We start from the raw sequence: 72089 nt of genomic DNA, 5'->3' as shown, positions 1-72089 counted from the left end.
ATCACCCTCAGGGGTTGTAATAAATTGCAATTGACCACCTACAGGTAATTGGTAATGATTTAAATTATTGTTAAATATGTACAATTTTTTGCCTGTTTCATCATCAACATCTGTAAGTATGCTGTTCAGATGAATAATTAACAAGCCACTCAGTTTAGACAGCATATCAGAAGAGGGTTGTGGTGTTGGCAGATCCATAATAGCCTGTTTTTTGAACCCAAATAAGTTCATAGGCATGTTTATTTATTTCAAATCATGCTCTGTAATTGGGCATTGTTTGCCATTTTTCAAATCACAATGCCCCCAAGGTAAAGTATGTATGCCACATGATAAAATGCATCTCTTATCATCATGTGGGTCCAGAGCCACTTTTCTTACAATATTTGAAGTCAGCAAGTGATCCACACTCTGAATTCTGGATTCTGATGTTCTGATTAAATTCTGGGATTTGATGCAATTTTTATAATCTTCAAATACAAGATCTTTTTCAACAGCTACTTTGCCAATGCCCTTGGCCTTTTTGACAACAGCACTACATGTTTTAAAACTATACACCTTGGCACTTAACCCAGCAAATTCTACAATAGCATCACCACATGTCTCATCTTTTAACTTGCCAGGCACCTTTTTGTTGTGGGGTTGAATTATTGTATGTTCACTGGTATCAAAGTATTGAAACAATTCAGGCTGTGACATATCTTGATAAACATCTTCTGTTTTAATGTCAAGAATAAAACTATCCGTGTCCATGTACATCAATTTTATATTATCACCATAAAAAGGTTTCAGCACATCATAATAGAGCTTTAACATATGTAATTTGGCCAATTCCAATATTGCAGCCCCTACATAAATAGGTTTATCAAACTTGATCTTTGTTTTCTTCATGTTGAAAAGTGCCATGTGCTCATCATAAATTCTTCTGTAATTGAAGTTTGGCTTTGCAACCAATTTTTTGCTCAGGCTGGGGTCAGTAATTATTTTAACATCGGTATGTTTTCTGACATTTTCAATAGTTTTGCCATACACTGAATTAACCATCAATTTAAACAAGCCCTTATCAAATTGGCTCTTTGCAGATGTTCGAAGCTCTGTGTTTGTATCAATGTATGGTTTCAACCATTCTGAGTGCCTGAACCTTAAGACTTTGCCAACTTTGCTCACTTGAACACCATGTTTCATCAGGAACTGGAGGTTTTTGTAATATATGACATAACCCTGTTTCGGCTCCAGAGTCATCATGAGCTTCTTCTGTTTAGAGCCAGGTGAACACTGAACCTCGGAAATTGGGGGCAGATCAGAAAATTTATTGTGCAAATCATCAGGAATTGTCAGATCAGCCTCTAAGAAGAGGCCATAATCACTGTCATCAAAATCCTTAAGATCTTCAATATTAAAATCTTCAACCCATTCAAGCCCTGCATATGGCAGTTTTTGCATCATGGCATGACCATAGAGGCTGTTTGCATCTACATACAGTATAAAATTTGATGGCCGTGCTGGATCATAATCAGGCATATATTTGTTATTTGCTCTGGCATATCTCTGGGAACATTGCACCATCCCTCCTCTTATACATTTCTCCATAAACAGATACTTATCTTGATCTGGGATCAGATCCAATTGCATTTTAGTGTTCAAAAACGTTGCGGCCCATGCTAGGCCCGGGGCACTGTAAAAATATAATGGGTCCAGTCTATAATTTTGCATGGAAGATTTTCTGAATGCTTGCAATATATCAGCTAAGAGGGTCACATCAAGTTTCAAATATGCCATGTGATAATCACCAAATGTCTTGCATTTTAAATTGTTCCACATCAACTGAGCATGGTGATAATCTTCATCACTGATTCCAGATCCTCTGATTCTGCTGTAAAACTCTTCTTGTGGTGGCAGGGAACACTCATCAAATTTAGAAAAATCTGTAACATAGTCATATGGATATACACCCTTCCGCCTAATTAATTTCAGGTCCTGATTTGGAAACATGGCACGTGTGATTTTGAATTGATCATCAGATAATTGAGTGGTCAGTGTAGCCAGGCTAGCCGATAAAAATCTGTAAGAATCAAGAAATCTTATGTGAATAGGAACACCATTAACTTTAATTATCTTGCTAATAGATATATATTTCTCATCATTTTCAGCTAAAATATTTAAATTCTGCTTCTCAAACCCCTCGTATCTGATTAAATGATGATAATCATAATTGGATGCTCCATGGCAAAATATGGGGATAAATCTTGGTCTCTTGATCTGAATATTACAGCTTTTACACAGGGCCTGTTTATATCGACCATCTGTATGAGAATGGTGTTTCACCTTGATATTTGTATCTGAAAATTCACAATCACATACCGGGCATTTTTCTGCATTGTTGAAATCTTCAATCTGTTCCTCTGTTAAAGGCAACATAGGCTCTGATTTTAATAAGTTGTTAGATGCTATGTCACGGCACTCATTTTCCATTCTATGTGCAAATATTTTGATGGCATTTGGTCCCACGTATAAGTATGGCTCACTAGCTACACCATCCCGTATAACCACAGAACAAAAGCTAGAAGGTTCATGTACCTGATATGGTGTAATTGCAGATTCTTCAGGATCTGGGCTACAAAATGCAAGAGGTTTGAGGTTTGATTCAAAATCACAGACAATATATGCGGGGTGTTCCAACAAGGCTTCAAACTTTTTGAATTTGCAATTTTCACTTGGATTGGGCATCACCATATGAACAGGTTTATGATTGCCACAGTATTTCAGATGCTCAATTAACTTGTTTTTAGCAATTTCTGCATTCACTTCCCGAACCCCCTTCACCATTTTTTGACCATCAAATACAGTTAAGCATCTTCTGCACAACTTAAATATTGTATTGGATTTGTCTAGTTGTGTTCTCACTAAAGCTTCAAGATTATGTATCAGAGTATAATGATGTGTGCCATCCCCTTCAATTAAGAGCAGATCAATCGGAACAGCAGATTCATCATCAAGTGTACTGATTCTGAGAGGTGCTATCGGGCAATTGCCAGTGGAACAAATAAATACATTAATAGATAATTGTTTGCCATTGATATGCCTGGCCTTTTTTTCAAATTTATCAATATTCTGAACTAACATTGGATATTCTAAACCCTCCATTGCCTCGTCAAAATCATGTTCATGCTGTTTGTAATAAGTTATTCTCTCAGGATGCCTTGAAACTGGATACAGAGCAGCTAAAATACACCACAAAAAGCATTTCTGGTCATTATTTTTTATATTGACCACGGCTCTTTTGTTTTTGATATTAGCAGGTAATGGCAGATATGTAGAACCTTTTAATGGGCTGAATTCAGAAATATTAACATATAACTTGTGCGGAGAGCCGCATAGGCTCCATCCAGACTCTTTTGCTGCAAATTCAGAGTGTTTCATATTCAGTTGATCCATCAAACTGCTTATTATTGTGTCTGCATTTGAATATACAGGTACAGTTTCTGTTATGTGGGGCTGTGTAAATTTTGTGCCATTTGGTTTCTTATATTGTACAAACAATTTGAGGGAGAGCTTATAAGACCCATTTTGTGCATTTAGAATTGCCTGCACATTAGGATTTATACTGTTCAAAAAATTCTTAATGTCACATCTTGGTTCTGATTCAAACCGGTGATCCCTTAATTGGCCGTTAAAACTGCTACGGATGGGTGCATGGCGTGGCTGCTTTGCAGGTGAAGCATTAACAGGTGTTTCATGCTTCCTTTTCAGACCAGATGTAGATGGTTGAGGGGGCAATATTGATGACTGTACATAAGAATTACACTTATGCCATTTGTAATATGCCTTGCTTAATATTTTATGGCATCTTGGACACATTTTTATGGCTTTTCTGCTTTTCTTAGAGTTACAAATACGGCAATGCCTAGCCCAATGAGAACTAGATATATTTTTATTACACCGATTGCAATATTTTTGTTTTGGCATTTTTTCTTGTTGTTTATTATATAAGATTTTCTGGGCTTCAATTCAAAACTTTATACTTAATAAAAAATATCAGTTGGGTTCAGCAGTTAGTGGCTGAGCTGGTGCTTTTATACCCAAACAACAGCAGTAACTAGGTTTTGGTGATAGTTTTGCTGATGTACAACACACTTCACCAGGTTTAAAACCTCATCTCTATATCAACTAAATACAATTCAAAATTGGATTTTGAATTGTACAATAAATATTCTCTAAGTTTCACTTGTGTTTATATTAACAGAACAAGACAAAACCAGAATTGTATTCAGGATTGCATGTTTTCATACAAAAAAGCCATATTTTTGACAAGTTTATAAACAACAATCACACAGATATAGCTTTTACACGCATGGCCGAATCTGTCTGAGCAGAGGAGGGAGGGGGGTTTCAGATTTGGGGGCTATCAACTAGCAGTAATTATTCTCAAAATCTCACTTGTGGAGATATTATTTTGCCACATGTATTTCAATCTTAAATATTTTATCAGGACTCGAACCCCGAGCCTTTTGTTTACAAGGCAACAATATTATCATTTTGCCATCAGGGGAGGCTTCACATTTTATGAGGACTTAAACCCGAACCTCCACACCTGAAAAATTGGGGTATAGGCCCGCCCCTCTTGCCATTGTCTTAAGTATGGGTAAAGCTATATCTGTTGAGCCCTCGCCTTTTCTACACTAGAAATTCAGAATTTCTTAAAAATCAGAGCATATCACACCTGAAAAATTGGGGTATAGGCCCCTCTTGGCTTTGTTTTAAGTGTAAGCAAATCTGATTGTTCAATCAAATAGCCTCGCCTTTTCTACACTTGTAAGTGGCGCTGTCCCTACCACAAACACCACTACTGAAGTGGAGGCCATTTTGCAAAGTTACAGTCTTCCGTTATCTTAAAACTTTTTTTAATAAAGTTATAATTTGTCCTTCTCAACTTCTCAGGAATACCAGGTATGGCAGGAATATTTGTCCACAGTAAAAATACTACGTGATGAATTTGGAAACAGGTTTCAAGACTTCAGAGGGTGCGAAGGGCAATATTCTTATTCTGCTCTGCTCCCTTTTCTTTTGATGATGTGTGTGCAAGTCCTGCGTTCGAATGGAACTTATTGAATTGCAGTGCAACTCGTATTGAAAAATAAATGTCGCGAGGTGGGTTATCCTTGATTTTTCTCATATCTCCCATAGCAGTATCCTCGAATAAGTTATTTTGCTGTAGAAATTTTATTAATTTTGCTTTCACTTGCCTTGGTGAAAAGTTGTTTTCCATAATGAAGATTAATGAAACAGCCTTGCCGAATGATCAAGAATGACTGACAAAATATTTGTTGTCTGCATTAAGAGTTTCATGCTCACAAAAAACTTATTGCAGACTTTTGAGAAGCTTGTTAAAAAAACTGTCAAATCTGTGCGAAACGAAACTATAATTGCACACAAACAGTTTCTTGCAAAAAATTTTGCACAATTGTAACCAATTTATACTCGAAAGTAACATATAAAATACTATAACCATGAGAAAATATGGGGGGAGGTCTATATATAATTTACATATCGATGCTGCAAAAATAATCACTGGAATCCCGGCACCGTTGGGTCGAACCACTTACTTCTGGACTTCAAGGTGTTGGGGTTCTAGATGTGTGACCCGGAAAGTTTTGACATTATCGTTATGCGGCCCTACTCACGAATTGAGTTTGACATGGCTGGTCTATAGGACCTGTTGAGGAGATTGGGGAAACCAACAACGATTGGGGGGTTCGTCGTGCTGACCACACGTCACCCTGTAACTGATTGGTGTGCGAGTGAGGCCGGCCCTTGTGAGTGAGTAGGCCCTTGCCTTCACGGGCTGTTGCGCCACGGGTTTACTTACGTATATTGGCGTAAGGTGTGGTCTTACAGCGGCTCGACCTCTCCTAGAAATTCTGTCAATTTATTTTGACCAATTCACTGGGGATTCTTTAAGAGTACTTTGTAACACGTATAGTGCTCATCTCGAAGATCATACTATCGTTACTTGGACTGAAATTTCAGTTTGAAACCAATCAATCGAATCCAGGCCTGGGCATGGGGGGGGGGTGTTCTTTCTTTCATCAATTTCATATCATCACTCATTCCCTCCCATCTTCGCGAATTGTGGCCGAGCGCGCTCAGCAGTTGACCGATGGTCTGACCATGGAAGGTTCCACGTTCCAGCCGTGACATCAGCCTGGACATAGAGTGTTAGAGTGTAAGAGAGAGAGAGAGGGAGAGAGTGTGTGAGAGAGAGAGAGAGAGAGTGAGTGAGTGAGTGCGTGCGTGCGTGTCTTCATTCATCCTCCTCGTCGCTAATTGTCAAATGTGGCAGAAGCAGAAAATAAAATACAAATACAGACGTGTCAAACGTGTAATTTTCAACTACGAAAATGTATAATTAGAAACATATGCAGAGGATAAACACTGTATGAAATTAACAATATATTATTCACGCAAGATGGTATATTTCCTCTGCTTTACATACATATAAAATTTAATACACTAAAGCATGCAAGAAATATCCATTTCTCATTCAAGCAGAGGAACTTAGTGCTAGCTGTCAATGACAGAGCTATTGCTTGTTATTTATTCAGTTTATTTTCTCTTTAGGAAAAAAGTTCCTGTGCCTTCATAAGCATGGGAGTCCGTAAGGGAGGGCAAGAGGGGCCATATCCCCCCTACGGGAGAATGAATGTCCACATAATAATTATATATATATATCTTTCACAGATAATTTAATTTCCATCACAGTAATTTATGTTACTCATTATAATTGTGTTTAAGGAGCGTGATAATTTCAGACTGAAATAATGTTATTTTGAGCGGGCATCACTATCATGGGGAAAATCTGCCTTCTTTGCCCCCCCCCCCCCCCGCGCCCTGGAAAAGATCCTGCGGACGTCCATGTTCATAAGATGGTTTACTGTGGTGTAAAAAGGATTTTAAACTCGTCGCGATTAGCCAAAAGTGACGGGAAAGCGACGCTAAATAACAAAAATCAACTCAAATCAGTAAAGAAGATTTATGTCTAGTTAACAACTATTGTTAACAACTATTATCAATTGAAAGAAATGGGGAGGTGGGGATTATAAGTTGCCAGGGCACAGATGTTCTTTGCGAGTATCCCTTCATCAATTCCATGTAATCACCATTTTATGTCGTGATTAGCCAAAAGTGACAGAAAGCGACGAAAAATAATCAACCAATCAATCAACGTATCTACACTCTCGGTGGTGTTACATTTCAATTGTTCGGATTCCAGTAAACATTCCATCTTGACGTCATCCGTAAGACTGCCATTGTGACCGTAATACTTGTAGTTATTTCGGAGCAAGATGACCAGATATGATACGTGACTTATCCTGAGGGGTGCGAAAGCCAAAGCTAAAAACTAAACACAGTCCATAATTACCATAGCATCAGGTCTTACAAGATATATACATACAGGTGAGTCACTATTCTGTGACATCATCAGTAATAGGTCTTAATATTAACTAACACAAAAATCACGCAGCAAATTAAAGGTATTACGAATAACATTAAAAATATTTCTAGAATTTAAAAGAGCAATAAACATTTGTGCAACGAGAAAGGAAATTAACAACAATAAATATTAGTTCGAGGGAAAGCACGTGTCATAATGATACAAAATGATAACATGTAGAAAGTTTCAAATACTTGCTTGCTTGAGTTGCTGTTTTAAGTCCACTTTATGCACAGTAAGGCTAATCGGGACTGGACCTACAGTTTAAAGTGGGATCCGAACCACTTGTGCCTCCACCGGGTATCGAACCCGGGACCCCTTGATTACAAGGCAATGACGCTACCACTACGCCATGGGGGAGGCCCAGTTTCAAATACGTTTGAGCTGTTTTTAAGATGGGTAATACATAAACTGTAAGTTCAATGTTTACCTATTCGTTACCTTACATCATTGCTACTACTGTAGTTGTACATTTTGTTCCATTGGTTTGTCTTTCGAGTCTTCTGATTATCCCTAGGTCATTCCACATATCCGAGACTTTTTCCTTTAAATTCGAAATAGTCTCGCTCCCGTCCATCTCGAATTATTATCAGCACTGTTCGTAGTAGTTAAAATAATAACTGTTACTATTTTTTGTGCTTATTACTATTAGATACAAATTTTGTATCAACACGAAACCCCCTACAAAAAAAATGGCGACTAGTATGCCTCTGCCTTGTTATCACTGCCACTGGTATGCTATACATTTACACAGCGTACTTTCAATTAGTTATTCTTACTTGATTCGTCGTTACTTTCAACTGATAATCTCTACCTCCTTCTTTACTATCAATTTATAATCTCAACCGCACAAAGAGAAATTCCACATAATTATAGCAGCCACTGTAATCAACAACATTTATTCAATCCAAATCTCATTTGTGAAGGTCCTGACTGTTTGCCGTTTCCACTTCCCTTGCAGTGAATATTTTGCCAGTGGAGAAATCTGGAAAGAAGCGAGAACCAGAATGTAATGAAACAGGTGGTGCCCTTTCGCAGCGGTCACAAAGGAGAGGGGTTGGTGAAGGCAGGGGGGAGGTCCTCTGCCCCCCGGCCTGTGCTCTTCCTCTAGTAGTTTAGGACACAAGCGAGAAGTTGCTAGTTCCCTGATATGTCGCTAGGTGTCTCTGTATCGCGCCGGGGCAGGAAAGCTCTTTTCATGCCAACCTCCAGGCCACTCTTAACAGATGATTCTCAAATAACGCGACCCCAGTGCTATCGCTGGAATTCGGAAATATGACTCGCATCTCTGAAAGGTCGTTGGTTGATGAAAGGGTGGGTTTTCTCCATCTTCGCAACCAGACCACCTGCTACACTACTTCTGTATGGTCGGGCACTATTTGGGTCAAGGACATTCCAGTAGTGGGGTCGGAATACTGGAAAATGTCCCTTTGGGGGACGTATTCTACATTAATTCCCGAATCTAAAACGCCCCAGACCCAAAGTTTTTAAGCCCTCCTTTGTCTGTAATAGCGTCTTCAAAATGGCGGTCATGACCAAGATTCTATTCCTGCTCATTGCCGTTATTTATAATTCATGACATCTTATTTCCACCTAATTTGCTTTTTATAACTGTATTATGACAATAAGAAATTAAAAAGACCCACTTTATCAAATGTTATTAGATATGGCGGGCAATATGGCCGCGAAGAATCTAAAAATAACCCTTGCAGCTATGTGATCATGTTTGAGATGAAACCTTATGTTTTGGAGGTTCCAGAACTCAACGGTGACATCAAAAGTAGTGTCAGACTAAGCCCACGAAATAATATTAGTTCATTTTTTTATAATCTGTATATATACATGGTTTCAAAAGTCTGACACTAAAGGACAAACTGCGTTATTAGTGCAGATGGCGAAAAATGGAAAGAGGGGAAAGATGTTGGAAAAATGAGGTTTTATATATAATGTGCTTGAATTTTTAACGTAGCATCATGCACCGTTGAGGCTGTACGCTGGTACGAGCTTCAATGAGAACTGACATTGCCTTGTTGCCACATGCTTCGTTCTTAAAGGGAGCATTTACGTTATCGCAACACCGTAATGTACTCGGTAAATTGAGATGGCGCAAAATTAAAGGCAAAGTAAGAAGTGCATATGTGTGTTTGTGTGTGTGTACACAGCAGGCGCGGCTCGTGCATTATTTTCCTGGGGGTTCACCGAAGTCATATGACACATTCATTTTCCTAAAATAGACTTTCTTCAGGAAACAAAGGGTTGGGTGGGGGGTGGGGCCTTAAAAGATTGGTACATAATTTTTTTATAGAATGAGGTTTCATAGTAGAGGTGTGCGTATAAATTTAGGACTGAAACTAAGGACAATAAATTGTGCATCTATGAAAGAAATTTCGGGATTTATGGGCATCATGGACGTCCTCAGGATTTGTTCCAGGGATGGAAAGCAAGATCATTTTTTTTCTAGGGGGGACAAACGAGGCACATTTTTCCTTGTAATAGTACTGTTCTCTCAAAAAACACTCTTTCAGTCCCTACAACGTCTTTATAATAATCATCATAAATTACTGTGACTGAAATGAAATTATATGTGTGTAATAAATAGTTTTAGGTTGACATTAATTTTCCAGGCGGGTGTGGCCCCTTTTCCCCTTCCGGACGTCCATGCCTGCAATTATAAAACGATTAATCACAATGGTCCTACATTTTTTAAAGGGAAATGGCAACCAATGGCATATGCGTACTAGAAACCTGAGAACCTTTCATTGGAATGTTATAGCTTTGTTTTGTTTTTTTATCTTCAAATTTGGAGTTGGTCGACCAGCACACGCTTTATCTCTAATTTTCTTTCAACAGACGAGAGGGTATGTTTCCGTTAATTGAATGCATTTTAGCGGTCATTTCTTACCTGCGCAGACAGCAACACCTACACTGCATCAAATGACGTAACATCCTTTGGAGCATCAATATTTTGCAACAACTATCCAAGCACTTCGAAAACTTACAACCTTGAAACATTGACACCGACAGGGTTTGTCACGTCTTCCTTTCTTGTCTAAGATCGCGCCATTCTTTTACTTTCACATATCCGAAGTGTTTCCATCTTTAAGGAAAAAGTCTGAATGCATGCACGAGTTATTTTAGTAATGTATTTATTGTATTTTAATTCATCGTGTCTAATTCCAGCTTTCATTCATTTCTACTCATCTTTCTCTGCCACAATTTTGCAATTATGCCAAGAAGTTCGGTACAAAAATGATTCAACAGAGAAGATTAAATATGTAACGAATGCGCTTCAAACTTGAACCTCACAGGCCAACACTGGAAGGGAGGAACCAGCTGGGTCTCACTCGCAGCGAGGACGGTGCTTTCTGGCTTCTGCTGCTGCTTCTGAGAGAGCACGAACTGCGCATGACCGTTGGTTGGAGATCGAGGTTCCTGAGTATCCCTTGCAATATATTTTGTCCCCGAGCTTCTGCCTGCCGCCCGAACCTTCCGTATGGCAAGAGCTCTCCTGTGGGGGTTCAGCTGAGGGTCTGCACGAGGGCGGCCGACTCGCGGTTTCTCTTTCTCAGCAAAAGAATTTGCCGTGTTACGGACACAAGTACATGACTTCTTGTGGAGAAATTTTAGCGAAAAATTGTCAAAAAGTAAAGACATTGTTTATTGTCCATTCTCGAGGTAAATGCCGTATATTACTGGAGGTTCACTGATCCTGTGCGCTATAAGGCCAACCGCGCCTGGTACACAGACACACACGCACACATACGCACAAGCACACAACTACAAAACCTGTAATTGTAATTGTAGCTAACGTTTTCTGAAATAGAGGTTGTTCATTAGGGTACCTACAGTGATATGAACGAAGGATAAAATTTCGAAACCAAAGGGGTCTTCATTCTTCCCTTCTAATCAGGGTAGATCACCACTAAAATATATTTGCGCTCAGACAACATCTTTTGTTGGCACATACCGGAAATGCCAACAATAACATGACGATTAAGAGGGTAAGAATTCACGTAGACTGTCTCCGGTGCCCTAGGTTCGCCTTATCGAGTAAGTTGTGTGTCTCAATGAATAAGGAAATACATTTGGTAACGTTTATCGAAAGGAAGGAAGCAGTAGACCAAAACCAGCAGAATAAAAATATTAAAAACTGTAGTGATTCGTGTGTTAGAGGTTGGTATCTTCCGTTATGACGCTGCTTCTCCTCCAGACGCCTCTGGCACACAGCCAAAGAGCTAGTGGCACGCACGGATGGCATCGATATCCATATCCAATATTTAGTCCTTTACAGCCATTACAGACAGAGGAGGGCTTAAAAACTTGGGGTCTGGGGCGTTTTAGGTTCTGGAATTAATGTAGAATCCGCCCCCCAAAGGGCACGTTCTCCACCGGAAGTGAAACATTTTCCAGTGTTCCGACCCCACTATTGGAATGTCCTTGACCCAAATAGTGCCCGACTATACAGAAGTAGGCTATTTTTTAATGCTGACACAAAGAACGGGGAAAATGAAGCGCACAAACTTGAAACTAACAATTACATGAAAATTACTCCCAATACATGCAACTTATATGCACGCATGGGCGTATTTAAGGGGGGTTCAACGGGCCCAACCCCCCCTCCCCCGCCTTAGGTTCAGTTAAATTACCAGATTACCTGTTCTATCCGTTATGCGCAGAGACTTGTTCGTAAAAATTTCTTCAGACTTATTTTCTTCTCATAAAATACAAGCGTATAGAACGGGATACGGATGAGAAAGAAATTAATTCCACACACCATTTGGGGCTGCAAAACAAATGTCTGCAATTTCCTGATAGTTTCGTAATTTTTTTGGAAAATACTCAGAAAACTCCTGACATTTCACAAATTCTATAATGCCACATGTAATTTCTGCCCGAAGCAGCTGCTTGTGAAGTTATAGCGCGAACATTATAATTTAATTAGAAGTTCCCGATATGGTTTGTTTCCATTCAGGATTTAAGTATTCCTCAGGTTCTAATTTTCTGATAATTTGAAATTTCCCAACTCTAGATCGGAATGGAAAACGTGTCCCCTTATTGGAGATTGCAACTGCATCTGGGTTAGCTTCAGCTATTAGTACTTCTACTCTCTCTGGGTTGAGTGGGTGTGGATTTAAAAAAAAAATAGTTGGTGAAGAATATGATGGTGCTGATGTAATGGGTGGTAGAATTAAGAGGGTGAGATAGATAGATAGATAATTTCCGAGAAGTGTCCAAAAGCAATTTTTGTACATTGTTCAGCACATATTTGAACCCTGGCTATTGCCCATTTCTGTGGAATTTCTGCGATATTGAGACTGTCAAATCAGTTGTATTTTTTTCCCCTCGAGTCTTCTCAAAGGAGCAGCTCCCTGTGGTTTGCACTTCGTTGGTCCCGGGTTCGAAACCCGGAATGGACATGGGCGTTTGTGGGTGTCCATTCATCAATTTCATCAAGTCATCACTTATCCCGATCTTCGGAAATTAGCCAAAAGTGACACTAAAAGCGAACTTAAATAATGAAAATAAATCTTCTCAATGTAATTTGGTTGTAAAAAATGCAGTGCAAGATAGCTGGGGAAGTTCTGTAACGTTCTCAAGTTGTTTGACACAAGATGGACAGAAAAGTATCAATACTCAGTAGGGTGACTTGTGAAATCGTATACACTAATAGTAGAAACTTTACTGTTGTCCATTTTTGGACCATTTTGTAGAAGAAATAGACAGTAGAAAATTGTGACAAGCTCTTGTACTCAAATATGCACAAATTGTTGGTGATCTTGGTTACACTGCCAGTTTCATCTTCAACACCCGAGAGGATGTATTTAACATTAAGGAGGTTGAAACAATGTCCTCGCAATTCAACGGGACATCCTCGACTAATGGACCCTGCACTGTTAAGTGTACATACATACGAATATTAAAATAACACCGATGATGTTATTTTCAATTTTGTAGCAAGGAGGAAAAGACTAATTTTAACATTGTAATTTTTTTAAAAAAGAGACCCGGTGGAGGCACATAGTGGTTCGGATCCCACATTAGACTGTAGGTCCAGTCCCGATTAGCCTTACTGTGCATAAAGTGGACTTAAAACACCAATTCAATCAATCAATCAATTTTTTAAAGAGAAGCTGGGATTAGCTTTTTCTCAATTATTTTCTGCTCATTTTATGTTGAAAAGTTAGAAGTTTGTAGATAGACTTAATTTAATAAATGTGTGACCTTTCATGTGGTGGCAGAGTGGATTTTGATAGCCAGATGATACCTAGTGACGGTATAAGTCCCGGATTTTCAGGGACAATCCCGGAATGGTATCATTTGTCCCGGTGTTCCGAATAGTTTCTTCAGGATGCACAAATATCCTGGAATCGGGTGGGAAAGAAGAAATGATTAAGACTATACTTTCCTGAACTTTATATACAGAGTGTCCCACAAAGGGGTTTACACTATTTGAATGTTAATAACAGAGAAAGTATTACAGATAACCTGATGGAACTTGTTGTACCTGGATCTGTCATGTTCAGTGTTTGTTGCCATTCATTTGTTTTTCTTTAATTTCAGTTCAGTTAGCAGTAGTGACAAGTAATTGACAAGATGGCATATAAATGCATATTTGGGACGTTAGTGCATATTTTAGCTTAACGTGCATACATGCATATATATAGCTCAAGTAAGGGGGGAGGGTTCAATTTTTGGTTCAATTAGAGTTCCTGTATTTCATAAGTGAAAATCCTGGACACTATTGACCGGTAGCTTGTTAGGAAGCGGAGGGGGAGGGGGCTGGACCCGATAAAGTTGTATGTATGTACGTACAACATAATTGTCATTTACATCACACATTGTGTGGGAACTTTTATTTGAAAACTGCGGACTGAACAGATAGGCACCCAAGCACTCATTATAGTAAACAGATTACTATACAATGGAAGAGAATCAGTGGCGGCGATTAGAACTGCCCCGCAGTTCTTGCCACTTTCGGTCCCGCACTATGCTAAATCTTATCTACGAAGGGAAATGTACTGTCTTTGCCCCCCCCCCCTCCCGTTTTGGCACCTTGCTACCCCGGTTTTGTGACTTAATTGCCGCCACTGAAGAGAATCGTAACTGAAATTAAGTACTGCTAGCAGACGGCAGCGCCATCGTGAAGTCAAAAATGTTTGCAGTACCGTCTGTATCTCGTTAACTCTTGTATTAATAAGAGGGAGTGGTTCAATGTAGAGTTAGATCGTTTTGTAAAATGAGCATTTTAAAATTACGTCCACGCATTTAAATATACAGAGTGTCCCACAAAGGGGTTTACACTATTTGAATGTTAATAACAGAGAAAGTATTACTGATGGAACTTTTTGTATCTGGATGTGTCATGCTTAGTGCTTGTTGCCATTCATTTGTTTTCAGTTGGCAGTAGTGACAAGTAATTGACAAGATGGCTCGGAACCTTTCCGTTGAGCAACGGAAGTGGATTTTAAAGTGTTTTTGGAAATGTGACATGAAAGAAGTGCAGAGACGATGGAAGGCAGAATTTGTACTGCGCCACCGTCACGTGTAACAATTACGAAATTACGCGACAAATTTCAGAGGGAAGGAACTGTGTGTGATCTGGGACGGTGTAGCAGGAACAAATCAGTATCGGACGAAAGAGGGATGGAAGCAGTGGTACAAACTTTCACAAGATCCCCCAAGAAGTCCATACATCAAATTCTGCCCGCCATAGTCTCTGCACTTCTTTCATGTTCTCACATTTCCAAAAAAACACTTTAAAATCCACTTCCGTTGCTCAACGGAAAGGTTCCGAGCCATCTTGTCAATTACTTGTCACTACTGCCAACTGAAAACAAATGAATGGCAACAAGCACTAAGCATGACAGATCCAGATACAAAAAGTTCCATCAGTAATACTTTCTCTGTTATTAACATTCAAATAGTGTAAACCCCTTTGTGGGACACTCTGTATATTTAAATGCGTGGACGTAATTTTAAAATGCTCATTTTACAAAACGATCTAACTCTACATTGAACCACTCCCTCTTATTAATACAAGAGTTAACGAGATACAGACGGTACTGCAAACATGTTTGACTTCACGATGGCGCTGCCGTCTGCTAGCAGTACTTAATTTCATTTACGATTCTCTTCAGTGGCGGCAATTAAGTCACAAAACCGGGGTAGCAAGGTGCCAAAACGGGAGGGGGGGGCAAAGACAGTACATTTCCCTTCGTAGATAAGATTTAGCATAGTGCGGGACCGAAAGTGGCAAGAACTGCGGGGCAGTTCTAATCGCCGCCACTGATTCTCTTCCATTGTATAGTAATCTGTTTACTATAATGAGTGCTTGGGTGCCTATCTGTTCAGTCCGCAGTTTTCAAATAAAAGTTCCCACACAATGTGTGATGTAAATGACAATTATGTTGTACGTACATACATACAACTTTATCGGGTCCAGCCCCCTCCCCCTCCGCTTCCTAACAAGCTACCGGTCAATAGTGTCCAGGATTTTCACTTATGAAATACAGGAACTCTAATTGAACCAAAAATTGAACCCTCCCCCCTTACTTGAGCTATATATATGCATGTATGCACGTTAAGCTAAAATATGCACTAACGTCCCAAATATGCATTTATATGCACTATAAAACTTTACCAAAGTAATCTACATCAAGTGATTGGATGAATTCGTTGAGAGCATATGCAGTAGAGTCCTCATGTTTCGGAAAGACGTTGGTTTATTTTTTGTTGTTTTCTATTCAATAGCAGCGGTGGGTTTCGCAGACCCTGTGGGGCAGAGGGACCCCCAGGTAAAGGGAGCCCCTCAAACAGTTGGTTTTGTACAGTCACAGTCACTTTTTGGTTGTAGCGATCCCATTGCCATTCAGTAGGACCCTTACATCCCAGAAATGTCTGTGACTGTATCACGGTCTGTACTGTACCTCAGGCCCATATCCAGGATTTTTTTGAGGGAGGGGCCATGTTGGTGTTTTGTTTGTCCTTTATTTAGAGTGGATGTTTACTGACTAAATTTACTTACGAGTTTATCTCCATATGATTCGCTTTAATAAAGGCATTAATTCTTTTTTTCTTATTCGTGGGAACTGCCGTAAGTAAGGCAAGTTGCGTTGTTTCTAATGGCCTATTTCAGTATTGGAAGACATTTATAATTTTATAATTCATCGTATTTCTTGAGATGATACTACTGATATAAATATTCAAGTTATAAGATAATAATATAAATGACGAAAAAAATGTTTCTTGCAAAATATACATGACGTTGGAAGAAATTAATCTTCTTAAGTATTAGAAACAACGAAAGTCACTTAGTGAAGTGCAATTCTCCTGTAGGAGAATTCTGCTATATGTGCTTTGGAGAACACATTGCCACCTTTGGTACGTCCAAGACTTGACATTTCTTCTCAATAGCAAGGACAGTCAAATGAGGCAGCTGGCTTCCACCATCCTGTTTCGATCAAGGCTTTTCAAAGGTTTCAAAGATGAAAAGGTTCTTTCACACGCTGCATTAAAAACTGGAATTGTTAGAGAGAATACAACTAGAGTGTGAACCTTGTGAAATTCTAATTTATACTTTCCTAGGATTTCGAAGAAATCCATTAAGTGGAGTACTTTCGGTCCATCTTCGTAACGCTGAAGATTTTTGGGCAAAATCTGCATTTCACCTTTCAGGGAAATGTTATCACAGGAATAAAAATCTGAAAAAGGTTACAGTTATCTCATAATTCAAGAAATATTCTGACCCTGGGGCACCTCTCACTTTACCACTCCAAAGTATGTTTGTGCTACACAATTACAGGCACCTATGGAGTTATTGGGAAAGAAATTCTTCGATTTTGATACGTACAAGAAAGATCGAACCTTCATATAATAATTGAAGAGTGGCAAATCCTAAAAAGCGTTCTTTTACCAGCCCGCGATACGAATATCTGTCCTGTTCCTTTCTCGCAATGTATTTTGTTTCATCTGACATCAGTGCGAATAAGTGTGGATATTACGCAGATTAATTTGTTTTGAATCGAATTTTGAGTGTAATTTGCATTTTAAGTTTAATACATTTTCGAATAATATCCACTCATTTTGAAATTAACTTCAAGAGTATCCAAGAAATTCCCTTTGTTGTTTGCCTCAGGCTCATCATTTCGAAAATCAAGTCCCTGAATAGTAAGAAACCGCGATGCATCCACAACAACTGACGTGTAGTGTCGGTTTTCTTGGATCACCTTTGGTCACGGGTTCGACACCTGGTGGAGGCACTTCAAACTGTAGGTCCAGTCCCGATTAATCTTACTGTGCATAAAGTGGACTTAGAAAATACAATTCAACCAACCAACTACATTTTGAATAACCTTTGAATGTCTTTTACTAATTAGCGTTGTCACTAACAACCCACAATTAGAATATTTTGACCGTACTACAGATGATGTTTTGTGGACCTCAGAATGTTCGTGATGTTTTAAAACCATCCACATTCAACGATTTTTTTCCAATTCTTAAAACTGGTTAAAACTTAGGTTAATCGCGACGATTACAGGACATAAATGAGTGAGAAATCACGTATGCCCAGGTCGGCGCTCGAATCTTGAACGAAAGTCACACACACTTATATATACTAAAACAAATTAATACTTGTTAGTCAATTTGGTATTACTGTATAAGCAGGAAGAGTGATATCATGCAGAATACACCACTTAGAAAGGGTGAAAATCGTCATATTCTTATAAGTGAACTCTCTTATTATTCGATATTTAATTAACTTATGTTGGGGGGGGGGCGGACGCAGGGCGAAGTGTCTGACTGGGGGAGCGCCCGCCACCCCTTCACCCCTCTGGAGCCGTCACTGTTTACGGCAGTCAACAAGATTGTAACGTGTCTGGTAAAAACGTTCTCTCGTTATTATGATGGACATGCCAGTTAATTCCTGAACTTACAGCCTGTAAATCACATACGAGTAAAACAATATTGTTTGTGACAAAATATTGATAGAATTTTGTTCATTCGAATTACGTGACCTTTCTCCAGATCTCATGGGGAACAAGTGCCTCCCCTCTGCCCCGTTGCGGGTGGCCTTGATATCATCCCAAGCATAAGACTTATTCACCCCTTGGATTTATATTAAGGTCTGGTTCTCCTGCTTCCTACCCTAACCGTTACATTGTCTCATTGATTTTATGATTCTAAGCTTCCTTGTGAATTTGTGTGCAAGGCTGAATAGAACGATTGGGGAAGATACCGTTACTCGAAAAATTCCGATTTTATTGGAAGACAGAAAGGCCTTTTTCACTACGAAACGCTGTAAGCAAACTGCGAGTGCAGACGATACTGTCTGATACAAAATATTTTTTTTTCGAGAGATGTCAGATCCAAAATGTTTGGGATTTCTAGAAGCTGAAACAAATATGCAGAAACACAACACTTGTGCGCGCACACATGTGTTATCCTACAAATGCATCGTGTCACTTGAGTGCCTTCAGTGGTAGACTCACAATATTGATATTGATACCGACCCATGCCTATGTCAGGATTGAGTATCACTTCATGAATTTCATCTAATTATCATATTATTCCTCATTGTCGTCATTAGCTAAAAGTGACAGAGAAACAATGCAAAATTAGTAAAATACAAAAATGACGTTTACTTTTATGCTAATGAAAGGCTTGCAATGAGTTTTAAAAATATATTAAACTGTTAGAAGTATTCTCATATTCATATGTTTTCACTAAAATACATCTTGTTTTCCTGCTTCCTTTCAAGATTTCTCTTTTCCCCGTGACGGGCATTCTTTGTTCAAGTTAAATTATGCTAATGGGAAGATTATTACCACATTGCATACATCATTAAATTCATTATCATACATCAATCTTATCGCAATTCAGATTTCAGTAAAGTTCAATTTTATAGTTTGAGGACGGCCTTGCCGCGCCGAGATGCAATTTTTATGAGCACATCTGATTTTAGGGAGCGTGCCAGTGAGGATTATTTCTTGTTACCTCAAAAAATATCCAGGGGTCCCGGGATTGAATTCTATCCTGAACATGGGTGTTCTTTGTGAGTGCCCTTTCATCAATTTCATCATGATATCATATCATCGCTCATCCTCATATTCGCGATTAACCAAAAGTGGCAGAAAAGCTAAGTAAAATAAACTAAATCAACAATAAACCCTGGAAAATCTACGCAAGCGGCGCTTGCCCCGCCCCTCCTTAGCGCACACCACTGCATGATCAGCTGGTCCGACCATCTTACCCCACAGGTACTCATTTATTAGCAGGCGGAGTGAACACCAGAGCCGCTTCATGCAGGGGCACTGCTGGAAAAATTCCCGCCTGAGATCACCCACCCAGGAATCGAACCCGGGTCTCCTGCCAAATATTTCTTAGGTTCTTTAGGCTACACTTACTCAGATATGGAATTTCATTGCAATTGCATGGTGTTAGCCCGTGTCAACTTGATCTTCAAGTTTGAATGCTATGCATAATGGAAATTATTCGAATATAAGCAAATAACAATAAAAAATTACAGTAAAAATAATAAATCATATTTTATTAAATTAAATTGGCCGCGGTGGCTTTGTCGGTAACGCGTCTGACTACCATGCTAAAGGTCCCGGGTTCAAATCCGGGAACTTTTGGAAACCCTGGGTGATAAAGGCGGTCAGGGGTGTGATGCTGATCACATCTCCCCAACTCACCACCGGATCAAGAAAGTGTGAGGTCTTACCCCCACACCCCGTAGTGCTAAGCACAGGGGAGCACTTTACCTTTCTTTTTTTATTATTATTAAATTTGATATAGGCTACATTTCGACACTTCACGTGAGCGGTTGCGCAACTAATGTTGGGAATTTTCCTCTCCTCGCATCAGCTTGTTGAAGGTCAAGTCGGCACCGGTTTAAATTCTTCGATTAGCAAGAAATTCAACTCCAAAGTGTTTTAGAAAGGTGGGACAATATTAGTGGGCAGTATCGAACACTCTGCCTAAGGAGTGGGTACTGAACCTTTTTGTCAGCATAGCGACTGTGAAAAGAAATGTAACGTGTCAGACCTACTTCCAGGTTCGAATCCCGGCCTGGGAATGGGTGTTCTTTGTGAGCGTTCTTTCATCAAATCGTCACTTATCCACCCGTTGAAGGCACAGTGGTTCGGATCCCACTTTCAACTGTAGGTCCAGTCCCGATTAGCCTTCCTGTGCATAAAGTGGACTTAAAACAACAATTCAATAAATCAGTCACTTATCCTCATCTTCGCGATTAGCCAAAAGTGGGTATGCGTTCAAAAATTTCAAAGGAGAATAAGGCAGACCTAATATACGTACACGCACAAGTATATACATATAGTCTACATATGTATTCCATACGCGTAACCTTGCGGGGCCAATTGTGCCCCCCCCCCACCAACTTTTCAGGTTTTACAACATTTATAACTTAAGGATACTTTTGTTAACCTCCTGTGGCCTGAGGAGCAAAGCAATAAAGACAACTAATTTTTTAAAATTTCGCAGATGTGAAATTTATTAGCAAAAGATTCCTAACCTTTAATTCCGCCCCAGAAGTTCGATTCTGACCCTCCAAAGTTACGCCCATGTGTAGTTCATTAAGATTTGGCATTGTATATGTAGCGTTTTTCTGCCGGTTGTCAACGATAACATAGTGCTACATTCTTTTAGAGATGAGAATAAAAAATAATAAACGTTGGTACGAAATAAAGTTATACTATATATATAAATACACGTATGGATACATACCATCAAGTATGAACATAGTGCAGTATTTTGTTTTAATAGCTCCGATTAACTTGGATTTAATATCGCTTGTCTTAACACAACAAACTGATTCAAGAAGAATACTCGAACCTTCAAAGCCAGAAAGTAAGTGTGAAAAATAAATATTGAAAATTGTCACTGTGTCCAGTCTTTGATGGGTAAAATACTCACAGGTAGTTGTGTTGTGGTTCCCAGCTGCTACCAGGATGTACAGAGAACGTCCTTGAGTCGTTCTTGACACCCTAAACACGTACAAAATCAAAGTAGCCTGCCAACTGATATTGACTGTCACAGTAAGCTGTCACTGAATACGAGAAACAAAGGCATTTATTGTGGAACGTCCAATTTTTACACAACAATTACGAATTTTTAGGCGATCATCACAATAAACTTCACTTACATTTATGTATAAATATATTTCCGCAAATTGTTTTAATTTTCGTCCTTCGGTTTCGCTTCCAGCAGCTGTTCCAGGTAAGATGAGTCGCCGTCTTCAATGTCGATCGGGTCCCTACAGTCGCCGGCCACGTCCACCTGGCAGTTGTGAGGGGCGCTGATGAGGTTGTTGGTCTTCGATATGCAGGCGGGCTTCAGCGTCGTCGGGTGGACGTTGAATTTGCTGTCGTCGTTGCAAGGGCCTTGTTCGCCCAAGTCGTAGCATCTGCCATCTTCTTCCCACAAGGCTTGACCCTCCTTCCTGCACGAACTTCGGACGCACCGTTCGGAAGCCGTCGACGCATCGTGAACGAAAACGTAACCGCGCCTGCAAGGTCCTTGCCAGTACAACTTGTAGCACGCGCCGTCGGGACGCCACGCGGCGTGCGGTGGGTCTCGCACGCAGGCGCACTCGCCGTCGCCGAAAGGGTCGCTCCTCAGGACGTTCCCTTCCGGGCAGAGGTCGTCGAGCTGCTTGTGGCACTTCCCGTCCGCCGGCCAGAACACGCTCAGGCTGTTCCTCCCGCAGCACGGGCAGCGCTCGCACGCGGCCTCTATCCAGCCGGCCCTCGCCCTCTCCTTGTCCAGCACCAGCCACTCGTCCTCCGAGCAGGGCCCCTGGGTCAGCAGCTTGTAGCAAACGCCGTCCTTCCGCCACTGCACCCGCTTCCGGTGGAAGCACCGCATCTGCTCCTCCGTGAACGTTTGCCTCCTTCCGGGGAACGCGAACTCCTTCGCCTGAACGCTCCTGATGTGATTGAAGTCGATGATCGCGGCTGCAGCCACGTGCATCACGATCGCAAACGCGGTCAACTCGATCTGCATCTTGAGCACTCTCTGCTGCACCGATCGAAAACTGGAAGATGATCTCGCCTTCGAAGCAGCCACCTCCTCCGGCACTCGAAACACCCAGTCGTCCCTTGGTCATGCGCCGGAACGAAGAATCACGCACATGAGCGTGACCTTGCATGTTGTGGTGTTCACGGATGATATAATCTTGCCTTCCCTCTGTGTTTGATTCTTCTTCTTTTTTTCATTTCCTCTGTTTAGTTCGCAGAAAATTACGCTTCGAGGCATGTTGCGTCAGGAGAAGAATAAATTCCGTCACTCATTAACAAGAGGCCTAAGCTATCCAGTGGCGTATGCTCGTTTTAACGAATGGAAAATCTCTGACCTGCGATTCACGTACACAGATAAAATAATATGGAGTCATGTGTTAGTAACAACCAACATTAGTTTAAGTGTTAAATGAAAATTACCCCAGTGAATTAAACTTCTCAGTAACAGCTTCATTAAACTGATGGCAATTTTATGTTGTTATTTTCTGGATTTTCATTTTGCGTTTCCTTTCCACATTTGAAATTTCTTCCGAAATTATCTCACCCCAAATTATTTCACACGCAACTATTCTATTGTATCCATTTTATTTTTTTCTTAAGCAGAACACTTACACGGAGAAAAGATCATAGAGGTAGGTGGAAGGAAATAACAGCATCAGGTTTTTTCTATTTTGGTAATTTTCCGTTGCTTCTGGAAGTTCATTATTTGTTTAGGTGCTAAGACTTCAGCGAATTTGATTTTCATCTCTGCAGATTAATCGAGACGATAAGGATAAATGATGAACACATTAAATGAGTTGCCCAGGATTCAAACCTATGAATCATGGCGTCGTAACGCGTTTCGCAAACCATTTCGCCACAGAGGTTGGCTTCGGATTTTACGTAAGGTAGTGTCAACACCCATCAAAAGATGAAGTGATCGAAGGAGCGGGTTTAAGTTTCTTTCCATGCCATATTGCATGTCAGGTACTCAGAACGAACGTTGAGATGGTTCGAAGACCAGCAAGCGTCAGTTCCCATTTGTTTACCCTTGGATTCCATCCTGATTAACTTGACAGTAAAATACACAACTTTAAGTAAGTTCACAAGGCTCTTGGTTGTTTTGTCTTCGCCAGTTTAAACCGTTAAGCTAACCACGATGGGGAAGGCGATGCGAGCATAGGCGTGCGCACAGGGTGGAAGGGGCGGGACAATTGCCCACCCCCCTAATCATGGACGTCCGCATATTTTTACCACGGATGAACAAGCAAGGTATTTCCCCACGGGGCATATTACCCCGATAATAGTGTTGTTCCCTCAAAAAACCCACTAGAATTTGAAATTATCGCATTGCTGCATCCCCATTATAATTAATAACTAATGTAAATTACTATGACTAAAATCAATTTATAGGTGTGAAATATATACTTTTAGGTTCGCATTCGTTTCTTAAGGGAGAGGTGTGGTCATCCAGGAGCACCTGCAGGGGGGCACAGAGGGGCAATTGCCCTTCGACTTCAAATTTTATCGGGATGATTTGGCTCTGGCGCCGAACGATCTGAATGAAAAAAAATAGTAAAAGAGAATGCCATGGTGCGCCATGATTTTTCTTGCGCACTATTAAATCAATATTGTTTTCAGTTTGCAAAAATTTGGATCTAAAAATCTTCTTCCTCGCTTCGCTTGCAATTTTATTGTTTTCCTGTAATGCATCGTAAAGAAGTAAGAACAACTAAGTACTTCAGACTGTGGCTGCTAAACAGTTTTGTCTTAAATGCATGAACAATTGTTCGGAGGAAAAGGAGCGCGGACACGAGAGGCAATTTATATCATTTTTGCTGTTGGCTTGTTATATTATATATATATCAATGTAATGAAACTCAGTGAGATAAAATGACAAATGACGTTCTTTTTTTTCCGACTGAACTTTTATTAAGGCTTTTGCCCCCCCCCCCTAATCAGAGGGTCTGCGCTCGCCTATGAATGGGAGATAGATTGAGGAAAGTGCAACAAACAGTACTTGCATTCGATAAGAGGTACCCGACCCTGTGGCCGAGTGGTTCCCTCCCCAGTGCGAATTACCCGGTCCCAAAGTGTTAATAATCTAGGTGCTAGTGTTAGTGCTAGTGAAAAGATAATTCTTCATGAAAATTAATGATGCGTGTGATAGTGTTACTGTTTTTTTGTGTTAATGTTTGGTGTAATGTATACAACGCGCTTCTTGCCAGTAAGGAGGCTAAAGCGTCCCTGATCAGGTTTAGGAATACCCACTTAGCTATGTTTACCTCACTCAGAATAGCCACGATTAACATTAATAAATTGCAAATCCGTAATAAACAAGAGGCGCTGGATGACTTTTTCATCCAGTCGTCTCTCGATATAGCCTTCCTCCAGGAGGTACAAGTGACCAATTTTGACTTACCCCCATCAATAGTAGTCTATAACAATGCAAATTGTCAGGCAACGGGGACTGCTATTCTAGCGAGAAATACTGTGCCGATCACAAATGTTTCGTGTCATCCAAACGGACGAATTATATGTGCGAAAGTGGCAAATGTTTGGATTTGCAATATATATGCCCCGTCAGGTACTCAACAGAGACAACAGAGAAATAATTTTTTTGCGACAGACATGGCAGCTGAATTGCAGGGTGCAAAGGAACATATCATACGTGGCGGGGACTTTAATTGTGTATTGCGACCACAAGATCAACGTCCTGGTTTTTACACATCAAATTCTCTTCAAAAATTGGTGTCGGGTTTTAAATTTGTAGACGTTTGGACAGATATACATTTCGGTAAGAGGGGATATACATACATTAGAGACAATTGTGCGTCCCGTTTGGACCGGTTCTATGTTACCCCGTTACTGCGTCAGAAAGTAACTTCGATTTACCTCACACCTACATGTTTTTCGGACCATCTGGCGGTGGTAATGGCAATTAACATTGATCTTCCCTTAGTGCCTCGGGGATATGGGTATTGGAAATTGAATACGTCAATCTTTTCTGATGACGATTTCAAACGAGCATTTCATGAGCAATGGAGTCTTTGGGAGGCGCACCGCCTTAGACATACTGACATCCTTCGTTGGTGGGACGAGTTCTTAAAACCGGCAATTAAACGATTCTGTTTAGCATACTGTAAAGAGAGGTCTCGTGATTGGAATAATAAATATCAGTTTTATTATTGGGTTTTGCGCGAATTAATAGACGAAGCATCGGCAGGGAGACCGGTCAACACTGATATAAAACGTGTACAGGCCATCCTCTTACGCATGACAGCGCACAAACATATGGGTGCTAAAATTCGAAGTAGACTTCATCAGGCGGACCATGAAGAAGCTGTCTCGATTAGTCACGTGATCCAAGAACGACATAATGCACAACGGAAAATCATCACTGAACTCTCAGATGGTGCGGGTAATAAAATCACAGCACCTAAGGATGTACAAGGTAAAATATATGAGCACTTTAGTTTGATGTTTTCGCAGAAGCACCCGGACAACTCAAATTATGGTACAGTGGTGGATGCCGTGTCGGAGGTACTCTCAGATGAAGATAGAACTAAGTTGGACGCGGATTTCACAATTGAAGAAGTGTATAAAGCGGTGAAAGCGGCGAAGCCATTCTCCGCCCCTGGTGTTGATGGGCTTCCTACAAGTTTATTTCAAACTTTTTGGACGCTAATGGGACAGACCTTAACTGAGTGGGTCAATGCTGTCTTTCAGCAACAGAAAATGGGTAAAACTTCCCAGACCGGAATTATAGTATTAGTACCGAAATGAGCAAAGCCGACAGAAATTACTCATTATCGCCCCATTACTCTCTTGTGCGCAGACTATAAAATTTTCTCCCGATGTATGCTTGCACGTTTAATGCCATACTCCACCAACTTGGTGGGTGATATGCAATATGTATATGGTGGAAACAAAAACATTTATGCCGTGTTGCAAACGCTGCGTGAGGTAGTTACTAATCATCACAATACAAAAAGTTCACAAGATGAAGCGATTTTAGCTCTGGATTTCGAACGTGCGTGTGACTCTCTGACCCATAACTATATGTTTCATGTTTTCCAAAAACTTGGAATACGCGGGACATTTCTCGCAGCGTTGCAGGGGCTTTATCACAATGCTGAATCGCGAATACAGATTAATGGTTTTTTGACAAAATCGCTTCGCATAATGACAGGTGTCCGACAGGGAGATCCCCTATCAATGCTAGCGTTCTGTATTTCCCTCAGTCCCCTGCTTACTGCTTTGGAAGCACAGCTAAAAGGCATTACTATACTGTCGAAGTCTCTAAAAGTGTTAGCTTAAGCGGACGATGTCAGCATCTTAGTTCAGTCACCTGTGGATGTCGATGTGGTTCATAAATTAACGACGGCATTTGGCGTGCATTCAGGCCTCCACATTAATGTAAAAAAATCTTGTCTGATGTATTTAAATACCGCCCCATCCAACACACCTGTACAACACTTCCCTGTTGTTAACACCTTAAAAATTCTTGGGGTAGTCTTTACGCCTTCTCTGCAACAAATGATACACGTAAATTATGATAGAGTGATTGGGAGCGTTAAAGCTGTGTTGCAAATTAATAAGTTTCGAACTATTAGTTTGCAAGCACGTGTCACGTTTGTCAATGTATATGCACTGTCGAAAGTCTGGTTTGTAGCAAAAATAATTCCAATGCGTATGCTAGATGTAGCAAAACTGAAAAGTGCGGTGAACTGGTTTGTGTGGAATGGGCAGTTGTTACGAGTTAAGCACGAGACCTTGTGTTTACATAATACAGGAGGAGGCTTGAATCTTGCACACGTGCAACATAAGAGCCAGGCGCTCCGCATTCAAGCGGACATCGAGACGATGATTCAGAGGCCGGATAGCATTACCAGTTACGTCCTTCGATACTGCTTGGCTCGTATACCGTTGGAGTCTCCCATAAACGTGACCTCAATTCCCCCCAACCTTAGGTATACCTCCGTGATACCTTAGTAGAGATCTGCTATGGCTTGTTACAAACTCCTACCCTGCCTGTTCCAGTGGTGTCGCAAATGTACAGAAAAATGCGTGTAGCGTCTCAACAGGCTGTTAACATAGTTGCAAGACACCCGGAAGTTCGTTGGCCTGTGGTGTGGAAAAATATACACGCGAGGCATCTCCCAACAAGAATACGATCGGCGTGGTTCGTTATAGTGCATCAAATACTGCTGACTCGAGTGAAACTCTATGATCTGCACATGGCAGATTCGTCATTATGTGTAATATGTAACGTGCCTGATAGTTTAGTGCATAAGCTCAGTGAATGCTTAATAACCGCTACGTCATGGAAATATGTTGCGAAACTCGTAAGTGTCATTTGTCGTACCAATGAGAAGAATATTACAATTGATCATCTTCTGTTTCCCAATTTTAGTTATTTCCCTAACAAAAAACAGAACAGTGTATTGTGGTTACTGGGGCACTATGCTTGGTTTGCCGCTATTTATCAGCAACTTGACTTTCATGAACAATTTGTGCATTATTTAAGGCACACATTTCAAAATATGTCGGCATACAAAAAGAACAATGTCTATGCAAATTTTCTAAATGTAATATATCCTAGTTTGTAAAACCTGTATAGTAATCATGAAAAGTTTGTTATAATCAGATGTAAATAGTAAAGGAAATAATAAAAAAAAAGTGGTTAGCACATCGCGCTGCGACGCCAAGGGTCCCGGGTTCGAATCCCGGTCGGGCTTGGTTGTTTGTGAATGTCCATTCATCAATTTCATCACTCATCCCCATCTTCGCAAATTAGCCAAGAGGCACAAAACGCGAAGTAAAATAAACTAAATCAAATCAAATCAAATCGATAAGAGGTACCACCCCAGACATTCGCCTGGATTGATAAAATTCATGGAAAAGTTCAGTCATAGAGCTCCCGTAGCATTTTACTGCTAAAATTTTTAAAGTTAATATACTCATATATGAAGTCGAGAGCCATGAGTCAAATATGAGTACATCCTCTGTTTTGGCCATAGTGGAACCATTCGGAGTTTGCCCCCAGGTACCTGGGATGCTCACACATGGAGAGCGGATTTCTGCCTTAAAATGTAAGCCACCCCAGGCGGCAATTATAGACAAGCTTCACGGTGAATTATACTGACTGTGGATCCAGATGCTAGAACCTGTAAAATGCAGTTCAGTGCATACTACATGGAACTCAGGTTGATATTTGGATACCTTGCAGCTCAAGTGCAACTAAAATTTTGTGCATTCGATATTTGTCTAAAGTCAGTGCCGGTAAATGTATTTAGGTAAGTAAGCGTCTGCTGTCGCAAAGTCGTTCCCAACCGCCGTCACTCCTTGGTCGGCACAAGGATACACTTACTGTATGTTCACTAAGGTTTACACTGGAATGACGCACCAACTGTACCGCGTGTCGTCTCTTGATCATCGCGATCTACAAGGAAGAGTCAAATGAAAACCTTAATTTGTTATTGTTTCTTATTCAATAGATTTCTGTATGTAGGGCTACACAAGTTTGCTGCACTTTAGCATAGACCTATTGCTGATCGACATATAATTTTCAACTTTGAGTTAGTGCCTGTATACCTTAAGAAGAATATGTCTTCTTTGCCGTCCACGTGCAGTTACTTATGAGACACTGCGAACATGGGCGTCGGGAGGGGGTCCAACGAGTCGGTGGACCCCCCCTGGAAATTGACATCGTTCATTTAAAGATACAAGAAAGCCAAATGTTTGTTACTCTTATTATTACGAACAGAAAAAATTTCATTTATTTAGTATTCGAACAGAAAAATCAAAGTAAAAATGCATTGGATCGAAAACATTGAGTGAAAAATACAGGAACAAGGTTATATTCTACATTTCACCCAAAAAACAAATGGTTCCACAGTTTTCAAAATTCTAATAATTATAATTGTAGGTTAGAGGTCACACAACAAACTTTATGAACAAAAAATCCCCCTAATAATTAAAGCCTTATCTTGAACGAGACGTGCAAAAGTTAATATCAAAATGCATTTCAGATACCAACTGCATAAAATGCAAAAGAAATAATATAAAATAGTTGGTATTCACTTGTTTGCTGGATCGAGTCTCTCCATTTATATTATAATAATAATAATTATTATTATTTCGAATAATATTTATAACCTTGCTAATAAAACTTATTATTTTTCTACTATTCAACTTTTATCATTTGCCTGACCTCCCTGCAAAACGTTCTGGCGACGCCCATAACTGCGAAGGCCTTTCCACACATCTGCCTACGAACTGAGGCCATTGTCGAACTACCTCTTCCATTAGTAAACTTGTTGATGTGGTAAGCATGCATAGAGATATTGAATTTTCATTTGCCGAGAAGTTTCTGTAAGTTTTAGGGTGACAGAGGGCAAGAAACCACTCCTCTTCACTGGTGCAAGTGTGTATAGGAGGCGCCATCATTAAGATAGCAATAATTGCGTTTTGAAGCTCACTTGATTATGTTGCAGTCTTGAGGTCTTTTGTAAATAGCAGTTGATAGCTCTTGTAAATTTGAGCTGTGTACAGTCTCCTCTACAATTTTTATAAGACTTTTAAGGTTTTCATTTGAATCTTGTAATACATAAAGACCTGCCTCCGGCTTTTGAGACTGAAGCCCCACTCCCGTGGAACCACATACAAAGAAACCTGCGCAGACTCGCGACTCCTGCGCACTGTACTCCCGCGTGAAAGGGGGGGGGGGGGGGAGTGGACATTGGACATTGCTTCCTTATGGCCCGAGCTGAACGGAAGAAGGGAAAATGCGCGGGGACTTTTCGTTAAAGGTTTTCTTCCTTGTGGTCGCTCAATAGAATCGTTGCCATAAAATGCCAGACTGCTTGGTTTCATTCCAACTATGTAAATTATATATCTGAAAAAATAAAATCGGGTCAATGCTCACAAATCTCCAACGAATATTCATAGGATATAAGATCCATGTATATTAGCGATGTCCATTTTACGTCCAAAACAGCTCCCCCCTGGATATTCAGAAGAAAACTCGTGTATAGTGTTGCTCACGGGACGGGACAAGCCTTTTGAAATTCGAGACGGGACGAGACTGAATGCCTTTCTCGTCTCGTTTTCGAGACGAGACACGAGACGGGACGGGACGGCTTTTGAAAAGTCTCGTCTCGTCTCGAATGTCTCGAAAAAATAAAAGCAAAATTTTTAATCAGTTGCAAATACTTGTTTGCTTGGAATAAAGTATTTCAATTAGAAACGTTGATAAGCGTGTATTAAGTTAAAATAAGAAGACTATTCTAGAGAGAGTAATGAATGAATTGAATACCTAAACTTATTTCCTATACTCTTTCGAAACATCACTACTCCCCATTTTTTTAAAAAAATAACTTTATGTTACGATAGTACTCCAGATACTAATGCAATTCTGAATAACATCAAGTAAAAGGGCAGGTAGAGAAGGTGGAAGAAGGGGCCAAAAGATCGTGGAATGTCTACGTCCGAGGTTTATCTTGTAAAAATAGTCTCAGCTCTATAGGTTGGAAAGATAAACGGAACGACGAATATGGTTTATTTTTATTATTTAATTTTTACGTCAAAGGGTGTACAGAAGTGATTGTTATTAGGAAGTAGGAAAAGCATTGTAGGAAACATGGTAGTACAAATTCATAAGGAGTTGTTGGGAAAGTTATTAAGGAGTCCAAGATATAAGCAAGACTAAGAGAAGGAGATAATTAGGGACAAATAATCTTGCATTATCCCACTCCGAACAGCTGAGAGCTAAAGAGGAGGAGAAAATACGGGAAATATGGAAAGAAGTAATTTGGTGATTTTAGTGTTTACAGGGAACCACGACAAGATTTTACCACATGATTATTTGCACGGGTTGCGAAATAATAGAATGTTATGGGAATTTCGGATGTCTTTGTTGAGAAAATTCTTGTTGTTTCCCCCAGGCATTCTGCAGGTGGTTGAATTCGATTTTTTTACGTCCGTTTGAAGATTATTTCCAATGTTTTTTTTATTTCTTTATTTCTTATTTAAGGAGAATACTATTCCTTGGATTGTAATAACGAAATACTGAGGCTGATATAGAATAGATTTCAAATGAAGGAAGTGCACTAAGTTCTGTATAATCGTCGTAGAAGGAAACTTTGTTCTATGAGGGGATTCCCCGATGGTACAGTGGTAGCATCGTCACCTTGTAATCAAGGGTTCGATACCCGGTGAAGGCACATTGTGATTTGAACCCCACTTTAAACTGTGGGTACAGTCCCGATTAGCCTTTCTGTAAATCAGATGAAGGAATGTTGTAGCTGTTCTTTTTATTCTGTAAATTTAGCCTTCAAGTTTATGAGCAAAATACATGTAGTATCTACTGTCTACATTTTCACTCGTTATTAAACACATTTCACAAAGTAGTTTTATCGAACTTCAGAGGGAATCTGACAGCAATGTCAGGGTGGCGGGAGCTTGTTTACGACCAGGGTGTATTCCTAGACTATTTTTCGCCGTTCCCCACTGACAAAGGTTTCGCTTTGAACAATGGACACCGTTGCTTCAGGGGGCAAACACCAAACATAGGGCGAGGTTGACCTGCAGTAGCGGGTACGTGCCATAAATCCAGGCCTACAGTAGGAATGAAAGTTGATGCAAGGGAGGGGCAATAAAAATTCTGTAATTTGGTGTGCTTGCTGACAAGAAGTTTTGCAGGAAAAGCTGAAAAGGAAAACGGCAGACTTTGAATGAAAGAGGGACAGTGAACACAAATTATTTGTATTATTCGCCGACACACAAGCTTCCATTTCGAAGGTGAGGCTATCAGCAGCGAAGTTATTAGAGGGTTGGAAGCAGTGACGACGCCAGAGGAGGCAGGGGGACGCTCCATGTCAGACACTTCGCCCCCCCCACACCCGGGTCCCCCAACTGAAGTTCATTAAATATCGAATAATAAGAGAGTTCATTTATAAGAGTATGACGATTTTCACCTTTTCAAAGTGGTGTATTCTGCATGATATCACTTTCCTGCTTATAATATCAACTTGGTTAACAAATATTTATTTGCTTCGTCCAAAATTCGAGCGCCGACCTGGGCATAGGTGATTTCTCATTCATTTATGCCCTGTAATAGCCGAGATTAACCTAAGTTTTAACCAGTCTTAAGAACTGGGAAAAAATGTTGAATGTGGATGGTTTTAAAACATCACGAATATTTTGAGGACCGCAAGACATCATCTGTAGTACGGGCAAATTATTCTAATCGTGGTCGTTAGTGACAACGCTAATTAGTAAAAGACATTCAAAGTTGATTCAAGATTTGGTTGGTAGGTTTATTTGACGTTTTAAGTCCACTTTATGCACAGTAAGGCTAATCGGGACTGGACCTACAGTTTAAAGTGCTTCCACTGGGTAGGAAGGACCAAAGGTGATCGAAGAAAACTCGACTCTACATGTCAGTTGTTGTGGATTCATCGCTGTTTCTTACTATTCAGGGACTTGAATTTCGAGATGATGAGTCTGAGGAAACCTTAACAAATGGAATTTCTTCGATACTCTTGAAGCTAATGAGGGGATATTATTTGGAAATGTATTGAACGTGAACCTTAAAATGCAAATTACACTTAGTATTCGATTCAAAACATATCGCGGGCAGGTAAAAGAACGGTTATTAGGATTTGCCACTCTTCAATCATTGGATGCAGGTTCGCTCTTTCTCGTACATATCAAAATCGAAGAACTTCTTCCCAAGAACTCCATAGGTGCCTGTAATTGGGTAGCACAGACATACGTTGGAGTGGTAGAGTAAGTATTGCCAGGGTCAGAATATTTCTTGAATCATGAGATAACTGTAACCTTTGTCTGATTTTTTATCCTGTGATAACATTTCCCTCAAAGGTGAAACACAAATTTTGCCCAAAACTCTTCAGCGTTACGAAGATGGTTGTCCTTAAAATCTTTGAAAAGGCTTGCTCGAGACAGGATGCTGGATGCAGACTGCCTCATTTGGCTGTTCTTGCCATTGAGAAGAAACGTCAAGTCCTGGACGTACCAAAGGTGCGCAATGTGTTCTCCAAAGCACATAGAGCAGAATTCTCCTACAGGAGAATTGCACTTCAATAAGTGCCTCACATTGTTTCTAATACTTAAGAAGATTCATTTCTTCCAACGTCACGTTTATTTTGCAAGAAAATTAAACTCTTAGAAGCATTATTTTCATCATTTATATTATTTTCTTATAACTAGAGCTAGGAATTTTAGGTGCTGCACCTTAATTTTTTTTGTGTGAAAATAGGTAAAAAAGTGAGTCATCCACAAAATAAGCACGTATTGAACTCTACTCATGGTGTTTCAATTGCACCTTTTTGCACCTTTTTCCCAATCTCAGAACCTTTTCCACCTTTTTCACAATCTCAGAAGCTTTTGCACCTTTTCGCCCTTTTTGCATCTTTATCATTTTTTTAAAATACAACTCGCGCGCTGTTTAACCCCACCCACATTCGAGCCACGGCTTCTTGGCAAGCGATTCTTGTTTACCGCACAACAATGAATCGGCTTTCTTCAGTTCTTGGACATTAATGTAGTAAGCGCGCGGACTTTAAACAGTGCCAACAATGACGCCTTACAATTCTAGAGGTTGTGCTCTTTTTGTCCTATGCTGTATTGTTTTCGAATTGTTGTAGGAAAGCTGTTTTGTTTTTGTTTGTTTCCGTCTCAGCTAGCAAGGTAACTGCAGTCTCTGATCGACTGATCGATGCATCGGATTTGCTTGTTCACCATATTAAAACATAAAGTAAATGTTGGGAAACTTCAGGACATTGTTAAACAGTTTAGTGGTGACGGCATTCAGAGTGATGGATCTGTTCTGAGGTGTGATGTGTGTGATATTTATATTGCTGTAGATGACAAACACCAACGCACTCGGGTTGTGCAGCATCTACAAAGTGGGAAGCGACAGCAATTCATTGGTGAGGCGCTTGCATCTTCGAGTTCCAGAAATACGAATGCATTTTTCAGTGAGACAGCAAGGACATTTATAGCGTGTGGAATACCTCTTTCGAAACTTAACAATCCTGTCGTGAAATCATATTTGCAAAAATATACTGGGAAGTCACTTCCAGATGAGAGCTCCTTAAGGAAATCTTACCTTCAACCTTTTTATGAAGCTAAAAGCCAAAAAACTTGCACTTAAGAGGGAGGTACAGAAGAACGTGTATCAATTGTTATGTTTTCTGTGCCTTAGGTGGTTGCTGTTTGCAGCGAACGGCTTTCCAGATTGTGTCTACTTATGCTGACGTCGTGTGTGTGTTTTTAAAATGCCATATTCTACACAGGAAAGAGTGTTTATTGTTAAAGAATATATCCGAACATCGTCATATTCTTGCGTAAGAGAAGCATTTAGGGATACCCACATTTCAGGGTTGCAAGGTGTATGTAATTTATTGCATATGTTCGAGAATAACCAACTTTCTCCTTTGTCTTTAAAAGTGCCCTAGTGTGATAGCCTGAGGTGAAACACATCTGTTAGTGACACGTGACAGCAACAGTGTTGCCAGTGTCCTGCGTAATATTGTGAAAACATCGATTTTTTGAACAGCCCATTTATTCCCTTCTGCAATGTTTTTGAAACTTCGTCAAAGTTCTTTTTCTGTCAAATTCATTAGATGGCCATTAAAATTGTTCGTTGGTATTGTGAAATGTTGCAATAATTTACCTCAGTGAGTTCTGTGCATCAATATACACGATTTGCAAATATTTTTTTCCGCCTTTGGCAACACTTTGCTTATTTGTTATTAAAATATGCATGTTCTTACATATGTTTGTCTCTCTAAATTTTCCCAATATACAGGACATTCTCTTGGCAGAAAGCGTTTCTTCTCATTCCGTTTCGCTATTCCGTTATACGGTCGTAAACACCGGGTTGCGTGACTTTTCGGACACTCTGTATTAATGCATTAATTTAAACATTTGCTTAATTGTTGTCGTTAATGTTATTATTATCATTTTTTCTGAAACACTTGGCTCAGACACCCTCCTCCGACATATATTTCTAGATGCGTGCCTGCCGAAGGATAAATTAGATCAAGCGGTGGTGGTACCGGACTTAGAGGCTAAAGGGAAAACAAAGAAGTATGTGCGTCATAAGCTGAGCATAAGAAACAGCACAATATCACAAAGAAACACTTGTTGAAACTTATGTCATAGAAGATGTTTAACAATATTAAACTGCCACCATGTAACTGAAAATGTATCTCTTCTGGGCCAATCCGATTTTCTTGTTACTGACCGACTGTGAATGAAATGTGTATGTATAATATCTCAATACAATTGAAATTGAGCCCATTATTGAGGTTTTTGTGGTGTGTATGCATTTCTATACACGCGGCGTAGGTTTTCAATTTGACGTTGTATGCCACGTGTATTTGATTTCATACACGTAATTATTCGCTTTGTGTTACCACATTTTGTCTTGTTCTTTCCGAATATCACGTTGTTTTAAAATTTTGTGGTGATCAAAGTACCAAAATTATCAGACTACGGGAGCACTAATGCTTTATATGATTTTCATCTTTCCCGAAGTATAATGAGTAGAAACAGATTTGAACTGCTTCTACGAATGTGGCATTTTGCAGACAATTCACGTGTTGTCCCTAATGATAGATTACATAAAATTACGAACATCACCAACAAACTCATTTCACGATTCCAAGAAATATACACACCAGGGTAAAATAGTGTCGACGAAAGTATGATACCATGGCGGGGAAGATTTTCATTTCGGCAGTACATCCCTTCCAAAAAGAATAAATATGGAGTGAAAGTTTTCAAGTTGTGTACCAGCAGGGGCTATACATGGAACATTATTCTTTATGTTGGAAATATAAACATGTCCGGTAACATGTCAGTTCCTGAAACTGTTGTGTTACAGCTTGTAAGACATCTTCTCGGTGAAGGCCGGCGCCTTTACACAGATAATTATTGCACCAGCGTTCCTCTTGTTTACCTTGGCATTTACAATAATACCCATCTGATCGGTACAATTAGGTCTAACCGTAAATATTTGCCAGCAGATGTTCTTCAAGATAAATTGAGGAAAGGTGATATTGTAGGAAAGGAAACTCAGGAAGGTGTGACTATTCTGAAGTGCAAAGATAAGAGAGATGTGTTAGTCCTATCTACAGCTCACTCTTCTGAAGAGGTAACTGTAACACAAAGATGTGGTTCAGAAATTAGAAAGCCTACCGCAATTGTTGATTACAATACTGGCAAGTACTTCATTGACGTAAGTGATCAGTTGGCTTTATATGGGAATGCTCTGCGAAAGACTACAAAATGGTACAAGAAAGTTATTATTGAATTTATATGGGGAACGGCTCTCGTGAATGCCTACATTCTCTACAGTGACTGCATCCAGTCCAGTAATATACACATAAATAAATTCAGGGAACTTGTAATCCTAAATATTCTTTCTGAATAATTACCTCCTGGACAGTAACTCACTTTACTTGAGCAACAAGGCAGAAAAACTCCAACTCATCCCTTGATAGACAAAGTAGGGGATAATGGAAGAAAGAAGCAAGGACGCTGTGTACATTGCTACAAAATCTATGGCAGAAGTGGAAATTCGGACTCGACAGGGAGGAAGTTTGCCAGGTGGGTGAAGACAGTATTTGACAAATGTCCCAAAAATCCTTTTATGTGCCGGGAGTGTTTCAACAAAAATCATTGAACTTCCAAAGTGTTCGGTACAAAATATGTCATCCTTATATCTATATATCTAAGAGAAACATAAGCTTACAAAAAAATATTATATAACAAATCGTTTTGTAAGAATTATGATGTACTAGCAATGTATTCCACAATGTATTATCGCTTGCTGTGAATTCCAACCAGAAAAAAGTGTATTTACGCATTTATCCTTCCTTTTTAGTTGTCAATACATTCGTACTAGTGAAAAGAATACGTAAGCGTAAATAAAGTTTTGAAGATTTTTTTACTCTTGTAAGACATTACAGAAATTAAAATTATTACTGCCCCATCTTAGCTGTACACCACGGCTATTTAACAGTCATATAGTTTTGCTTGAACTGTGTATGCGTTTCCATACACGCGGCCAAGAATCAGGTTCTTGTTTGTGTATGGAGTAGCATACACGTGGCCCAGAAGCAAGAAGCCATGTGTATGACATATCATACACATGGCAGTCAATGTGTTAAGAACAATAAATGCTTTCTATTTGTAATATACTAAATATTGAAATTTTAAATAGTCTTTTTTGTTCGTACTACACATTTAAAAACTTTTTTGTTGCTCCCCAGCGCCAAGCTTAGAATTTAAAGAAAAAATTTACTTTTTCATAGTGCACGGAAGTTCGACATTCAGGAAGAAAGAAGGTCTATTGGAAAACATTTCAAGACTTCCAAAAGGTATATCAGTAATGAAAAAGAGCACTCACTTATACCGTGTTTGTTACAACCTGTCCGGCTTCCCGCGGTAGCTGATCGCTGGCTTTTCTAGCATAAACCAAGCGGTGTTGCTGCTGAAGACCGCCTGAACTCCGTGCTGGGGAAAGCCAAAGCCAGGCAGCAAATTTAAATTCGCAACGTGGCAACAACGTCTACGTAAGCTCCTCTCTTCTGGCTTCCATTCGCTCCTCGCTGCCCAGCAGACGACTTTTTTCTCGTTTCTCATTGGCACCAAAAGTGTCGAGCGATCGCTAGCGCGGGAAACGGGACAGGTTCTAACAAACTTGGTATAAATGTACGATGGATAGACAGTTGTATGAAGCGAGAAAAACCACAAGGTAGATTTCATAAGATACCTAGCAATCAGTAACCAACAAACCGCATTTTTAATATTAATGTCCTCATGATTAACGAACCTTATTTATTCTCACCACGCAATGGGTAAAATATTTGGAGCTTTATCCCACTTTCCGGAAGAATATTTCGTGTTTCTGCTACTTTTGACTTTTGTTGGCATGCTATCCCGGATCAATTTTACGAGACGAGACGGGACAAAACGAGACGAGACAGAACCCTTCGAGACGGGACAAACGAATATTTTCGAGACGAGACACGAGACGAGACAGCATTTTCACGAGACGGGACGGGACAGACCAAAGTCTCGTCTCGTCTCGTCTCGTGGGCAACACTACTCGTGTAGCCATTGTCTGTGTCACAGCGAGTCACACATGCGCGCGCAAGTGCAGGTGAAAGTGCATTGTGTATCGCTGGTTAACGCCAGTTTGAATTTAGGAAGTTGCGAAACGTGGCAATAGTAATAATAATAATAATAATAATAATAATTACAACTGTTATAAATGCTATTATACAATATCTAATTACTAAACTAATGAAATAAACAAATTTTATTCGAAATTTATTATTATTACTTATCTATTCATGCTATTCGATCCACAAGCCTAGTGCATATTCAGCACAACAGTTACAATACTGAAATGCACAGTTATTGTATTTTATTATTAACTTTTGCAAGTGTCATTCAAGAAAAGAATTGAGAAGTTAGTAAACAATTTACTAATAAAGTTTACATTGATTACATTAAATTAACTTAAAATTATAATTTTTGGAATTCTGAATGATTACAAACAGTTCTATTTTTTAAATATAGTCAACACATGTGCTTTAGGCTATTTTATTTTTCGAAACACGTAAAATATTTTCATTTGATTCCGGTGATGTAGTGTCGACTATAGAGCCTATTCCCTAGTGTTTGTGACGTCCTTTCGCTTTACTGCCTGAATCCACTGATTTTTCCGTATCGGATGTGTCTGAAAAGTATGCATAGATACCCGAGACAAAAAAAAAATAGTTCCCAACTTCGTGTTGTAACCAAAAGCTACACAATGATTGTCGCCTTTTCACTGACTTTACACACTTTTCACACTGCCTTTACACCTACGAACTCCATGTTATTCTATTCAAAACCGGAAGTGAAGTTTCCGCCCGCGCCAAGGAAGCAGGAAGCACAGAAATGTAAATATCTGGTGAATAGCCCCGATAGAAAAAAACATTCGTTTTCCCAATTTCAGTTTTATTTAACTGTAGTACAAAACTAGAAAATAAAATAAAAAATAGAGTTCTTTCTGAGTTGACAAAAGCTGAATGCGGATCCTCAGAGCTTGGAGCACAGCCTGCACAACCGGATTTTATAGCACTGCTAAATAATATTGAGAAATGCCTATTTGAGCTTAAAGAATATTTAGTTATTTATTTATTTTCTTGTTCGCTGGTGCTAGTACGGTAGACTTGTCGACCGAGATATGCCCGCACACTGTTTTACTATGTGTGTTGGAAAATGTTCAAATAGTGGTTTTATTGTATTCTAACTGTATAAAAATCTAATAAAATAAGATAAGGTCCTACTAAGGGCTCATTTAGGGGGTCCGGAACCCCGAAATACTTAGTTCTAAAACTAAATTATGTAAATATGTTTGTTTAGCATTTGTTGCACAATCGTGGTCTATTTATTTCCACAGAACGTACACGAAGGCAAGGATTAGATTGGGTTCATATGGCTTGTAATTGACAGTAACAAAGATAATTTATGCACGTTTATAATAATATGCATAAAATATTATTCAGGAACTTTACTTGTCGTCAATTGGATCTAACAACCTATTTTGTTATTTCATAAATATTCAATTCTTTGTTGTTTTTGTAAGCTATATAATGAATACTGTACATGCCGTTATATCTCTATTCTTAGTGTTTCTTTTTACCTATTCATGTGATAATAACAATACAACATTAATATACATATTATGAATAGACCTATCAATTATATTAACGTATTAATTTAAATATTATTATTATTTCTGAAATCCTTGTTTCGTATCCCCCGAAACATACAAATTATTAGATACGTACCTGGAACCTGTGCCCCCTCACCACAACATCCCAGGTGCTCGGAGGAGGTGGTCGCCTTCCGACTCCTTTAATACTTAATAAGGTTAAACCTTCGCCTCAAGTTATTTTTGCACCCCATCCTCAATTGCTCTATCATTCGTTAATCTTATATTTCGTCGGCCAACAACTTTCGTCACCTTCTTATTTATTTATTTAAGTATTTGATTTAACTGCTGAAAAACGGCGTACATGCCTAATACAGCAGTTTGTGATGATATATTATATACACAATATTACAAATAATAAAAATAATAAAATGGGTACTACATGATAAAATATAGTGACAAGACCAATTTTGTTAAAATAAAGAAAAATACAAATTTAAAAAGTTCAATGTAATCACAGACGTTAAAAAAACACGTTAAAAGTAAAATTACACATGTTATTATCATAATAAAAGTTATCTACTAGGCTCCAGTGGATTATGACCGTATTGGGATATAAGAAAATCAAATACCTATTATGTCTAAAATAAGAAATGACCGAAATTGCAGAACAGTTGTTTCGGAATACATAATGACGTGTCTTTAGTGTAATTTTAGATAATAAATGTGTTACATCAAGTTTCCACTAATTAATTTGGAAATGTAATTGTAATCGTTAATATTTTTTTCTTTCCAAGAGACACGAAATATTAAGTTTTTCTAACAAATTCCTACTTATAATAAAACCTAAAATGTCTGAATTTAAAATATAAAAATGAGACAAATCTTTTCTATACATTTTTTAGTATGTCTTTCATATTATTGTTACATGCAAAATTCCATGTTGTTGTACTGTATTCCAAAATAGTCTTTACATACACAGTGAATGACTGAATTAACAATAATAGATTGTTTGCATTCGACCATTTGTTAATTAAGTGGCCGCTTTTCTTTCTATCTTTTCTTGCAATTTCATATACGTGTTCTTTAAAATCAAGCCTCATGTCTAAAACGACACCCAAATCTTTAATAACTTTAACTCTTTTAACTACACATGAGTCTAGTTTATAATTATAACTGCACCACTGAATTTTCCTTTGTAAAAGTGATAATAAAGGATTTCTCTGTATTAATTACAAGTTGATTATTAGCCACCCAGTTACTGACTGCATTAAGATTAGGTTACAACTGAACATGTCTATCATCAGTGTCTATTTCAGTGTATATCTTGATATCATCAGCATAAAATATATATTTAGCATGCTTGATTACTTTAGAAATATCATTCAAATATATAGCAAAGAGAAGAGGTCCCAATGGAGATCACTGGAGCACTCCTTTGTGTATTTTTCCTGGAGTTGAAAATGTTGATTTAATCCTTACACAGAAAGTTCTATTCCAAAGATAACTCATCCATAATTGTTGAGTTTCTGCACTAATAAATTATGGTTGACACTATCAAAAGCTTTGGATAAATCAAGTATAGTTGAATCTTGTTACAAAAGGATTGAAAATAATCAGTTGACATTAATTAATTATACTATTAGTATTAATATATAAAGATTTGTGTATAAGAGATTCGAAGATCTTACTAAAAATATTGACAATAGTAATCGGTCTGTAATTAGAAATTTTGCTGTTTCCAGTTATCTTTTGAATTGGTACCACAGTTACATCCTTCCATAATTTGGGGAAGATGCCTGTTTTTAATGATTTGTTGAAAATTAAGCACAAGACAGGTGCAAGTATATCACTACATCCTTGGAAAATATAATTCGGTATATTGTAGAGACCAGAATGACTTCTAGTCTTAATTTTATTGACGACCCAAATTATATCTTTCTCACAGATTAGAGGAGGAAATATAGGATTAAAATACTAATCAGATTCCTGAAGATCAGTGTCTTGCGGTTTAGATTTTTGATATTTCTGTTAATTTCTTTCCTTAATAAATAAAATTTGGCATACCAAGTAAGTTTATTAGTTTTAATGTACTTATAATAAAACCTTTTCTTCTTGTTAAGCATACGTTTTATACTACGTGTTATCCAAGGAGAACAACTTTCTTTTTTATGATACACCATCTTAGGAACATTTCTCATTACAGCTATTAGTACATAAGAATGTAAGGACTCGACAATAGTATTCAGATCATTAGAAATATCAATAGTTTCAAGATTACTCTTTAATTCATAGTAAAGGTGTAGAAAGTCGTCCTTGCTAAAATTATATCTCAAAGAGGACTGATCAAATGATCAGTTTTATGATAATTACTATCAGTAAAACTTAGTACAAGTAAAAGAGGTGGGTGGTAAACGTCCACTTTGGATATAGCATTATCTTTCTTCGCCCCCTTTCTTCGTTGTCCATCACTTTCATCATCCCCCATCTTTTGAGATATTCCTGCATCTCGTCAACCTCTATATCCAGTTGTGTCATTTTGTCCCCACTATCCTATTCTTCGTAAACTTCGAACTACGGCCTTGTCATATCTTTCGTAAAATGCAGCAATTTATTTTTGCTCTATTTCATTCCAGCTGCGAAAATTAGCAAGATCTGCAAAAGACGAATAATGATTAATTTGGTTTATTTAACTTATTTAACTGCCACTTTCGGTTAATCGCGAAGATGAGGACGAGTATGGGATATGAGGAAATTCATGAAGAGACACTCACAAAGAACACTCATGCCCAGGCTCGGATTCGTACCCGGAACACTTGGCGTCATAGCGCACCCTGCAAACCAATAAAATAATGCAGTTTGGGGGTGCCTTCCCCTCCAGTCCCCTTGCATGTGTCTCAAAATACCACAATGTCTGTTGTATTTCATATAAATTGAAAAAAATATTTGTCAATGTATGAAAAGTAAAATAGGCCGTCTCAGACAGGGCGATCACCTCCTCGTCCCCCCCAATCTATCCATGATTCCAGCACCAATACAACCATTACTCTTCGTGGATTGGCTTTCAATAGTAAAAGGAGCTCCCCTAGGCTTTGCACCACGCCATGAAGGCGTATAGTGGGTGTGGAGTTAGGGCCCCACACTTTCTTGATCTCGGCCGATGTGATGAGCACCATGCCCCAATATTGACTTTCAATAGTATTAAATTTTTGTTGTAAACCAACTTTATGCACAAATAGGCTAATCGGGACTGTGCCTACAGTTTAAAGTGTGTTCCAAACCACTACATGCCTCCACCGGGTATCGAACACAGGATCCCTTGATTGCAAGGCGAGGATGTTACCACTACACCATCGGGGGACCAATATCAGTCTATATGAAGTGATGAAAGGATTTTACTGAATTCGTACCAGGAAATAGCTAACTCTAAGAGAGAAATGTTAAAATCCGGAATTGATTGGCGATAATGTCTTTGGTTGATTGTGTTGAAGGAGATGAAAACACGGCTAGATCAGCCTTTGAAGGATAAGAAAGCTGCGTGGAAAATGAAACAGAATTCTCTCAATCCATTTAGTTTCTTAGTGTCCTTTGCAGAACAATATCACACAGACGGATGATAAGATATTTTAAAGATGATTAGGTAAATTTTAGTCTGAAATTCTTACACAATTAACAATTTTTTGTAGATTGATTGATTGATTTGCTTTATTTTACTTTGCTTTTTGTGCTAGTTTTGGCTAATTTGCATTATGGGATGAGTGATGATATGATGAAATTGATGAATGAACACTCACAAACATCCATGCCCAGTCCAGAATTCGAACCCAGGACCCTGGCGTCAATCTTTTGTAGATTAGAATATAAACAGTTACATTTGTAACTTGTGCTTCTAGATGTATTTCCAGTCTGAAAATGTGAAGTGGGAATTGTAATCTTAAATTGTATTAAATATATTTTAAAAGTATTGTTGTAATTGTGTTTGTGTTTATAATGTGTTATAGTTGTGATGTGTTTGTGTGTGTCTTGTGTAGTAGTTGTGCTGTCTAATGTGTTTGTGCTCGTCTTGTGTAGTAATTGTGCTGTCTAATGTGTTTGTGTTTGTCTTGTGTAGTAGTTCCTCCATTCATATTGGGGGTTAGGCGTAGAGCTGACAACTCTGCACTGTAAAAAGCCATGTCAAGAATCAGCAATATAAGGCCATGGATGTTCCCAAGGTAAAATATTCCGGAGGTAAAATAGTCCCCCGTTCGGATCTCCGGGTGGGGACTACTTTGGGAGGTCCCTGGACTAAGGATAATATCTACATTAGGAATAAGGATATTAAATTAGGCACCTGGAATGTTCTGAGTCTTTACCGGCCTGGGGCATTTCAGTGTACAGTTAATGAGATAGTGAAGTATAAATTAGATGTAGTAGCTGTCCAGGAAGTTAGGTGGCCAGGAGAAGGGAATTGTAAAACTAAAAATTATACTTTTTTCTATGGTGGTACTGAAAATCATAATTTTGGAACAGGCTTTTTCATAAATAATAGAATTATCTCAGCTCTTCAAACAGTAGAATTTATTAATGATAGGATATCATATGCAGTTTTACAGGGTAGGTGGTGTAAAATTATTTTAATAAACATACATGCACCAACGGAAGATAAAGATGATAATACTAAAGATGATTTTTATACAGAGTTAGAACAGGTCTTTGCTAAATTTTCTCAGTATGATATGAAAATTCTGTTAGGTGACTGTAATGCACAGATTGGCAAAGAAGAGACATTTAAACCCACGATTGGTAAAGAAAGACTTCATGAATTAAGTAAGGGTAATGGTATAAGATTGATTACTTTTGCAACCTCAAAGAATTTAATTGTGAAAAGTACCACTTTTAAACATAAAGATATCCATAAATATACCTGGTCTTCTCCAGATGGTAAAACTCATAATCAGATAGATCATATTCTCATTGATAAGAGAAGACATACTAGTATAATTGACGTTCGTACACATAGAGGTGCTGACTGTGCCAGTGACCATTATTTAGTAATTGCTAAATTAAGAGAAAGACTCTCAGTGATAAATCATAAGCAACAAAATCTAAAAGTTATAAAATTTGATACAGGAAAGTTTACTGATGAAAGAATTAAGAAAGATTACCAAATTAAACTGTCAAATAGATTTGATGTTTTGCAGGATTTAAATGATGATGAAAATATAAATGAAACAGACGTAAATAAGAATTGGGAGCACATACGTAATGCAATAGAATCAGCAGCTAAAGAAAGTATAGGATACCATAAACCAAGAAAAAGTAAGCCATGGTTTGATAATGAATGTCATAATCTAATAGAAATAAGAAATCAGGCTAGACTTAGGTGGTTAAATAACTCTGATGATACAAATCTAAACAATTATAATAGAATAAAGCGAGAAGTTAACCGCACGTTTAGAAGTAAAAAAAGAGATTACTTGAAAAGCAAAATTAACGAAATTGAAACAAACAGCAAAAATAAGAATATCAGAGATTTATATAAAGGTGTAAATGAGTTTAGAAAGGGGTGGCAACCTAAAGTAAACTTGATAAAAGATAAAGACGGTGATTTTCTAGCTGACCCAAGCGATATTCTAAATAGATGGAAGAACTACTTTAATGACCTTTTAAATGTCCATGTAGGAGATAAATCAGAAGTGAATGAAGTCCACACAGCAGAACCTTTAGTTCCAGAACCTAATTTGACTGAAGTTAAAGATGCTATTAAAAGGCTAAAGAATAACAAAGCACCTGGCATTGATTTAATACCAGCTGAGTTAATTAAATATGGTGGAAATTCATTAATATGTCAAATTCATAAATTAATTTGTTTAATATGGAATAAAGAAGAAATCCCTCAACAGTGGAAAGAATCCATAATTGTTCCTGTGTTTAAAAAAGGTGATAAAATGAACTGCAATAATTACCGTGGAATTTCTCTACTCTCAACAACATATAAAATATTATCTAACATTCTTTTAACAAGACTAACACCATATGCTAATGAAATTATAGGTGATTATCAATGTGGATTTAAACGGAACAGATCAACTACAGATCAAATTTTTCACATCAGACAGACACTTGAAAAAAAGTGGGAATATAATCAAAATGTCCATCAGCTATTCATTGATTTCAAAAAAGCATATGATTCGGTCAAAAGAGATAAATTATATAATATATTAGTAGAGTTTGGAATACCTAAGAAGCTTGTTAGTATGATAAAAATATGCACCAGTGAAACAGAAAGTAAAATTCGTGTGGGTATTAATATGTCTGACAAATTTACAATTCATGATGGGTTAAAACAAGGAGATGCATTATCTCCATTGCTCTTTAATTTTGCCTTAGAATATGCTGTTAGAAAGGTAAACGAAACTAAAGAAGGACTAAAATTAAATGGTGTGACTCAGTTGTTAGCATATGCAGATGATGTAGACTTATTGGGGGATGATGTGAATACAATTAAGAATAATGCTAAAATATTTTTCAAAACTGCTAAAGAGATAGGTTTGGAAGTTAACAAAGAGAAAACTAAATATATGCTTACAGGCCGAAACCAAGTGTTAGGTAATAATCAAAATCTAATTATTGATAACAACTCTTTTGAAACAGTTTCCAAATTCAAATACTTAGGAGTAATATTAACAAATGAAAATTATATTAAAGAGGAAATAAAAAGTAGGCTTAATTCAGGAAATGCATGTTACTTCTCTCTTCATAAATTTTTGTCTTCTCGTTTAATATCTAAGAAACTAAAAGTTAAAATATACAAAACAGTAATTTTGCCTGTAGTATTATATGGGTGTGAAACTTGGTCCCTTACATTGAAAGAGGAACATAAATTGAGAGTATTTGAAAATAAGATCCTTAGGAAAATATTTGGACCTAAAAGGGATGAGGAGACAGGTGAGTGGAGAAGGTTACATAATTTAGAACTACATAATTTGTATTCGTGTCCAGACATTATTAGAATAATTAAATCAAGAAGACTTAGGTGGGCAGGCCATGTGGCACGAATGGGAGAGGAAAGAGGAGTTTACAGGATTCTTGTTGGGAAACCTGATGGTAAGAGACCAGTAGGAAGGCCAAGACGAAGATGGAGGGACAACGTGGAGATGGACCTAAGGGAAATCGGTAGGGATGGAAAAGAGTATATAGATCTTGCTCAAGATAGGGAAAGATGGAAGGCCTGTGTTGCTGCAGCCATGAACCTTCGGGTTTAAGAAGGCTAGAGAGTTAGTTAGTTAGATCAGCCTTTATTTAGTTTGGTTTGAGTTGCTGTTTTAAGTCCACTTTATGCACAGTAAGGCTAACCGGGGCTGGACCTACAGTTTAAAGTGGGATCCGAACCACTTGTTCCTCCACCGGGTATCGAACCCGGGATCCCTTGATTACAAGGCAATGACGCTACCACTGCGCCATGGGGGAGGCTCAGCCTTTATTTGGAAAGGACAAATAATGTTCAAGTTGAAAAAAAAGCTGAGTTTGATTCCTGAAGTAGGTGATCTAAGGCAATATTTTTTTTCCGTCTATATCTCCTAATGAATGGCACACCCAGACCGATGAATGGGTAGCTGCAGGGTAATGGCCGCCGATCCGAAGCGTGGTGACGATCACACCATCTCCACTATTTAAGCTATCGAGAATGTGCGAAACTACTACTTCCACACCTCTATATGCCTCGTTGCATGCACACAGTACTACTGACATTTACTTTTAGATTAAAAGCACGCAACTCACTTTTAACTCCGGATTAGAACTCAATACGAGTAGTGAAGTACTCTAAATAATCTGTGAATCAATATTGTGATTCCATATCCCCACCCATATTCTGCACCTAATGCTGAACAATATGTGTGTGTTTGGTTACCGTATTCGAAGTCATAGAGCATAAAAGGGTTTAAAAACTTATTTTCTATTACTTACCTTTGACACACGTATCTATTCAATGATGACCTATGTATGCGCACCAGATGGTTATTGACAACATTAAACTATTAATGTCGATGAACAACTTCCTTAAATAATAAATCTGCATTTTAACAATGGAAGCAATTGAACGAGAATTGTTATCCTATCAGTTGTTGAATGATAAAATCGTTTCTTCCATTTTTAATTTATTTTCTTATAAAACCATGTCATAGCACTGTCAGCAGAGTTATAGCAAAGGAACATTTGTTGAATCATACGGTTTCATGCGAAACATCTTCAGCAGTTCAATTTACACGAAACACTATCTATAAGTAATTGTTTATCTACCTGAAACACCATTTAAGATTGACTTAAGTATACCGAAAGCATGTGTAGAAAACTTCATGGAGAACCTTAAGAAGCCTGATTGGCAGTTGATTCTATGCAGCTTTACAGATGGTCGATTGACATTATTATCAGAAGAAATTACCTTTTTTAGGTTTGGATTGCAATAGTTCTTCAATGAACGAAAGGCCTGGATCAGGTATGTCTATGGGATCTCGACATTCACCGGCTTGGTCAAGACGGCAATTCGGGGGTACCACAATCAGGTTGTTGGTTTTAGACAAACAGGATGGCAGAAAAGTGATCGGGTGAACGTTGAACTTGCTGTCGTCCCTGCAGGGCCCTTGCTCGCCCAGGGCGTAGCACCTGCCGTCCTCCTCCCAGCGCGCCTGGCCCTCCTTCCTGCAGGCGTTGGGGACGCAGCGGTTGGTTCCCGCGTGGGGGTCGTGGACGAAGACGGAGCCGGGGCTGCAGGGGCCCCTCCAGTGGAGCTTGTGGCAGACGCCGTCCGAGCGCCACGCCGCGTGGGGAGGGTCCGATATGCAGTGGCACCTCCCGTCGCCGAAAGGGTCGTTCCTCAGCACGTTGCCGGCGGGACACAGGCTCTCCTTTATCGAGTGGCACTTTTCTTCCTCGGGCCAGAACACGCTGAGGGTGCTTTCGCCGCAGCACGTGCACACTTTGCACACCGGCACTATCTTCTCCTGCGCGGCGCTTCGTTTATCCAGCACCAGCCATTCTTCCTCCGCGCACGGACCTTGGGTCAGCAGCTTGTAGCACTTTCCGTCGTTTTTCCACAACACTCGCTTCTCGCCGAAGCAGCGCATTTCGTCCTCGGAATAAGCCTCCTCCGGGAAGTCCGGGAACACCAGGTTCCTCCCGTGGGACACTGCGGCGAATGCCAGAGCAACGACCGCCAGCAACACGCGCATAGCGAAGCGGGTGACTGAGAGCGGCGGTCTCTTCCTCGTTCCTGATCTAGAACTTGACCTCAATTCTTAGAAACCTGTTTTCGTTGTGACACGCGAAAATTTTTATCTGTTTTCGTCTTCGTTTCTGCCTGAGGTTACACAACAAGGCTACTACGTTTGTAACTTCTTGGACGGGCTATTCTTGGCGTCACGTGGAGAAAATCTTCACAGCAAGCAGAAATTCACACATAACATTTTATCTTCCTCCTGCAACAAACACACACATAAATGAAGTACAGATCACTATCACAGAGGAGAAAGCGGTGGGTGTCAGTGCGAAATCTTAGTCAAGAATCGAAGCTACGCCCTACGCCTACACAAACAACTAGAAAACATAGAATATATCAATATTGGTTGGTCTCAGTTGCTGAGGACAAAAATATTGTGCAAATTTAATCAACATTTAGAGCTCAAAGATTTCAATCCAACTTTGCACTACCATACATACATACATAAATATATATACCTACAAAAATACATTAACCAGTAATCTGCAGAGTTGGACGCAGGATTTCTGGGAGAGGAAAATCATAAGAACCGTCAGACATCTAGCTAACAAAGACAAAGATAATAAATAAACATGTTATAATAGAAAGGAAATACCCAAAAACAGTGATTTCATTTTGGCTCTGGGTCGAGATAGCGCGTGCCTGCAGAGGGCGCGACATGGCGCAGATTCACGCCCATAGCTAGAATTGATCTCCAATATTAAATTAAGGTAAATTACGTGTGTGTGTGGGGGGGGGGGGGTCATTAAGTCAATGTAAGACTTAGAAATATCATGCAAATACTTCTATCTCCATACCACTTTTGATGATAGATATTTATATCATACAAGAAAAATTACACAATATTCAATCATAGTGCCTACAGTACATTACACCCCTGCCCGAAGTAATAAAACTCCCTTCGTTCCCAAAAGTTGGGAGCTGTTGATCTTCGACGCAGATGTGAAAGGGGCAGCTAAGGTACAGATAAGGAAGTTCCCTTAAAAAGAACTTTCTTTGAATCTTCTACCTAGACTTCGGCTCATAAACAAGATGAATGAATGTAATAGCTGCGGCCTACATTTTCACTTTTCACTGCAAATTAATTATACAAAAATAGTTTTACCTAATGACCTAATGTCAAGGGGGCTGACAGCAGTGCCAGAGGGGGCAGAGCCCCCGCCTGGCCATTGCCTGGCTACGGGCCTGCACAGCTTCCGGCATTTTCGAACCGTGAAGTCCCGCTTGTTTTTATGCACATATCTTTAGCATGCAGACAATTATATTTACAGTGCATAACGAGTAGTAACCTGTGTTATAAGTAGATCTCGGATTTGTATGTAATTACATATTATATTCCTTTCTAGATACATACCTTGAACAGGAAAATGTCAACGAATTATATAACTGACATGATTTTGCATAAGTTTTATGTTGCATATTTTCACATATTTGGCAGGATATTACACATGTTACATATTTGCTATTTCACTTTACATGAAACAACATATTTCGGTAATTTTTGCCTTATTGATCCCTTTTCCTATATTTTTTATTTCTGAAACATGATGAAGAAAATTTGTAGCTCATGTGATGTCATATTTTCTAATCAATGAGGTGCATAGTGCATACGCTCACCTAAAATTGACTGCCAATTCGAAAGACAGGCTGAAGACATATATTAGTGTCACTGTATTCAGTGATGTGTAAATCACTGTTCAATATTTTTAATTACGTGTATCGATCAATATTACTGTTGTAAGGCGTGAGTTTTGAGATTTCAGTTCTTAGATTTAAAAGTTCGTAAGTATATTTCGGAAAAGTGAAATTCTGCGAGACAACGGGGGTCAGGAGAAAAAGGTCTTGAGTCACGCCAACGATCGTCAATTAGGTTCATTCTTTACGACCCACCTGTGCAAATATAAGCCTTATCGTATATCTTCGTTTCCAGTCAGCGGATATACTTGAAACTTGGACCACAGAAGCGGCATGTTATAGAAGACACCTGGATTCAATTTCACGATGATCAAAATAATATCATGGACGCAAGACATAATTTTTTATAAGAGAACAATTCACGGACAACCTCCGAATTTACGATTCTGGCGCCGAGCAGACGGGAAGATACCTGGCTATGGACACGCGCTGGGTTGGGCCAGAATACAATGGACTCGGGTTGAACCACCTTGGAGACAGAGGGAAGCGACGCGTCTTTAACGTTCTTCACAACTGACATTTTCAAAATAGGTATACTATAACCATCGGAACCCAAAACCTCGACACAGTTTACCGCGATTCTTGTAGTGGAAGCATCTCCGCGCTACACCTCCGCATACTGTGGACTTTGTTTTTGTACGAACATCAGTGTGTGACTGCCAGTGAGGTGACAGTGCCTACATCAATCACTAATAACCTTACGCTGTTATTAGTTTTGTGACACAACGAACATCAAAAGCCATGGTCGGCTAGAAGGATAAGAGGAGAGGGAAACGTCGGGTTCCCAACCGTCAAACCAGCCGACGTCACCAACACCAACGACGCACCATGTCATGCAAACCAACCGACGTCTACAACACCATTCGTCGCGATCGCCCCACCTACCAACGCCCATCAGTAACGACGTAGAGTTGTCCGTCGCCTGAGAGCAAGGAGCCCAAGCCAACGCTGAAGAGAGAGGGTACCGCCAGATGATAGCGACGAGCCCGGGAACGCTAGCCGTCGGAAGCCGACATCCGAGACAAGGAGAGACACACGACGCCCGACATGTGAAAGTCCCCGGCCAGGAGCGCTATCCGAGGAGCGAAAGTGCCAAGTATGATCGACGGACGCCCATATCCGCGGTTGCTAACCGAACGAAACATTTTTCGCCACAAGGAAACCAAGTGTGATTAATCGTACCGAGAAAAGATGCGCAACCCCGACGACGTAGGAGAGTCTGGTACAGTATTCTTCTGTCGATACACATCTACTTGCGAATGTATTGTTTTTGTCAACGCCCTACCACCGAAGCCGGGATCATATTGATTCGCGATTCTCTACGTGACTCAGGATTCTGAACTTAAGAGCCCGTATCAGCGTCGCTCGAAAAAAGCAGCGGACAGATGTCATTTATCCTTCCTAGTCTTACCAATATTGATTCCATTTCCCCCTTCGAAGGCAAATCCATTGCATGGGAGACCTTTGCTGGAGGGAGGGGTTGCTCTGTCGAAAGAAGCAGACCACAAGGTTCCCTGTCCGCTACTCTCCCCCCGCTCAAGAGTCTGACCATAACAGGTTTCCTGTTACAAGACAAAACTTTTTCCGAGTGTCTGAAAGAAGAAAAACCATAGACGAGAAAAACACACATTGACGAACATCGCAATACAACTGAGAGCCAAGGACTATTTAGGGGAGGCGGGGTGTCCATGGAGTCCGAATCTTCTACGAGAGACTTACGAAGTACTAAAATTAAATAATGTAAATATGCTTGTTTTGTTTAGCATCTGTCCTATAATCTAGAGACGTGTATTTCCGTCAAACATATTCTAAGGGAAGGATTACATTGGGGTCAAACAACTTTGGATGACTGTATCAAATAAGATTTATGCACACCACTACTTAAGTAATATGATTAAATATTAAATTAAGAGCTTTTCATTTCGTCAAATGGATCTAACATCCTTTTTCGTTATTCAATAAATATTCAATTCCTTATCTGTTTCACAATCACCTTGCCAGGGCAGTTGTTTTTGTACAAATTGAAGCGATCTGAACTATTCATGAGCTAGATAATGAATATGTGCGGTTATATTCCTATTCATATGCCGTCTTTTTCCCATTCATGTAATAACAATATTAATTAATATTTTAATTATTAATTTAATATTACAGTTATTTTAATTTGTTTCTATTATTAGAAGAAGGTACCAACATCATAGACGTGCGCAGACTCTCTGATAGTTTTTTGCATTGATGTGATATATATATATATATATATATATATATACATATGTGTGTGTGTTCGCGCGCGTGTGTGTGTATATATATATATATATATATATACCTAGGTATTAACATATTATTTAAATACATTACGTAATCTATTCATCCGCCCCTTAACAAACCAAGAGCAAAAATTATATAGATTGTCTCTGAAATGTGAGCGCTCGTTTTCCTCCAAACCAAACTGTTATAGCAGCAATCGTCTGCATTACTTATTTGTTCTTACTTTCTCTCTGGTAATTTACAATGTATTGGAGAAAAGAAACTGCGAGCAAGAAAATTTTTCGATCCAAATTTTTGAAAGTTGAAAACAGTATTGATTTAATAGGGCGCAAAAAATTTCATGGGACGGCATGGCATTCTCTTTTACAATTTTTCTCAATCAGATTGTTCGGCGCCCAGGGCCAACTCCCGCTACTTCCTAGCTACGGCTCGGAAGTTGACAAGACTGCAAGAAAAGCAGGTACCGCAAGCGAAGCGAGAAAGAAAATTTTACGAAATGTATTTTTATTTGTATAAAATTTAAAGTCGAGGGAACAATTGTCCCTCTGTAACCCCCTGCAAGTGATCCTGACCGTCTGGAAGAAATAATGCAAGATGTACGTGAAAACTATTTCCGTCTTGAGTATCCTTTTGTCCTGCTACTAGTATAGATTCTGCTAGTCTTGCTTTTTTTACTTCAATGTATGCCCCCCCCCCTATAATTGATTTCCGTCCAAGGTTGGAAAAAGGCAAAAGGCAATGCCCCCCTGCCCCTGTCCCCTTGTGGTTGCGCCCTTTCCTTTTAGAGTATAATATTGTTTAATAACAGTGACAATATAGCTCTCCACAAAATTTCTAGGTGAAAGTATAATAATATAGGGGCATGGAACGTCTAGGAGGGGGGCAAGGATGACCACACCTCGAAAACGAAGGTCAACCTAAAAGTATATATTTCACAAATATAATTATATTTCAGTCATAGTAATTTACATTAATTATTATGTAATGGGGACACAGGAATGCGATAATTTCAAATTCAAGTGGTGTTTTTAGAGGGGACAGCACTAGTATCGGGGTAATATGCCCCATGAAAAAAATACCTTTCTTGTCCCTTTGTGGAAAAATCTGCGAACGTCCGTGATTAGGGGGCAATTCCCCCCCCTCCCGTGCGCACGCCTATGACCAACATATATGGAATAGTTTATAACATCGAGTAGCAGGATATCTCTCCTGTATGGTGCTGTAAACTAGGGAAATAATGACGATGTTTTGTAGTAGTGCATAGCTATTCAGCCTGTTGCGACACATGTGCAGAACAGGCGGAAGACATTCTTTTGTGTTTTCTGCAGTTGGTGGATTATCCTAGGTGAGATGATTTTGATGTTCTTTCTTTCCTTAACGTAATAAAAACGTGTCTTGCCAGTAGCGGCTCGTGCCTAAAATAACAGGTGAAGAAGTATATTTATAGGCAATGAAAACAAATAGTAAGTGCCAGTGCCCCCCCCCCCCAATTTAAAACGTCTTTTTTGTCTTCATCCGTCCATCTGGAAAATGGTGTCTGCAACAAATTACACACTAAGTCATTTACTGGGTTCATTGTAGAAACCACAGCTCAACACATGAACACAACACACGATAGGAAACGCGAAACACACACGCGGAACAAGATCTCGCGAGAACGCGAAAATTTTGCCACAAGCACTGGATGCGATGTTTTCTCCGACGAGAGAACTGCTTCATCTAGAAGGCGACACCCGTTCAAGGCCAACGCTAGGTGACGTCACCGTTTCCATGACAACCGGCTAAGTTTTCCGCAACATAGCGGTGTTTGCTCTTGGGTTGGGACGAACTCAATACGTGAGTAGCGCCGAGCGGCGTGTTATTTGAGTATTATCGTGTGCGTTCTGCTGGGAAATAGTTTAATTTAACAAGCAAATGAAAAATGTCAATATTAATTTGAAAATTAGGTGAAAACATCTGCACTTGTTGCACTTGGCCAGCCGCCACTGAACCTAAGGCGTCGTGCTTTGTGCTCCGCCTGAGGATGAATTATATGATGAAACTGATGAACGGACACTCACAAAGAGCATCCATGCCGGGATTCGAACTCCCGGATGTGCTAACCACTCCATCACAGAGGCCAGTGCTAATGCACATGAATATCACTCCAAGTTAGTCATTTGGAATCATTGGGAAAGTCGTGTAGTTAGTAAAATTTGTACTTTTAGCATTTTTGATACAATTAAAACTATTTACAGCCAATGCATATTACTCATATTGAACCGGAACGACGAATTTGTGAATTTACTACAGGACTTTTCAAACATCCGCAGATAAGGCTAATACAGTTTCTTGTTCATATCTATCATAGTTATCCTGAAATACACGTATGTCAGTTTTAACGTAGCTTACTAGTTTCCAGATATGCTTGATTCTGTTAACTGTTCACTCCTATTATTCATAGTTGCGAACTATCTCTCCGGATCCGAGCATGCATGTGAAAAAGAACTGAATCACTCCGCTCCGGAGGGCTCCTTTAGTACCACCGCGACCTAGCTCCGAAACCCTGCCTGCTGGCAATCGTATAATTGTCAGCGATGTTCTCTCCATCCTTTCATCCTTGGGATCGAGTCCTCGTTGAGCCTGCATTTTTCACTGAAAATTCTACGTAAGTTATGGTTGTAGCGAAATCCGGATTGTCTCCGAAATGGGGAGATTACTTCCGAAATCCGGATTCTCTCATTTTTCCATCGGATTCCCGAATAGTAAAAAAAAAAATCTGGATTTGGCCATCTCTACTTCACACGTCTTGCGCGAACACTGACCTGCTGATGTGTAAGTGGAATTATCAGTGTGATAATTCCTAGTAATTCAGACTTCATAACATTCTGGTAGAAAAATGTGCAGAACAAATTCTCGAGTTAGTAACCTCAAAGTTGTCTTTTCGACAGCATTTGCTCTTTTTTTTTAACTTCGGACGGAAATGCATGGTAAAAAAAATCAGAATTTTCAGTTTTCATGAGATAATTTGGAAATGTGTTTACAGGACAATAATACATCATCATCACTGGCACTGAGATATGGATCTCACTGGCACTGAGATATGGATCTCATACAAAAATAATTTAAATACACGAATACAAGAACAGGAGAAGAACACAGAAACGAGCACTGCCGGATCTACAAGCCGCAAGACCCCGCAGTGCGGGGGTGGGGTCAGAGACAAGTAAGTCTCTAGAAGGCCCTCAGTGATTGACATAGTATAGGGTTCGTATATGCGTATTTAAAAATTAAACTTAATTACTCAGGGGTTCAGAAACGAATACAAGATATACAGGTAACGGCAGTGGCGGCGAGGGGGACAGTCGGCCCCCACTTTTTGTCCCCCCACTATGCTAAACCGTACAGTATCTACAATGGGAAATATACTGTCCCCCCCCCCTCGGTTTTGGAACCCAATCGCCGCCACTGGGTAAAGGTAAAGTTAAAGTTCCCTGTGCATATAGCACCGTGCCATGACGTCCACTTGGAACACACCAATGTGTATATATATGAGTTGTTGAGGGACTTTTGAATCACCCTCTAGGCTCTTAGATGTGACTTTGTCAACATGAGATCAAGAACTTCACACACACACATGCATTATAATATACATACAGACACACAAACACACACACATATTATAAATAGAGCGTAGAGGGTATGTTTGTGTGTGGTAGGTTGGTAGAGGGGAGCTTTTGGTCCGTTGTTGATCCATGCAGATCTGCAGCTGCCACCTCCAACCACGATTTTACGTACAACACGTTGTAATAATCTTGCGATCTTATAAAAGCAGGAAATGTACTTGAACATTGCAATGGCCTTGCCCTAAGGGAAGTTAATTTTCGATCGCAAGGCGTCTACCGTACTATAAAAATCTGGGGGCTACAGGGAGCTTAGATCTGTTGTTGGGGTTTCATCCCCCTTAACCTCCTTGTAGCGCCGTCCCTGGCTGTATGTATTTCGTCCAATGAGTACAAGCTAGCAAATCTGTGAATTTCAACAAGTTTGTAGATAATTCTGCAGCTGTTCATAAAAACAGACGTACGCGTATTTTATTAGTTTCTTGCTGTGGTTCATTTTCCCATTTCAGCAAAAAGTATTCACACTCTTTGCATACGGTGAGTAAATGTGGGGGAAGGAAGAAGTTCCCCCTTAATAGTCTCACTTAGAAATTTAGTGCAGAGGAATCTAATAACCGTTCTTAAACAACATTATGCTTTTATAGAAATAAAAGTATATACTATTTTCAAACCTACGAAAGTTCCAGGTAACTACGTAAGGAAAGGGTAGTGAATTACTTCCTATGTAATTCGACTCTCCCACTAGCAAATTTCTTATTAACACCTCCACATATTTCATTCTTTAGTTGTATTATCTGTATGTGTCTGCAGAATAAATTGCCCATATATTGCACATGAATAAATTATGTGTAGTTCTTTTGAATTTGCGGTACTAAACCACGTTTATACGTACATTAGTCTTTGAACGACAGATATGGAAAATAAGTAGTGTATATTGGCCGGTTCTACGCAATACTTAGTAGGTATGCCTTTTTTTTATCAATCGAATATAAGTTTTTGACATATTTTGACAATTTTTTGTCGATGTTTTAGCGTTTAGCGATGTTATAGTACAAATTTTCACTATACTCATTTTTTTTCCACTCATACTTGGTAGGTATATTATGATCTTACGTGATACAACTTAACCTATCCTTTTTTTTACGATTATTTAATTTTTTTACGATCCTAAGTGATATAACTTAACCTATCATTTTTTTTATTTATGCACTGTTTGAACGTTATTATTTGAGGATCATATTTTGTAGGTATTTTTTTTTATCAATCGAATATAAGTTTTTGACATATTTTGACAATTTTTTGTCGATGTTTTAGCGTTTAGCGATGTTTTAGTACAAATTTTCACTGCACTCATTTTTTCCATTTATACTTGGTAGGTATATCACGATCTTACGTGATACAACTTAACCTATTTTTTTTTTACGATTTTTTAATTTTTTTTACGATCCTAAGTGATATAACTTAACCTATCATTTTTTTATTTACGCACCGAACTAACCTACAAGGGACTCTGTTTGTTTTAATATTTCAGTATTATAAGGTTTTCACAAATTTTATATAACCTAAAATGTGTTGGATGTTGATTTTTAGTATGTGGCAATTTTTTATGAATTTTAAAACTGTTCCGTCACCCTCTCGTTCTTCACGTCGTGGACGAAGGACTTCTCTGCAATCAGGATGACGCTGCATAGAGTATCGGCAGGCAGCGCGTCGTGGAACTCGCAGACGACCTTGATGTTGGTGCGATCGTTGACCACCACCTGCCTTCTCTTAGATGTGTTGATGACGGTCATGGGTCTCCGTGCTTTGAATTCGCTGGGCGTGTAATACATGTCCACGCTTCCCTCGGTCACGCGTTTGTAAGCCGTGTAAGCTTCGTAAAGTTTGAGGTAATCGTTTTTGGTCACGTCGAGGTTGTAATTCTCGCGCGGGAACACTTCGTTCCTACCGTTCTTCAGATAAACGTTCTTGATCTTGCAGTCGTCGAATCTGCAAACAGATTTTTCCTAAGTCTTACCGTTTCCAAGATAACCCCACTTCCGGTCGCCATTTTGGATTTCCGAGCATAGGTTCTATTTACATTTTACTTATATATAGGCGTACGTAATGAATCCGCAAACAGATTTTTCGCAAGTCTTACCGTTTCCAAGATAACCCCACTTCCGGTCGCCATTTTGGATTTCCGAGCATAGGTTCTATTCATATTTTTTCTCACGTATAGGCGTACATGATAAATCCCCAAACAGATTTTTCCTAAGTCTTACCGTTTCCAAGATAACCCCACTTCCGGTCGCCATTTTGGATTTCCGAGCATAGGTTCTATTCACATTTTACTTATATATAGGCGTACGTAATAAATCCGAAAACAGATTTTTGCTAAGTCTTACCGTTTCCAAGATAACCCCACTTCCGGTCGCCATTTTAGATTTCCGAACATAGGTTCTATTCATATTTTTTCTCACGTATAAGTGTACATGATAAATCCCCAAACAGATTTTTCGCAAGTCTTACCGTTTCCAAGATAACCCCACCTCCGGTCGCCATTTTGAATTTCCGAACATAGGTTCTATTCATATTTTTTCTCACATATAGGCGTACGTGATGAATCCGAAAACAGATTTTTCCTAAGTCTTACCGTTTTCAAGATAACCCCACTTCCGGTCGCCATTTTGGATTTCCGAGCATAGGTTCTATTCATATTTTACTCACGTATAGGTGTACATAATGAATCCGAAAATAGATTTTTCCTAAGTCTTACTGTTTTCAAGATAACCCCACTTCCGGTCGCCATTTTGGATTTCCGAACATAGATTCTATTCATACTTTTTCTCACGTATAGGTGTACATGATGAATCAGCAAACATATTTTTCCCAAGTCATGAATTGGAGGGTTCTATGACCCTGTTTGTCAAAAATTTGAGATATTTGCAATTTAAGATTTTTAACGCTGGACTTGGAAAATTTTCGATTGATGAAAAATTGGTTCCATGACGATCTATGCCAATTTTGGTATGGGAGGACAGAGGACACCGAGACTCGACCGACACACTAAACCCAAGGTTAGGTTAGGTTAGGTTAGGTTAGGTTAGGCTAGGTTAGGTTAGGTTAGGTTAGGTTAGGCTAGGTTAGGTTAGGTTAGGCTAGGTTAGGTTAGGTTAGGTTAGGCTAGGCTAGGTTAGGTTAGGTTAGGTTAGGCTAGGTTAGGTTAGGTTAGGTTAGGCTAGGTTAGGTTAGGTTAGGTTAGGTTAGGCTAGGTTAGGTTAGGTTAGGTTAGGCGTTCAAAAGTTACGAGTGATCAAAGTTTTGGGAGGGGGTGGGCTAACTTCTTACCCCTTGACCCCAGGACCACCAAAACTTGGTATACGTATTCTACATATCCAAAATCGACAGGGGGGAGGGGTAGCTTCGCTACCGGGATGGGGGTGTTTTTCGATATATTTTTTCGATAACTTTTACCATTTTCGAGATATTTGCAATTTAAGATTTTTTTTAATGCTGTGGACTTGGAAAATTTTCGATTGATGAAAAAAAAATAGTTCCATGACGACCTGGTATGAGAGGAGAGACGACACCGAGACTCGATGAACTAAGTGGTGCTTTGTTTGTGTGTGCAATGCTTTTTGCACTTGGTTATCATCACCTAACATGTTATTAATTGTTTTTTAAAATTAATTACAACTGAAAACTAATAATTAATATTATCTAAAGTTACTAATTAATATTATACAAGTAATTGATATATTTTTTTTGTTCTTGTTGCTAGTGTTGGGTAATTATAGTTGTTGCAAAATATAGCTCTCGCGTATGACAGTTTCTGAGTTTTGTTGGGTATATATAGACGAATCGAAATTTTACTTGTTATGTTAAATTGTATGTTAGGGTACATGGTAGGAGAAATCATTGTATATTAGAGCGCTCTTTTAATGATTTGCCTATAACTGCATACAGGCAGCCGTAAATTTAGCATAAAATATCCTGATCCTGTTTCTTCTAGCATGTGCGACGTTTGTTGTGGTGGGATCATTGGGGGAAATGTGATTCTCCCAATATGTCATCTGACTTACTAGCATATGCGATACGAAGAACAGGTGTGTATGTGGCTTACTAGGATTAGGCTCATGGTAATGAGGTCCTAGTAGCTGAAACGTTGTCGGGGTATTTTGCAATTTTTTTTCAAATATGAACACGTTAAACTGGACTGTCTCGGATTTTGAGTTCTGTATTCGCCCCGAGAAAATTCTATATAAAATAACATACCTGAAAATTATATTCACAGTAGATTCATTTTTTTGAGTTTTGTAATTACCCCAAGAAATTCTATATAAAATAACACACCTGAAAATTGTATTTACAGTAGATTGAATTCTTGAGTTTTTGTATTCGCACACAAGAAATTCTATATAAATAACATACCTGAAATTCTATTTACAGTAGATTGAATTTTTGAGTTTTGTAATCACTCCAAGAAATTCTATATAAAATAACATACCTGAAAATTGTATCGCTATATACTAGACTTTTTGATTTCTGTGATTTTGGAGAAAGCAATGGCATCCACCACCAGTTTCAATCGTAAAAATGATAAAACTGAATGTGTTACTTGTGGGAAGCTAATCTCAAGGAACAATTTATCGGTACACAGGGCAAGATGTAGCGAAACAGGTTCGAGAATTAATCGTTCGTTACCTTCTAAGCCCTGTGCTCGATGCGGAAAAATGATCAGCATTGCAAATTTAAGTAAACATCTCAAAATTTGCAAACCATCGACCGAACAAGGAACATCGAAAAGGAAAATCGATAATTCAGAAACGGAAGCTTCCACTTCCAAGCAAATTAAATTATCTAATGAACGCAAACCAATTAGATCTGCATTTAACGACCAACTCCAGGATTTTTCAATTAAGTCAGAACCAGGTCGTGACATCCTTAGTTTCTTGGATGAAACGAAAACATCTGTACTAAATATTTTAAAAGATAAACTTGAAAACAACTCTATAAAAGTATACGTTGTTCTGTTTTCTGAATACGAGAAAGTTGATGGCACAACGAGTATTTTTTATCATCGTACAAAAAACCAGACTCTTTATTTGGCGGACGTCGAAAATTTGGACAACTTCTATTATAAAGTTTCCAACGAGCTGGTTAAGAAACATGACGATTTCGAGGCTAAAGGGTCGGGATGGTCTCTATGTGGAAGTCCTCACACGTTAACTGTTTACGTGAACCAATTCTCGCCTCTTCGCGCTTCCAGCTACGTTCCTCTTCCACCGAACATTCAACACAAGAGGGCTGTGTTAAATATACAGAACAGCGATAAAAAGTGTTTCCTTTGGTGTATATTGGCTGCACTGCATCCTGTTCATTGGTCAAATCATCCAGAACAGGTTTCTAATTACAAACAATACGAGACCGACTTTCAAAGTGTAATGTCTGACATTGAATACCCGGTGACATTGTCGGATATAACAAAGTTCGAAAATCGTGCAGGAAAACGCATCGCTATTAATGTATATTCCTTCACGTCAGATAAATATCTCGTGCATCCCGTCAGGATAAGCGATATCGACGATGACGATGCTTGTGTAATAAATCTCCTTCTCATTTCCAACGAGGATGTCTATCATTACACGCTAATTCGTTCAATGTCTCGATTACTAGGAAGCCAAACAACCAAGCATGAACATTGCATCGAAGTTTGTCCGAGATGTCTAACCATGTTCGACGATCGAAAACAACTCGATTATCAAAATTACACCGGACGTCAAATTGCTATCGATAAACTTGTCGAACATAAAATTTATTGCGGCAACAACAGACCGGCTAGAATGTTGATGCCCGAAACGAACGAAGTCGAAGAATTCAAAATGCACAAGGCATTGTTGGAACATCCCGCAATCATCGTCGCAGATTTCGAGTCTTTCCTGAAACCACTCTCCTACTGCGAACCGGATCCTGAAATTTCCTCCACAACGCCGTACCAGCTTCATCAACCTAATAGTTTCGGCTATGTTGTTGTGCGACGTGATAAAATAAATGAAGCATATATATACCGCGGACCAAATGTAATCGAACACTTCCTGGAAAAAATGGTGGAGGAGGTTGAGGTAATTGGTAGCGTACTGCTTACATCAAAACCGATGGCACCTTTAACTGAAAATGAACTTCAAAATTACAATTCCACTGAGGTGTGTCCGGTATGTGATCAAAGTTTCACTGATGAGAACAAAAAAATATTCCACCACGATCATTTCAGCGGAAACTACATAGGTGGAATTTGCAACACGTGCAATCTTAAAATCCAGAAACCTAAATTCATCCCCATATTCTTTCACAACGGAAGCGGATATGATTTTCACCACCTGGTGAGACATCTTGGCTACGATCCGAAACGTATAGGTGTCTTGGCCGAGAATGAAGAACGCTACATTAGTCTCAGCAAGCAAGTGTCGATTCCGGGAACGAAAAATACAATCGAGATGCGCTTCCTGGATTCGTATAGATTTCTCTCTGCAAGTCTGGATGCTTTAGCGAACAAACTCACCGACGATCAATTTAAAATAACTAGAGCTAGTTTTCCCAACGTAGACATAGAACTCGTTAGACGTAAAGGGGTTTATCCTTACGAATATGTTAGTGATGGTTCTAAATTTAACGACGACGCTCTTCCACTTCCAAGAGAATTTTACAGCAGACTCAGAGAGAAAGGAATCACGGACGAAGAATACCAACACGCGCAACTCGTGTGGGAGAAATTAGAATGTAGGACACTCGGAGACTACCACGACGCATACTTAAAATTAGACGTGACGATACTCGCCGATGTTTTTCAAGCGTTCAGGAAAACGGCAACGAATATTTACAAATTAGATCCAGCGTATTTCTACAGTCTACCGGGATTAGCGTGGTCGGCAATGTTATTCCAGACAAAGGTCAAGCTGGAACTGATATCGGACGTTGACATGTTGCTATTTATCGAAAGAGGGATACGAGGTGGAATGGTGCAATGCGTACAGAGACATGCAAAAGCTAATAACGTACACATGAAAGAAGATTACGATTCAAATCGAGCATCGAATTACATCTTCTACGCCGACGTTAATAATCTCTACGGACATGCCATGGTTCAAAAACTTCCTTACGGGGGATTCGAATGGTTAGATCCCACTTCGATAGATATTATTCATTTCGACGATAGCGAGTGTGGTTTCCTCGCAGAGGTAGATCTCCAATTCTCCGACCACCTGCACGACACGTTTTCGGATTTGCCTCCGACTCCCGAAATCAAATGTCCACCCGACTCGGTTCAAGACAAGCTTTTGTTAACATTGGACCCTAAACAGAGATACGTCGTCCACTACAAGAATCTCCGGTTTTTGATTGGGAAGGGTGTTCAGATAGTAAATGTTAGAAGAATACTAAAGTTTAAACATTCCACGTGGTTAAGACCTTACATAGAAACTAACACACAACATAGAACAGCTGCCACTTCCGATTTAGACAAGGACTTCTTTAAATTAATGAACAATGCGGTGTACGGAAAGACCATGGAGAATGTTAGAAAGCACGTAGACGTGAAATTAATTTCCGATAAGAATAAATGTCGGAAGTGGATAGCCGATCATAGATTCAAGTCGAGAAAAATTTACAACGAGAATTTGGCACTTTTCAATCTAGATATAAAATTGATGAAATTCAGAAAACCAATTTACGTTGGCGCAACGGTTCTCGACTTGTCGAAACTTTACATGTTCGAATTTCATTATTACGTGATGAAACCCTTCTACAATGATAAAATATCACTTTTGTACACGGACACCGACAGCTTCATTTACAGCATACAAACACCTAACCTATACGAAGACATAAAAAATCCTTCCATGCTTGAGTATTTCGATACTTCTGCGTATCCTCAACCCAACAGATTTGGAATTCCATCCCGTAACAAAAAAGTCCTAGGTAAACTGAAAGATGAATGTAACGGTGATATTATTGTCGAGTTCGCGGGTTTGCGTTCGAAGATGTATGCCATGAGAACAGAGAGTAGCGTCACGAAGAAAGCAAAAGGTGTGGGCAAAAATACGGTGGAGAACAAACTCACCTTCCACGATTACATCAATTGCCTTTACTCACAATCGACGATACTAAGCATAGAACAAAAAATCCAAAGTGTAGACCACGTGATTACAACAAACAAAGTTAGGAAAGTAGCATTAGATCCGCATGACGATAAAAGATGTATTTTGTCTTGTGGAATCCACACGTTGCCTTGGGGACACTATCGTTTAGAAATTAGTAAAAATTGTAGGCAATGCAAATGAAAGAAAAAAATAAACTTAAATAACTATAACTAAAATAAAAAAAACTTTGACTGTCTCAAATTATCACATACACAATAAATAACTAGCAAGAACAATGAATCTCTTTGCTTTCGGAAAGCAAACAATGGAGACTGTACACCGCACGGCAGATCATGAATTTCTACCTTCCATGTTATCTAAACTCAACGGTCTGTTGATCAATCAATTTTCGGAACGCTGCTCTTCTTGCTGGAACAATGACGATTTCGGATTCGCGACGATCGACGTGACGTGGAAACCCAACGACGGAAAATACAGAAACAAAATCAACGACTTTCTAAACGTTGCAACGTTGTGAGAATAAATAACCAGCATGCCTATGAATTTGTTCGGTTTCAAAAAACAGATCATTATGGAAACCATACCAGATCATGAAGTCTTACCTTCCGTGTTACCTAAACTCAACGGTCTGTTGATTATTCACCTCAACAGCATTTGGACGAAACTGAATGACGATGTGGGCAAGATGTTTTATGTTTTTAATAACAATTTACATTTCTACGAAATTCCGATCGACGGGAAACTTCAAATCACCGTGAATCCGGAAAACGCAGGCGAAATCAAAATTTCTACCGGCAAGAACATTTTTCGAATCAAGCACGACAAGATGCTTTCTAACATTACGTACGATGTGTCTGCAGGAGATTATTTTTACATAGAACTCCTCGGAGATTACGACAAACTTATTCCTCTCTTCGTAGAATTACGAATCGTCTATCCTATTATAAATAACCGTTAACCAAAAATGCCTAACGACATTTTCGGCAACACCAAGCGTGTAGACCACGCAGAAGAGATTCTCATGTTGGACATTCGAGTTAAGAAGTTAAGGACCGATTTGATCGCTTTGCAGGAGACCTTAAACAAAAGTTTAGAGTCGGAAATCGCTACGCTCCAAACGCAATGTCTCGACCCCATTCTGAAAATCGATTCCGAACTGAAGGCGCTGATAAAAAATTATGTCGATGTACCTTCTTACGACAGCGTTCAAAATATACAGTTGAGCGTGGATTCGCTTCAAAATGATTTGGCCAAATTACAGCAATTTCAATCGAAAAATGAAGATTTGGAAAAATTGAAACTCGAAATCGAAGAACGAACTTCCGCAATAGAAAAGAATTTCTCTGAACTTCAAACCGTCGTGAACGATATTGATGTAGAACGCTTGCATGTCGTCGTTTCCAAATTACAAGAAGAATTCACCAGCACGTTGGAAGAAATTAAATCCAAGTTGCAGACTTTGGAAGATACAATGACAAACCTACCATCGTCGGACGAACTGCAGGTCATCGGTAAAAGCGTCGCGAACATAAAAATTCAATTGGAGGCCTATCGAGATTTCGAACACATTCAAACCACCATCGCTACGCTTCAGGCGTCCTTGGAATTGATCAACGAAGAAATTAAAAATATTCACGCTGAAGCGAGAGCGTTGACGAGCATTCAAGACACGTTGAGCACGGTTCAGCAGAAGATCGAATATTTAGAAAATTTGAACGTCGAAACGAATCTCGCTCATTTTCATCACGTACTCGACAACATACAGGGTGACTTGGAATCGTTACGGACGAGCGTGCCTTCGAGCGAAGATTTGGAAAAATTGAAAACGGCGGTGACGGCACTATCCGATTCGAACGACATCAAAAGTTCATTGAGCGATCTCGAGAGTAGGGTGGCCAATCTCCCCACCTCCAAAGAATTGCACGCTTTGAAAAGAAACATATCTCGAATGCTGAAACGACTAGAAACGGAAACGGCGAACGTGGAACAGATTCGAGACGAAATTAGTTCGCTGGTGTCGACGCTGCCCACTTCGCAGAGCGTCGCCGACCTTCACACGCAGTTTACAGAGATGCGAAGCATCGTGAACGATCTTACCGAGAAGAGCTCGAAATTGAATCAAGTCGAGAACCTTCAGAACATTGTCGTCAACATCAGAGATCAAGTTGGAGTGCTGGAATCCACGCAGGAATCGACGCTGGCTTCTTTCGGTGCCAAGTTGCAAGAACTCAACGAAAACTACAAGCAGTTGAACGTGGAAGTGAAAATCAAACCGTCGTTTTCTGCCGTAACGGATACCATAGTCGAGCATTTGCTGCCCATCGAAAATAAACTCGGACAAGTTCACAGTAATCTGCTCGGCGTCGACACTAAATTCGCTAAACTGCATTCTCTGCAAGCCATCGAAATCAACAGCGTACCCAATCAACAAAGAATCTCCACGTTCGTCGAAGGTAACAAACTGTACATGTTGCATCCTTATCATCCGTACTACAAGTTTCTCCTCGATGGCACGATTCAGATAAACGAATTTTCGTACTGGTCTCACGGTAGAAAAGCTAGCGTTCCCACCATGACTTTGATATCGAATCGTGGTGTGCAGAAAGCAGGAAACATTCCTCTGGCACGTTGGAACGAAACGCGCAACATATATGAAATACACGAAGACGAAGATCTTACCGTTTTCGACGTGAGTGCCGGCGATAAGCTGATCATTCAAAACACGAGCGAAGTGCCACCCTCTTTGAATCCCATCACGCTTGTGCTTCTCTTGAAACGTAATCTCTAAGAAAAAATGTCTAGGCAAGCCATCGTCGAAGAATTGCATAAACCTGCACGCCGCAACTACGAACGTTTGGCTGTGGTAACCAAGGGCATCGACGACCTCTGGCAAAGCGACCTCGTGGAGATGAGTAGCGGCAATTTGAAAAACGTACATAAATTGAACAAGGGCAACAAGTACCTCCTCACCGTCATAGACACATTTTCGAAATTCGCATGGGCTCTACCTTTGAAGGCGAAAACGGGAACATGCGTCACGGAAGCATTCAAATTAATTTTTCGCGAAAGCGGCGGCAGACAACCACGGTTTCTGCAAACGGACAACGGTAAAGAATTTTACAACGCCGTATTCCAAAAGTTTATTCAAAAACACAAGATTCGACATTATTCGACCTTCAGTCACATCAAAGCCAGCATCGTGGAAAGATTCAATCGAACCTTGAAAACACACATGTGGAAACGATTCACGCTTCGGGGAAATTACAAATGGGTCGACATCCTGCCGGAACTCGTCGACACCTATAATGATACGGTACACAGAACGATAGGCATGAAGCCAGCCGACGTTACCAAGTCCGACGAGCAGCGTTTAATTTCTACAGTTTACTGTCCAAAGTACACACCCACGACAAAAAAAGCTAAATACAAAATTGGAGACCAGGTGAGGATCAGCAAATTCAAACGCACCTTCGAGAAGGGATTCACAAAAAATTGGAGCACGGAACTCTTTACGGTGGTTCGAGTTCTACCCGGAAACCGACACACGTATATAATAAAAGATAGTAGCGGCGAGATTTTGAAAGGAAGATTTTACGAAGAGGAACTCTCTAAAACGAAACACCCCGACACGTACCTCATCGAGAAAGTATTGCGTAGGAAAGGTGACAAACTTTTGGTCAAATGGCTGGGACTTCCGGAAAAGAGTTGGATCGACGCGGACGAAGTGATCTTGTGAGTACGTGGAACGTGGTGAAGCGTCTACCGGATCCGGAAAGTCAAACGAAGAAAAAGAACGGCGAGTTGCTTCCCGACAGCATCCGCTGTCTGATCGTAGGTCCTTCGGGGTGTGGGAAAACGACACTGCTCGTGGACAATTTTCTCCTCGCACCGAATTGGTTAGATTGGAAGAACAGGCACCTGTACGTGTTCTCGAAAAGTTTGGAGCAATCCAAATACCAGCAACTGATGAAACTGTACGATGGTCTGGACATTGCAACGTTTGCCTCGGAAATAAAACCACTCGACGATTGTCGTGAAAATTCAGTCGTTGTGTTCGACGACGCCATCCTGGAAAATCAAAATGAAATTCGCAACTTTTTCACGCAAGGTCGTCACAAAGGAATGGATTGCTTCTACCTAGCTCAAACGTTTTCCAAAATTCCAAAACAGTTAGTACGCGACAACGCTAATTTCATATGTTTGTTTCGTCAAGATCACACCAACCTCAAGCACGCGTACGATGACTACGTAGGCGGAGACATGAACTACAATCAATTTTCGGAACTCTGCTGCTCTACTTGCTGGAACGGTGACGATTTCGGATTCGCGACGATCGACATGACGAGGAAACCCAACGACGGAAAATACAGAAACAAAATCAACGACTTTCTAAACGTTGCAACGTTGTGAGAAACGACGTGTATAAATAACGTCATGACGAAACGAAAAATCGAAGACGAAAATCTCAAGCTTCGCGATTACCTCGCGAAACGCTTCAAAGGTTGGAAATCCGAGAATCGCGGATTCTACGAAGAGAAGAAACGTCAGGATCAACCCGTGATCGATACCATCAGCAGTCTAGGTAAAGAAATTAAAAGTGTCACGGAACAAAATAAAAATTTGATCAACGAAATCGTACCGCTCGCAGCTAAAAGTTACGCCGTACCCACGCCTATTTCGAGCATTCCTTCGACGCCGTTCGAACTGACGGATGCACCGGCACGACGTCGAGCCATAGGCAGCACGTCGTCGTCTTCGGATAAAATCGAGTTGGGACCTTTGGCACGAGACTACCTGAGCACGGGGAAATTCGACAAGGATGAAGTGTTCGGATTGTATCCCAGCATGGAAACCAGCGAAGGCGGCGGTGTGGTGTGGAAGATTGGGAAATCGAAGGTGACCTTCGAAGGCAACGACATTAAAGTCAATTTAGGCGACAAGGATAGTTGGAACAGGTATCCGGGTACGGTGGGACTGTGGGAACTCGTCGCCAAAAAGCAGCCGAAAGATTACACCGACGAAGATTACCAAAGTTACAAGGAAATTTTGATCATGACGGATGCCTTGTACCAGAACAACGACGCCTCGCAGAATAGGGTGAAATCGAGCAGCGGCGAGAAGTACAGGAATCTCATCAAACCGATTTGGAACCAGGTCAAAACAGGCAGCGGCGTCAAACGCTACAACACGTTACCCAAAGAATTCGTTTGGGTGGACGACGTTAGGAAACTCGTGGACCGATTGTTGGTGATAGCCGGCGAAGAGAATGCAGGCAATCGTAATTTCTACAACGAGAAGGTTGGCATCGTGGACATGATCAGCACGAAACTTTCCAACTTCATCGTGAACGACGACAAGGGCATAGGTTACCTGATCAAAATCATCAACACACTGCCTCCGAAATTTTGGAACGTGGCCGAAGGAAAAGGACTCGTGAACGACATCATCAACAAGTTACCTTTCGAGATGCATTTACCTGGCTACCAGTACTGCAGACCGGGTACCAAACTCGAGAAAAGATTGGAGAGAGGAGACAAGGGTGTGAATCCGTTGGACGCGGCATGCAAAGATCACGACATCGTCTACAACACCACGCAGACGGATCTGGACGCACGTCACGAAGCAGACAGAAAGTTAGAGCACGCAGCTTTCGAAAGGTTCGTGAGCAGAGACGCTTCGTTGGGTGAAAGAGTTGCAGCACTAGGCACCACCATCGCCATGAACACGAAACAAAAATTGGGGTGGGGTATATAAATAACATAGAGTAAAAAATAATAATAATAACAACATGTCTCGCATAACCAATTTGCCACCCGAGCTACTATCTAAAATATTCAAAAAAGTAGTAAACGGAGATGTAGGGAAACTTGTAATCATAGCAAGAACGACGCCGGAATTTCGCACCCCTTGTGAAATGGTTTTCAAGGACCATCTTCGGGAGATCAGCGGCCTGAGGTGCGGTGATCTCAACATTCTGCTTTCGGCTGCAGGGGAAAAATTAAACGAAAGGTTGGATGAATTGCACGAGGCGAGGCAGGGAAGAAGACGGTACACAGTAGATTGGCGCAAGTCTAAGCAGGAGACGGAAGATATCATTACGCACATCATCGCGTTTTCCGAAGCACGGACTTTCTTCCTCTGTTAAAAAATAATAATATATATACGTGCCAAAAAAAACTTGATATATAAATAACACACATCGTGAAAAAAATAATCTTCGGTATATATAAATAACACACATCGTGAAAAACAATTAAATTTCTCTCTAACACTTTGAAATTTTTCTTTGATATGACGACTGAAAAAATAAGTGATCTCCAAGCATTAAAACAAATGCTAAATTTGTCAGTCGAGTATGTAAAAATTCAGGAATTGGAAGTCGACAAACCTTACACGATAACTTCCGGTTCAATCGTTTCTACCCAGTATGGCCCCAAGGTACGCCTGTTGCTCAACGCACAATACAGTCTATTTTTACCAGATCGATACGCTAACATGTTATCCGACGAGAAGCTATCTATTTTAATCGAGAACAAAACTCGAATCGTGTACAAGGGGACAAAGGAACTTCTTGGCAAGAAAACGAAGCACGTAATAGAATTTGTGTAACGACTGCGAGGCCTTGAAAAAAAATCTCAGAACATTTATATATAAATAACATACCGTAAAAAAACTACACAAGAAAAAATCTCAGAATATATATATAAATAACATACCGTGAAAATAACACATAGAGCATCAACATGAAGCCCAAGGGTGTCGTGTACCAGATACCATACTCCAATCTTAAAAATCTAGGTGCCCTCGATGGGTTACTTACCAAGAAACAACGCGAGAAGAAACGTTCTTGCTTGTCAAAAGGACATGGAATGAAA

At 39.6% G+C, this 72089-nt stretch overlaps 1 protein-coding gene across 1 annotated transcript; it reads right to left on the bottom strand.

The window, feature by feature from the left end:
* Positions 1 to 48387: 48387 nt before the first annotated feature.
* On the bottom strand, positions 48388 to 49516 carry LOC145987124 (uncharacterized). The gene has a single exon (XM_083121613.1). It carries the CDS (start codon positions 49462 to 49464, stop codon positions 48664 to 48666), a length of 801 nt encoding a protein of 266 aa, XP_082977739.1. The 5' UTR covers positions 49465 to 49516; the 3' UTR covers positions 48388 to 48663.
* Between the last annotated feature and the right edge of the window lie 22573 nt (positions 49517 to 72089).

The sequence above is a fragment of the Lepisma saccharinum genome, chromosome 4, assembly GCF_977018435.1.
Source record: "Lepisma saccharinum chromosome 4, izLepSacc3.1, whole genome shotgun sequence".
NCBI classification, from domain to species: Eukaryota; Metazoa; Arthropoda; class Insecta; order Zygentoma; family Lepismatidae; genus Lepisma; species Lepisma saccharinum.
Note: the sequence above shows the minus strand (reverse complement) of the source record. Positions and strands in the feature narration are given on the sequence as shown.

What these genes read in the sequence shown, in the direction of transcription:
- LOC145987124 (XM_083121613.1), bottom strand. Translation starts at nt 49,464, where the DNA reads ATGCGCGTGTTGCTGGCGGTCGTTGCTCTGGCATTCGCCGCAGTGTCC.